A 72,089-nucleotide genomic window follows, 5' to 3' on the forward strand; every position below is an offset into this window, starting at 1 on the left:
TCTCTCTCACACCCCTTCTCTCTCTCTCACACCCCTCTTTCTCACCACGTCTCTCTCACTTCCTCTCTCTCATCCCCTCTCTCCCCCTCTCTCTCTGACTTCTCTCTCTCTCACCCCCTCTCTCACACACACTCTCACACACCCTCGCTCTCTCACCCCTCTCTCTCTCTCTCACCCCTCTCTCTCTCATACCCCCTCTGTGTCACTCACTCCCACCTCTCCCTCACACTGCCCTCTCACCCAGCTCTCTCTCTCTCACCCCCTCTCTCTCCCACACCCCCTCTCTTCCACTCTCTCACTCTCTCACCTCCACCCCTCTCTCTCACCCCCCACCCCTCTCTCTCACCCCCCACCCCTCTCATCTCAACCCTCCCTCTCTCTCATCCCCTCTCTCTCTCAACCCCGCTTTCTCACCCCTCGCTCTCTCACCCCTTTTCTCACACACCTCTTTCTCACTCCCTGTGTCTCTCACCACCCCCTCTCTCAACCCCCTCACGCTCTCATCCCCTCTCTTTCACCCCTCTCTCTGTCACCCCCTCTCAACCCTCCTCCCACTCTCACCCCCTCACCCCTCTCCCTTTCTCTCTTACTCCACACTCTCTCCCTCTAACCCCTCCCCATCTCACCCCTCTCGCTCATCCTCCCCTCTCTCTCTCACCCCTGTTTTTCTCTCACACCCTCTCTCACCGCTGTCTCTCTCACTCCCTCTGTCTCTCACCGCCGCACTCTCACCACCCCCTCTCTCAACACACCTCAATCTCTCATCCCATCACTCTCTCACCCCCTCAATCTCTCACCCCCTCTCTCTCAACCCCTCTCTCTCTCACATCCGAATCACTCTCACTCCCCCCTCTCTCTCACACACACTCTCACACACCCTCGCTCTCTCACCCCCTCCCTCTCTCGTACCATCTCTCTGCCTCTTTCTCATCCCCTCTCTCTCCTTCTCGCTCCCTCTCACCCGCTCCCTCTCTCACCCCCTCTCTCTCCCACACCCTCCTTCTCTCTCTCACCCCCATCTCTCTCTCAACCCCTCACTCTCTCATCCCCACTCTCACCCCTCTCTCTCTCACCCCCCTCTCACTCTCAAACCCTCTCTATCACCCCTCGCTCTCTTACCCCTCTCTCTAACACTCACTCTCTCTCACTCCCTCTCTCTCTTACCCCTCTCTCACACCCTCTCTCTCACTCCCATCTCACTCTCTCACCCCCTCTCTCTCTCACCACAGTCACTCTCTCTGTCCCACCCCCTCTGTCTCACACCCCTTCTCTCTCACCCCTCTCACCCCACCCCCACTCTCTCACCCCTTCTCTCTCACCCGCTCTCTCTTTCTCACTCACGCACTCTCTCTCTCACATACACTCTCTCTTTTTCATTCACTCTCTCTTTCTCACCCTCCTGTCTCACCACCCCCTCTCTCAACACCACTTAATCGCCCATCCCCTCATCCTCTCATTCCCATCAGTCTCTCACCCCCTCTCAATTCCGCACTCTCTCTCACATCCAACTCTCTCTCACTCCCCTCTCTCTCACCCCCCTCTCTCTCACCACCCCCCTCCCTTCTCTCTTCCTCACCCCTCTCTCCCACCCCAATCTCTTTCACATCACCCTCTCTCTCACATACACTCTCACACACCCTCGCGCTCTCACCCCCTCCCTCTCTCCCACCATCTCTCTGCCTCTTTCTCCTCCGCTTTCTCTCCTTCTCACTCCCTCTCTCTCACCCCCGCTCTCTCTCTCACCCCTCTCTCTCCCACCCCTTCTCTGTCACTCACTACGACTTCTCCCTCTCACCGCCCTCTCACCCAGCTCTCTCTGTCTCATCCCCCTCTCTTTCCCACCCCCCTTCCACCCTCTCACTCTCTCACCCCTCTCTCTCTCAACCCTCTCTCTCTCACCCTTCTGTCTCTCACCCTCCACCAACTCTCTCTCTCAACACACCTCTCTCTCAACCCCTCTCTGTCACCCCTAACTTCCGTCATCCCTCTCTCTCTCAGCACGCCCTCTCTCAAACCCCCTCACTCTCTCATCCCCTCACTCTCTTACCCCTCTCTCTCACTCCCTCTCTCTCACGCCCTCTCTCTCACCACCCCCTCTCTCAACCCCCTCACTCTCTAACCCCCTCAGTCTCTCACCTCACTCTCTCAACCCCTCTTGCTCTCACATTTTCCTCTCTCTCACCCCCCTCTCTCTCCCCTCTCTCTCCGTCACCCTTCTCTCTTCCACCCTAATTTCTTTCACATTCCCATCTCTCGCACACACACTCTCACACACCCTCACTCTCTTACCCCCTCCCTCTCTCCCAACATCGCTCTGCCTCTTTCTTATTCCCTCTCTCTCCTTCTCGTCCCTCTCTTTAACTTCTCTCTCTCACTCGTCTCTCTCTCCCACGCCCTGTCTGTCACTCACCCCCACCTCTCCCTCTCACCGCCCTCTCACTCATCTCTCTCTCTCACACCCTCTCTCTCACCCCTCTCTCTCTCACCCCTCTCTCTCTCACACCCCTCTCTTACTCTGTCAACCCCTCTCTCTCAACGGTCTCTCTCTCACTCCCTCTCTCTCACCCCTCTCTCTCAACACCCCCTCTCTCAACACCCCTCAAACTCTCATCCCCTCACTCTCTCATCCCCTCAGTCTCTCTCCCCACGCACTCTCAACCCCGCTCTCTTTCTCACATCCATCTCTCTCTCACCCCCCCTCTCTCCCCTCTTTCTGCCACCCCTTTCTCTCTCACCACCATCTCTTTCACATCCCCCTCTCTCTCACACACACTCTCACACACCCTCGCTTTCTCACCTCCTCCCTCTCTCCCACCATCTCTCTTTCTTTCTCATCCCTTCTCTCTCCTTCTCGCTCCCTCTCTCTCACCCCCTCTCTCTCCCACTCCCTCTGTGTCACTCACTCCCACCTCTCCCTCTCACCCAGCACTCTCGCTCACCCCCTCTCTCTCCCACACCCCCTGCCTTCCACCCTCTCACTCTCTCACCCCTCTCTCTTTAACCCTCCACTCCTATCCTTCTCACCCCCCACCCCTCTCACTCTCAACCCCACTCTCTCTCTCACTCCCCTCTCTCTCAACCCCTCTTTCTCACCCCCTCTCTCTCTCACTCCCCCTCTTTCTCACTCCCCCTCTCTCTCACCCCCTCTCTCTCTCACTCCCCCTCTCTCTCACTCCCCCTCTCTCTCACCACCCCCTCTCTCAAGCCCCCTCACTCTCTCACCCCCTCAGTCTCTCACCCCCCTCTCTCAACCCCTCGTTCTCTCTCACATCCACCGCTCTCACCCCCTCTCTCTCCCCTCTCTCTCCGTCACCACTGCCTCTCCCACCCCAATCTCTTTCACATCCCCCCTCTCTCTCACACACTCTCACACACCCTCGCTCTCTGTCCCCGCCGTCTCTCTCACCTCTCTCTCTGCCTTTTTCTCTTCCCCTCTCTCCTTCTCACTCCCTCTCTCACTCCCTCTCTCTCTTCATGCCTCTCTCTCCCACCCCCACTCTGTCACTCACGCCCACCTCTTCCTCTCATGGCCCCTCTCGCCCAGCTCTCTCTGTCTCACACCCCTCTCTCTCCCACACCCCTCTCTCTCACCCCCCTCTCTCTCTCACCTCCCTCTCTCTCACTCCCTCTCTCTCACCCCTCTCTCTCACCCACTCTCTCTCTCACACCCTCTCCTTCACACTCCACTCCCTCCCCACTTTCTCTCTCAATCACCCCTTGTCTCTCACCCCCCTCTCTCTCCCACCTCCCTCTCTCTCACTCCCTCTCTCTCTCTTAGCCCACTCTCACACCCCCTTTCACTCCCATCTCACTCTCTCACCCCTCTCTCTCTCTCTCACTGCCATCTCTCTCTCTCTCTCTGTCCCATTCCCTCTGTCTCTCACCCCTTCTCTCTCAACCCCTTCTCACCCCACCCTCTCTCTCACCCCTCGCTCTCTCACCCCCTCTCTCTTTTTCACTCACTCTCTCTTTCTCACCACACTCTCTCTCACTCCCTCTCTCTCAACTCCTCCCTCTCTCCACCTCTCTCTCTTCCCTCTCTCCACCTCTCTCTCTTCCCTCTCTTGCCCCCACTCTCTAACCCCTCTCTCCCCATGTCTCTCACACCACCTCTCTTTCACTCCCATCTCACTCTCTCACCCCACTCTCTCTCTTAGCCCACGTCTCTCTCTCTCTTTCACACCCTCTCTGTCGCACACACCTTCGCTCTCAAATTCCTTCACTCTCACACCCCTTCTCTCTCACACCCCTTCTCTCTCTCACACCCCTGTTTCTCACCACCTCTCTCTCACTTCCTCTCTCTCACCCCCTCTCTCAACTCCTCTCTCTCACCCCGTCTCTCCCCCCTCGCTCTCTCACCCATCTCTCTCACCCACTCTCTCTCTCACACCCTCTCCTTCTACCTCGACTCTCTCTCTTACCCCCTCCCCACTTTCTCTCTCTCAAACACCCCTTGTCTCACACCTGCTCTCTCTCACACCTCTCTCTCACTCCCTGTGTCTCTCACCACCCCTCTCTCACCACCCCATCTCTCAAACCCCCTCACTCTCTCATCCCCTCTCTCTGACTCCTCTCTCACCCCCTCTCACCCTCCTCCCTCTCTCACCCTCTCACTCCTATCCCTTTCTCTCTTACCCCACGCTCTCTCTCGAACCCCTCCCCCTCACCCCTCTCGCTCACCCCCTCTTTCTTTGTCCCTCTCTATCTCTCACCCCTTTATTTCTCTCTCAACCTCTCTCTCACCACTCTCTCTCACACACTCTCTCTTTCTCTATCAACCCCTCTCTTTCACCCCTCTCTCTCTCACTCCCTCTCTCTCTAACCGCCTCCTCTCACCACCCCCTCTCTCAACACCCTTCAATCTCTCATCCCTCACTCTCTAACCCCCTCAGTCTCTCATCCCCCCAACCCGTCTCCCTCTCTCACATCCATCTCTCTCTCAACCCCCTCTCTCTTCATCCCCTCTCTCAACCCCCTTCAATCTCTCATCTCCTCACTCTCTCACCCCATCAGTCTCTCACACCCTCTCTCTCCCACCTTCCTCTCTCTCTCACCACTCTCTCTCTCACCACTCTCTCTCACACCCTCTCTCTCACTCCTCTTTCTCTCACCCTCTCTCTCACACACACTATCATGCACCCTCGATCTCTCACCCCCTCCCTCTCTCCCACCATCTCTCTGCCTCTTTCTCATCCCTCTCTCTCCTGCTCGCTCCCTCTCTCTCGCCCACTCCCTCACCCCTCTCTCACACCCCCTCTGTGTCACTCACTCCCACCTCTCCCTCTCACCACCCTCTCACCCAGCTCTCTCTCCCTCGCCCCCTCTCTCACCCCTCTCTCACACCCCCTCTGTGTCACTCACTGCCCTCTCACCCAGCTCTCTCTCTCACCCCCTCTCTCTCCCACACCCCTCTCTTCCACCCTCTCACTCTCTCACCCCGCTCTCTCTCTCACCCCCACCCCTCTCTCTCACCCCCCCACCTCTCTCACTCTCAACCCCTTTCTCACCCCTCGCTCTCTCACCCCTTTTCTCACACACCTCTCTCTCACTCCCTGTGTCTCTCACCACCCCTCTCTCAACCCCCTCACTCTCTCATCCCCTCTCTCTCACCCTTCTCTCTGTCACCCCCTCTCAACCCTCCTCCCTCTCTCACCCCCTCACCCCTCTCCCTTTCTCTCTTACTCCACACTCTCTCCCTCTAACCCCTCCCCCCTCTCACCCTTTCGCTCACCCCCCCTCTCTCTACCCTCTCTCTCTCTCTCACCCCTCTCTTTCTCTCTCAACCCTTCTCTCTCTCACCACTCTCTCTCACATCCTCTCTCTCGCCCCTCTCTCTCTCTCAGACCTTTCTTTCTCTGTCAACTCCTCTCTCTCACCCCTCTCTCTCTCACTCCCTCTCTTTCTCACCGCCCCCCTCTCACCACCCCCTCTCTCAACACACCTCAAACTCTCATCCCCTCACTCTATCAACCCCTCAGTCTCTCACTCCCCTCTCTCTCAACCCCCCTCTCTCTCTCACATCCATCTCTCTCTCTCACTCCCCCCTCCCATCCCAATCTCTTTCACATCCCTCTCTCTTGCACACACTCTCAGACACCCTCGCTTTCTCACCCCTCCCTCTCTCCCACCATCCCTCTGCCTCTCTCCTTCTCGCTCCCTCTCTCTCACCCCTCTCTCTCTCTCATCCTCTCTCTCTCACCCCCTTTCACCCCTCCTCCCTCTCTCACCCCCTCACCCACTCCCTCTCTCACACCCTTTCTCTCTTACCCCTCGCTCTCTCTCTCTAACCCCTCCCCCTCTCACCCCTCTCGCTCAGCCCCTCTCTCTCACCCACTCTCTCTCTCTCAAATCGTCTCCTTCTCACTCCACTCTCTCTCTTACCCCCCCACTTTCTCTATCAATCTCCCCTTCTCATTCAACCCCTTCTTACCCCCACCCCCTCTCTCTCCTCCTCTCTCTGCCCCCTTCTCTCTCCCTCTCCATCTCCCTTTGTCTCTCACACCCCCTCTCTCTCCATCCCATCTCACTCTCTCACCCCATTCTCTCTCTCACCCCACGTCTCTCTCTCACACCACTTCTCACTCTCACACCTCTTCTCACTCTCATACCCCTTCTCTCTCACACCCCTTCTCACTCTCACACCTCTTCTCACTCTCACACCCCTTCTCTCTCACACCCCTTCTCACTCTCACACCTCTTCTCACTCTCACACCCCTTCTCTCTCACACCCCTTCTCACTCTCACACCTCTTCTCACTCTCACACCCCTTCTCTCTCACACCCCTTCTCACTCTCACACCTCTTCTCACTCTCACACCCCTTCTCTCTCACACCCCTTCTCACTCTCACACCTCTTCTCACTCTCACACCCCTTCTCTCTCACACCCCTTCTCACTCTCACACCTCTTCTCACTCTCACACCCCTTCTCTCTCACACCCCTTCTCACTCTCACACCTCTTCTCACTCTCACACCCCTTCTCTCTCACACCCCTTCTCACTCTCACACCTCTTCTCACTCTCACACCTCTTCTCACTCTCACACCCCTTCTCTCTCACACCCCTTCTCACTCTCACACCTCTTCTCACTCTCACACCCCTTCTCTCTCACACCCCTTCTCACTCTCACACCTCTTCTCACTCTCACACCCCTTCTCTCTCACACCCCTTCTCTCTCTCACACCCACTGTCACTCACACACCCCCTCTGTCTGGCCCCTCTCTCTCCCACTCTCGCGCTCTCGCTCCCCTCTCTCTCTCGTCCCCTCTCTTTCCCCTCTTCCCCCACCACTCTCTCTCCCCCTGTCTCTCCCCACTTTTTTCCCCACTCTTTCACCCCTCTCTACACCATTTCTGTCCACCCCCTCACCCCCACTCTCTCTCTACCCCTCTCTCTCCACTCTCTTTCTCCCCCTATCTTGCCCCCACTCTCACACCGTCTCTCACCACCCCCTCTCTCACCACCCTCTCTCTCATCCCCTCTCTCTCACCCCACTCTCTCTCACCACTTCACCTCCCTCCCTCTCTCACCTCTCACCCCTCTCCCTCACTCACGCCCTTTCTCTCTTACCCCTCACTCTCTCTCTCTAACCCCTCCCCCTCTCACCCCTCTCTCTCACCCACTCTCTCTCACACCCTCTCCTTCTCACTCCACTATCTCTATTACCCCCTCCCCACTTTCTCTCTCAATCACCCCTTGTCTCTCACCACCGTCTCACCCCCACCCGCTCTGTCAACCACTCTCTCTCTCTCTCTCACCCGCGCTCTCTTTCTCACTGATGCTCTCTCTTTCTCACTTACACTCTCTTTTTTCACTCACTCTCTCTCTCTCCCTCCCCTCTCTCTCGCCCTCCCCACTCTCTCTCTCACCCCTCTCTCTCTGACCACACTGTCTCTCTCTCTCTGTCCCACCCCTCTGTCTCTCACCCCTTCTCTCTCACACTCCTATCACCCCAACCCCTCTGTCTCTCACCCCTTCTCTCTCACCTGCTCTCTCTTTCTCACTCACGCTCTCACTTTCACTCACTGTCTCTCTCTTTCTCACCCCCTCTCTCTCGCCCTCCCCTCTATCTCACCCTCCCCTCTCTCTCTCTCTGCCGTCTCCCTCCCTCCCCTCTCTCGCTCTCCCCTCTCTCTCTCTCCCCTCTCTCTCGCCCTCCCCACTCTCTCTCCCTCCCCTCTCTCGCCCTCCCCTCTTTCACACTCCCCTTCACTCGCCCTCCCCTCACTCGCTCTCCCCTCTTTCTCCCTGCACTCTCTCCCGCCCTCCCCTCTCTCTCGCCCTCCCCTCTCTCTCCCTGCACTCTCTCTCGCCCTCCCTTCTCTGGACCTCCCCTTTCTCTCCCTCCGGTCTCTCTCCCTCCCCCTCACTCTCTTTCCACTCTCTCGCCGTCCCCTCCCTCTCTCTCTCCCTCCCCCTCACTCTCTTTCCACTCTCTTGCCCTCCCCTCCCTCTCTCTCCCTCCCCTCTTTCTCGCCCTCCCCCTCTCACCCTCCCCTCGCTGTCGCCCTCCCCTCTCACTCTCCCTCCCCTTCTCTTCATCCACTCTCTCGCCCTCCCCTCTTACTCTCCCTCCCCTCTTACTCTCCCTCCTCTCTCACTCTCCCTCCCACTCACTCTCCGTCCCCACTCACTCTCCCTCCCCTCTTACTCTCCCTCCCCTCTCTCTCGCCCTCCACTCGCTCGGCCTCCCCCTCTCTCCCACCCTCTCACTCCCCTCTTATTTCTACTCCCTCCCCCTCTCACCTCTCTCACGCCCTCCTCTCCCCTCCTCTGTCCTCCATCCTCTCTCTTCCTTCCTCTCTGCCCCCTCCCCTTCTCTCTCTTTCCTTGTCTCGCTACCTCTCTCGCTGTCACCCTCTCTCTCTGTCCCCATCTCTCTCTGTCCCCCTCTCTCTCCTACCCTCTCTCTCTGTCGACTTCTCTCTCTGTCCCCCTCTCTCTCACTCGCCCTCTCTCTGCCCCCTCTCTCTCTGCCCTTCTCTCTCTCTGTCCCCTCTCTCTGTCCCCCTCTCTCTCTGTTCCCCTCTCTCTCTGTACCCCTCTCTCTGTCCCACTCTCTCTCTCTCTGCCCCTCTCTCTCTCCCCCTCTCACTCCCCCTCTCTCTGTCCCCCTCTCTCCCTGTCCCCCTCTCTCTGTCCCCTTCTCTCTCTCTCCCCCACTCTCTCTGCCCTCCCATCTTGTTGCCCACTCTCTGACGCCCTCTCTCTCTGCCCCTCTCTCTCTCTGACACCCTCTCTCTCTCCACCTCTCTCTGTCCCCCTCTCTCTCTGTCCCCTTCTCTCTCTGTCCCCCTCTCTCTCGCCCTCTCTCTGACCCCCACTGTCTCTGTCCCTCTCTCCCTGCCAACTTTCTCTCTGTCACCCTCTCTCTCTCCCCCCTCTCTGTCCCCCTCTCTCTCTCCCTCTCTCTCTGTCCCCCCTCTCTGATGCCCTCTCTCTGACCCCCTCTCTCTCTGCCCCCTCTCTCTGTCCCCCTCTCTCTCTGTCCCCTCGCTCTCTGTCCCCTCTCTCTCTGTCCTCCCCTCTCTCTGTTCCCCTCTCTCTCTGTCCGCCTCTCTTTGTCACTGCTCTCTCTGTCCCCCCTGTCTTTGTCCCCCACTCTCTCTCTCCCCCCCTCTCTGTCGCACTCTCTCTGATCCCCTCTCTCTGCCCCTCTCTCTCTGTCCCCCTCTCTCTCGCCCTCTCTCTGTCCCCCTCTCTTTCTGCCATCCTCTCTCTCTGTCACCCTCTCTCTGTCCCCCTTTCTCTCTGTCACCCTCTCTCTCCCTCTCTCTCTGTTACTCTCTCTCTCTGTCCCCTTCTCTCTCTGTTCCATTCCCACTCTGTCCCCTATTTTGTCTGTCCCCTTAACTCTCTGTACCCCTCTCTCTCTCTCTCCCCTCTCTCTGTCCCCCTCTCTCTCCTACCCCTCTCTCTCTGTCCTCTTTCCTCTCTGTCCCCCTCTCTCTCACTCGCCCTCTCTCTGCCCTCCTCTCTCTCCCCCCTCTCACTCCCCCTCTCTCTGTCTTCCTCTCTCCCTGTCCCACACTCTCTCTGCCGCAATCTCTGTGACCCCCTTTCTTTGCCACTCTCTCTGTCCCCCTCTCTCTCTGTCCCCCCATCTCTGTTACCCCCACTCTGACCCCCTCTCTCTCTGCCCCCTCTCTCTGTCCCCCTCTCTCTCTGTCATCCTCTCTCTCTGTCTCCTCTCTCTCTGTCCCCCACTCTTTGTAACCCCTCTCCCTGTCACCCCTCTCTTTGTCTTCCCCCTCTCTGTCCCCCTCTCTCTCCCCTCTCTCTCGCCCTCTCTCTCTGTCCCCTTCTATCTCTGTTCCCTTCTCACGCTGTCCCCCACTCTCTCTGCTGCAATCTCTGTGACCCCCGTCTCTCTGTCCCCCTCGCTCTCTGTCGCACTCTCTCTGACCCCCTCTTTCTCTGCCCCTCTCTCTCTGCCCCCTCTCTCTCTGCCCACTCTCTCTATCACCCCTCTCTCTGCCCCCCCTTTCTCTGTCGCTCTCTCTCTCTATTCCCCCCTCTCTCGGTTGCCCTTTCTCTGAAGCCCTCTCTCTGCCCCTCTCTCTGTGCCCTTCTCTCTCCCTCCCCCTCTCTCTCTGCCCCCTCTCTCTGCCACCCTTCTGTCCCTATCTCTCTGTCACACATCTCTCTGTCCCCCCTCTCTGTCGCCCTCTTTCTGATCCCCTCTCTCTAACCCCGCTTTTCTCTCTGTCGCCCTCTCTCTCTACCCTCTTCTCTCTCTGTCCCGCACTCACTCTATCCCCTCTCTCTCTCTGTCACCCTCTCTCTCTCTTTCCCCCTCTCTCTCTGTCATCCTGTCTCTGTCGCCATCTCTCTGTCGCCCTCTCTGTCTCTCTCCCTCTCTCTCTGTCCCCCTCGCTCTCTGTTACCCTCTCTCTCTGTTCCCCTCTCTCTGTCCCCCTCTCTCTGTCCCCCTCTCTCTCTAACCCCCTCATTTTCTCTCCCCTCTCTCTGTCCCATTCTCCCTCTGACCCCCACTCTCCCTGTCCCCCTCTCTCTCTTCCCCCCCGTCTCGCGCTCTCTCTGACACCCACTCTCTCTGTCCCCCTCTCCCTGCCACCTCTCACTCTGCCCCCTCTCTCTCACTCTCCCCACCTCCCCCTCTCTCTGTCCCCCACTCTCCTCTGTCCCCTTCTCTGTCTGTCACCCTCTCAATCTCTCCCCCTCCGTCTGCCCCCTCTCTCTCTGTCCCCCTCTCTTTCTGACCCCCCCTCTCTCTCTGCCCCTCTCTATCTGTCCCCCTCTCTTTGTCACTCTTCTCTCTGTCCCCCCCTCGCTTTGTCCCCCTCTCTCTGCCCCTCTCTCTCTGTTCCCCACTCTCTCTCTCCCCCTCTCTCTGCCCCTCTCTCTCTCTCTGCCCTCCACTCTCTCGGTCCACCTCTCTCTCTGTCCCCCTCTCTCTCTGTTATCCTCTCTCTGTCGCCATCTCTCTGTCGCCCTCTCTCTCTGTCCCCCTCTCTCTCTGTCCCCCTTCTCTCTCTCTGTCCCCTTCTCTCTCTGTTCCCTTCTCACGCTGTCCCCCACTCTCTCTGCCGCAATCTCTGTGACCCCCTCTCTCTGCCCCTCTCTCTCTGTCCTCCCTCTCTCTGTTCCCCATTCAGTCTGTCCCCCTCTCTGTCTTTCACCCTCTCTCTCTCCCCCTCTCTCTGTCCCCCTCTCTCGCCTCCGCCTCTCTATCTGTCCACTTCTCTCTCTGTCCCCTCTCTCTCACACGCCCTCTCTCTGTCCCACTCTCTCTCTGTTACCCTCCCTCTCTGTTCCCCTCTATCTGTCCCCCTCTCACTGTCCCCCTCTCTCTCTGCCCCCTCTCTCTCTACCCCCCTTACTCTCTCCTCCCCTCTCTCTGTCCCCTTTCTCTCTGGTCCCCACTCTCCCTGTCCCCCTCTCTCTGTGTCACCCTCTCTCTCTCTCCACCTCTCTCTGTCCCCCTCTCTCTCTCGCCCTCTCTCTGACACCCACTCTCTCTGTCCCTCTCTCCCTGCCACCTCTCTCTCTGCCCTCCTCTCTCTCCCCCCTCACTCCCCCTCTCTCTGTCCCCCACTCTCTCTGTCCCCCTCTCTTTCTGAACCCCTCTCTCTCTGTCCCTCTCTCTCTGTCCCCCTCTCTTTGTCACCCTTCTCTCTGTCCCCCCTCGCATTGTTCCCCCTCTCTCTGCCCCTCTCTCTCTGATCCCCACTCTCTCTCTCCCCCTCTCTCTCTCGCCCTCTCTCTGCCCCCCTCTCTCTGACCTCCTCTCTCTCTGTCCACTGCTCTCTCTGTCCCCCTCTCTCTCTGTCATCCTCTCTCTGTCGCCGTCTCTCTGTCGCCCTCTGTCTCTGTCCCCCTCTCTCTCTGTCCCCCTTCTCTCACTCTGTCCCCCTCTCTCTGTCCCCCTCTCTCTGTCCCCCTCTCTCTGTCCCCCCCTCTCTCTCTGTCCCCCCTCTCTCTGTCCCCACTCTCTCTCTCCCTCTCTCTCTGTCCCCTCTCTCTCTGTCCCCTTCTCAATGTGTGCCCCATCTCTCTCTCTCCCTCTCTCTCTCTCTCCCCCTCTCTCTCTGTCCCCTTCTCAATGTGTGCCCCATCTCTCTCTCTCCCTCTCTCTCTCTCCCCCCTCTCTCTGTCCCCTCTCTCTCTGTCCCCTTCTCAATGTGTGCCCCATCTCTCTCTCTCCCTCTCTCTCTCTCCCCCTCTGTCTCTGTCCCCCCCTCTCTCTGTCCCCCTTCTCTCTCTCTCTCCCTCTCTCTCTCCCCCCCACTCTCTCTGTCCCCTTCTCTCTCTGTTCCCTTCTCACTCTGCCCCCCACTATCTCTGCCCCCTTCTCTCTCTGTACCCCCCTCTCTCTCTCTCTCCCTCTCTCTGTCCCCCTCTCTTTCCTACCCCTCTCTGTCTAACCACTTCTCTCTGTGTCCCCCTCTCACTCGCCCTCTCTCTGTCCCCTCTCTCTCTGTCACCCTCTCTCTCTGTTCCCCTCTCTATCTCTCCCCCTCTCTCTGTCCCCCTCTCTCTCTCTGCCACCTCTCTCTCCCTACCTCCATGACTCTCTCTCCCCCTCTCTGTGTCCGCTTCTCTCTCTGTCCCCCTCTCTCTGGCCCCCACTCTCTCTGTCCCACTCTCCCTGCCACCTCTCTCCCTCTGCCCCCAATCTCTATCCCCCCCTCTCTCACCCTCTCTCTGTCCACCTCTTTCACTGTACCCCTCTCTCTCTGTCCCCTTCTCACTCTGTCCCCTTCTCTCTTTGTACCCCACTCTCTCTCCCCCCTCTGTCTGTTTCCCTCTCTCTCTGTCACCCTCTCTCTCTGTTCCCCTCTCTCTCTGCCCCTCTCTCTCTGTCCCCCTCTCTTTGTCATCCCTTCTCTCTGGACCCCCTCGCTTTGTCCCCCCTCTCTCTGTCCCCCCTCTATCTGCCCCTCTCTCTCTGTCCCCCTCTCTTTGTCATACCTTCTCTCTGGACCCCCTCGCTTTGTCCCCCCTCTCTCTGTCCCCTTCTCTCTCTGTCCCCCTTCTCTCTCTGTCCCCCTTCTCACTCTGTCCCTCACTCTCTCTGCCCCTTCTCTCTCTGTACCCCTCTCTCTCTCTCCCCCTCTCTCTCTGCCCCCTCTCTCTCTGTCCCCCCTCTCTCTCTCCCCCTCTCTCTGTCCCCCTCTCTTTCCTACCCCTCTCTCTCTAACCACTTCTCTCTGTCCCACTCTCTCTCCCTACCTCCATCACCCTCTCTCCCCCTCTCTCTGTCCGCTTCTGTCTCTGTCCCCCTCTCTCTCTCGCCCTCTCTCTGGCCCCCACTCTCTCTGTCCCACTCTCCCTGCCACCTCTCTCTCTGCCCCCACTATCTATCCCACCCTCTCTCCCCCTCTCTCTGTCCCCCTCTCTCACTCCCCCTCTCTCACTGTACCCCTCTCTCTCTGTCCCCTTCTCTCTCTGTCCCCCACTCTCTCTGTCCCCCTCTCTCTCTGTCACCCTCTGTCTCTGTCATCCTTTCTCTGTCACCATCTCTCTGTCGCCCTCTCTCTCTGTACCCTTCTCTCTCTCTGTCACCCCCTCTCTCTCTCCCTCTCTCTCTGTCCCCCTCTCTCTCTCCCTCTCTCTCTGTCCGTCTCTCTCTGTCCCCTTCTGTCTCTGTTCCCTTTTGACGCTGTCCCCCACTCTCTCTGTCCCCTTCTCTCTCTGTCACCCCCTCTCTCTCTCCCTCTCTCTCTGACCCCCTCTCTCTCTCCCTCTCTCTCTGTCCCCCTCTCTCTGTCCCCTTCTCTCTCTGTTCCCTTTTGACGCTGTCCCCCACTCTCTCTGTCCCCTTCTCTCTCTGTACCCCCTTTCTCTCTCCTCCTCTCTCTGTCCCCCTCTCTCTCACACGCCCTCTCTCTGTCCCCCCTCTCTCTCTGCCCTTCTCTCTCTGTCCCCCACTCTCTCTGTTCTCCTCTCTCTCTGTCACCCTCTCTCTCTCTGTTCCCCTCTCTCTATCACCCACTCTCTCTGTCCCCGACTCTGTCTGTTACCCTCTCTCTCTCCCCCTCTCTCTGCCCCCTCTCTCTCTGTCCTCCTCTCTTTCTGACCCCCTCTCTCTCTGTCCCATTCTCTCTCTGTCCCCCCCTCTCTCTCTCGCCCTCTCTCTGACACCCACTCTCTCTGTCCCTCTCTCCCTGCCACCTCTCTCTCTGCCCTCCTCTCTCTCTCCCCCCCATCACTCCCCCTATCTCTGTCCCCCACTCTCTCTGTCCCCCTCTCTTTCTGAACCCCTCTCTCTCTGTCCCTCTCTCTCTGTCCCCCTCTCTTTGTCACCCTTCTCTCTGTCCCCCCTCGCTTTGTTCCCCTCTCTCTGCCCCTCTCTCTCTGCCCCCCTCTCTCTCTGCCCTCCTCTCTCTCTTGTCCACCTCTCTATCTGTCCCCCTCTCTCTCTGTCATCCTCTCTCTGTCGCCATCTCTCTGTCGCCCTCTCTATGTCCCCCTCTCTCTCTGTCCCCCTTCTCTCTGTCCCCTCTCTGTCTGTCCCCCCATCTCTCTGCCCCCCCTCTCTGTCCCTCTCTCTCTCTGTCCCCCCTCTCTCTGTCCCCTCTCTCTCTCTCTTCCCCCCCCTCTCTGTCATCCTCTCTCTGTCGCCCTCTCTCTGTCCCCTCTCTCTCTTTCCCCCTTCTCTCTCTCTGCCTCTCTGTCGCCCTCTCTCTCTGCCCTCCTCTCTCTCTGACCCCACTCACTCTGTCCCCTCTCTCTCTGTCACCCTCTCTCTCGTTCCCCCTCTCTCTGTCATCCTTTCTCTGTCGCCATCTCTCTGTCGCCCTGACTCTCTGTCTCCCTCTCTCTCTGCCCTCCTCTCTCTCTGTGCCCTTCTCTCTCCGTCCCCCTCTCTCTCTGTCGCCCTCTCTCTCTGCCCTCCTCTCTCTCTCTGCCCTTCTCTCTCCGTCCCCCTCTCTCTCTGTCCCCTCTCTCTCTGTCCCCCCATCTCTCTGCCCCCCCCTCTCTGTCCCTCTCTCTCTACCCCCCCTCTCTCTGCCCCCTCTCTCTCTCTTTCCCATCCTCTCTCTGTCATCCTCTCTCTGTCGCCATCTCTCTGCCCCCTCTCTCTCTGCCCCTCTGTCTCTCTGTCCCCTCTCTTTGTCACCCCTCTGTCTGGCCCCGCTCTCTCTGCCCCCATGTCTCTGCCCCCCTCTCTCTGCCCCCCTCTCTCTCTGCTACCCTCTCTCTCTGTCCCCCTCTCTATCTCACCCCTCTCGCTGTCCCCATCTCTTTGTCCCCCTCTCTCTCTGTCCCCCGTCTCTCTGTCGCACTCTCTCTCTCCCCCCTCTCTTTGTCCCCCCTCTCTCTGTCCCCCCTCTCTCTGTCGCACTCACTCTGTCCCCTCTCCTTCTGTCACCCTCTCTCTCTCTTTCCCCCTCTCTCTCTCTGTCCCCCCTCTCTCTGTTCCCCGCCCTCTCTGTCCCCCCCTCTCTCTGTACCCCCTATCTCTGCCACCCTCTCTCTGCCCCCCTCTCTCTGCCCCCTCTCTCTGCCCCGTCTATCTCTGCCCCGTCTTTCTCTGCCCCCACTCTCTCTGTCCCCCCTCTCTTTGTCACCCCCTCTCTCTGTCGCACTCTCTCTGAGCCCCTCTCTCTGCCACTTTCTCTCTGTCCCCTTCTCTTTCTGTCACCGTCTCTCTCTCTGCCCCCCTCTCCCTACCACTCTCAATCTCTCTCCCCCTCTCTCTGTCCCCTTCTCTCTTTGACCCCTACTCCCTCTGTCCCCCTCTCTCTCTGTCAGCCTCTCTCTCTCTCCACCTCTCTCTGTCCCCCTCTCTTTCTGTCCCCCCCTCTCTGATGCCCTCTATCTGACCCCTCCCTCTCTGCCCTCTTTCTCTGTCCCCCTCTCTCTCTGTCCCACCCGCTCTCTGTCCCCTCTCTCTCTGTCCTCCCCTCTCTCTGTTCCCCTCCCTCTCTGTTCCCCTCTCTTTGTCACCCCTCTCTCTGTCCCCCTCTCTTTTTCCCCCTCTCTCTCTGTTCCCCCCCTCAGTCGCACTCTCTCTGACCCTCTCTCTCTGCCCCACTCTCTGTCCCCCTCGCTCTCTCTCCCCCTCTCTCTCGCCCTCTCTCTGTCCTCCACTCCCTCTCCCTCTCTCTCTGTCCCTCTCTCTCTCTGTCCCCTTCTCTCTCTGTTCCCTTCTCACTCTGTCCCCCACTCTCTCTGTCCCCTTCTCTCTCTGTACCTATCTCTCTCTCTCTTTCCCCTCTCTCTCTGCCCCTCTCTCTGTCCCCCTCGCTCTCTCTCCCCCTCTCTCTCGCCCTCTCTCTGTCCTCCACTCCCTCTCCCTCTCTCTCTGTCCCTCTCTCTCTCTGTCCCTCTCTCTCTCTGTCCCCTTCTCTCTCTGTTCCCTTCTCACTCTGTCCCCCACTCTCTCTGTCCCCCCCTCTCTCTGCCCCCTCTCTCTCTCTTTCCCATCCTCTCTCTGTCATCCTCTCTCTGTCGCCATCTCTCTGCCCCCTCTCTCTCTGCCCCTCTGTCTCTCTGTCCCCTCTCTTTGTCACCCCTCTGTCTGGCCCCGCTCTCTCTGCCCCCATGTCTCTGCCCCCCTCTCTCTGCCCCCCTCTCTCTCTGCTACCCTCTCTCTCTGTCCCCCTCTCTATCTCACCCCTCTCGCTGTCCCCATCTCTTTGTCCCCCTCTCTCTCTGTCCCCCGTCTCTCTGTCGCACTCTCTCTCTCCCCCCTCTCTTTGTCCCCCCTCTCTCTGTCCCCCCTCTCTCTGTCGCACTCACTCTGTCCCCTCTCCTTCTGTCACCCTCTCTCTCTCTTTCCCCCTCTCTCTCTCTGTCCCCCCTCTCTCTGTTCCCCGCCCTCTCTGTCCCCCCCTCTCTCTGTACCCCCTATCTCTGCCACCCTCTCTCTGCCCCCCTCTCTCTGCCCCCTCTCTCTGCCCCGTCTTTCTCTGCCCCGTCTTTCTCTGCCCCCACTCTCTCTGTCCCCCCTCTCTTTGTCACCCCCTCTCTCTGTCGCACTCTCTCTGAGCCCCTCTCTCTGCCACTTTCTCTCTGTCCCCTTCTCTTTCTGTCACCGTCTCTCTCTCTGCCCCCCTCTCCCTACCACTCTCAATCTCTCTCCCCCTCTCTCTGTCCCCTTCTCTCTTTGACCCCTACTCCCTCTGTCCCCCCTCTCTCTCTGTCAGCCTCTCTCTCTCTCCACCTCTCTCTGTCCCCCTCTCTTTCTGTCCCCCCCTCTCTGATGCCCTCTATCTGACCCCTCCCTCTCTGCCCTCTTTCTCTGTCCCCCTCTCTCTCTGTCCCACCCGCTCTCTGTCCCCTCTCTCTCTGTCCTCCCCTCTCTCTGTTCCCCTCCCCCTCTGTTCCCCTCTCTTTGTCACCCCTCTCTCTGTCCCCCTCTCTTTTTCCCCCTCTCTCTCTGTTCCCCCCCTCAGTCGCACTCTCTCTGACCCTCTCTCTCTGCCCCACTCTCTGTCCCCCTCGCTCTCTCTCCCCCTCTCTCTCGCCCTCTCTCTGTCCTCCACTCCCTCTCCCTCTCTCTCTGTCCCTCTCTCTCTCTGTCCCCTTCTCTCTCTGTTCCCTTCTCACTCTGTCCCCCACTCTCTCTGTCCCCTTCTCTCTCTGTACCTATCTCTCTCTCTCTTTCCCCTCTCTCTCTGCCCCTCTCTCTGTCCCCCTCGCTCTCTCTCCCCCTCTCTCTCGCCCTCTCTCTGTCCTCCACTCCCTCTCCCTCTCTCTCTGTCCCTCTCTCTCTCTGTCCCTCTCTCTCTCTGTCCCCTTCTCTCTCTGTTCCCTTCTCACTCTGTCCCCCACTCTCTCTGTCCCCTTCTCTCTCTGTACCTATCTCTCTCTCTCTTTCCCCTCTCTCTCTGTCCCCCTCTCTCTCCTACCCCTCTGTCTCTGTCCATTCTCTCTCTGTCCCCCTCTCTCTCACTCGCCCTCTCTCTGCCCCCCTCTCTCTCTGCCCTTCTCTCTCTCTATCCCCACTCTCTCTGACCCCCTCTCTCTGCCCCTCTCTCTCTGTCCCCCTCTCTCTCTCTCCCCCCTCTCACCCCCCTCTCTCTGTCCCCTCTCTCCCTGTCCCCCTCTTTCTCTCTCCCCTTCTCTCTCTCTCCCCCACTCTCTCTGTCCCCCTCTCTGTCTTTCACACTCTCTCTCTCCCCCTCTCTCTGTCCCCCTCTCTCTCTGTCCCCCTCTCTTTGTCCCCCCTCTCTCTCTGTCCCCCTCTCTCTCTGTTCCCCTCTCTCTGTCCCTCTCTCTCTGTCCCCCTCTCTCTCTGTCCCCCTCTCTTTGTCCCCCTCTCTCTCTGTCCCCCTCTCTCTCTGTCCCCCTCTCTCTGTCCCCTTCTCTCTCTGTTCCCTTCTCACGCTGTCCCCCACTCTCTCTGCCGCAATCTCTGTGACCCCCTCTCTATGCCCCTCTCTCTCTGTCCTCCCCTCTCTCTGTTCCCCTCTCTCTCTGTCCCCCTCTCTTTGTCACCCCTCTCTCTGTCCCCCCTGTTTTTGACCCCCTCTCTCTGTCCCCCCATCACTTTCTCCCCTCTCTCTCTCTCGCCTTCTCTCTGCCTCCCTCTCTTTCTGCCCTCCTCTCTCTCTGACCCCCTCTCTGTCTGTCACCCTCTCTTTCTGTCCCCCTCTCTCTCTGTCATCCTCTCTCGATCGCCATCTCTGGGTATCCCTCACTCTGTCCTCCTCTCTCTCTCCCCCTCTCTCTCTCCCCCTCTCTCTCTGTCCCCTTCTCTCTCTGTTCCCTTCTCACTCTGTCCCCCCCCTCTCTGCCCCTTCTCTCTCTGTATCCCTCTCTCTCTGTCCCCTCTCTCTGTTCCCCTCTCTCTCCTACCCCTCTCTCTCTGTCCACTTCTCTATCTGTCCCCCTTTCTCTCTGTCGCCCTCTCTCTGACCCCCTCACTCTCTGCCCACTCTCTCTATCACTTCTCTCTCTGCCCCCCCTTTCTCTGTCCCTCTCTCTCTCTTTCCCCCCTCTCTCGGTTGCCCTTTCTCTGAACCCCTCTCTCTCTCTGCCCCTCTCTCTATGTGCCTTTCTCTCTCCGTCCCTCTCTCTCTCTCTGTCCCCCCTCTCTCTGTACCCCCCTCTCTCTCTGTCCCCCTCTCTCTCTGTCATCCTCTCTCTGTCGCCATCTCTCTGTCACCCTCTCTCTCTGTCCCCCTCTCTCTCTGCCCCCACTCTCTCTCCCACTCTCTCTCTGTCCCCTCTCTCTCTGTCCCCTTCTCAATGTGTGCCCCATCTCTCTCTCTCCCACTCTCTCTGTCCCCCTCTCTCGATGTCCCCCCTCTCTCTCTCCCTCTCTCTCTGTCCCCTCTCTCTCTGCCCCCCCTCTCTCTCTCCCTCTCTCTCTGTCCCCCACTCTCTCTGTCCCTTGTCTCTCTGTTCCCTTCTCACTCTGTCCCCCACTCTCTCTGTCCACTTCTCTCTCTGTCCCCCCACTCTCTCACACGCCCCCTCTCTGTCCCCCACTCTCTCCACCCTTCTCTCTCTGTCCCCCTCTCTCTGTCCCCTTCACTCTCTGCCCCCTCTCTCTCTACCCCCTCACTATCTCTCCCCCTCTCTCTGTCCTCTTCTCTCTCTGACCCCCACTCTCTATGTCCCCCCTCTCTCTGTCACCCTCTCTCTCTCTCTCCACCTCTCTCTGTCCCCTCTTTCTCTGTCCCATTCTCTCTCTGTCCCCCTCTCTCTCAAGGCCATCTCTCTGACCCCCACTCTCTCTGTCCCCCTCTCCCTGCCACCTCTCTCTCTGCCCCCCTCTCTCTATCTCTCTCCCCCCCCTCCCCCTCTCTCTGTCCCCCTGTCTCCCTGTCCCCCTCTCTCTCTGTCCCCTTCTCTCTCTGACCCCCTCTCTCTCACCCTCTCTCTGACCCCCACTCTCTCTGTCCCCCTCTCCCTGCCACCTCTCTCTCTGCCCCCCTCTCTCTATCTCTCTCCCCCCCTCCCCCTCTCTCTGTCCCCCTGTCTCCCTGTCCCCCTCTCTCTCTGACCCCACTCTCTCTGTCCCCCTCTCTGTCTGTCACCCTCTCTCTCTCTCTCCCCATCTCTCTGCCCCACTCTCTCTGTCCCCCTCTCTTTGTCACCCTTCTCTCTGTCCCCCCTCGCTTTGTCCCCCCTCTCTCTGCCCCTCTCTCTCCGACCCTCACTCTCTCTCTCCCCCTGTCTCTCTCGCCCTTTCTCTGCCCCCCCCACTCTCTCTGCCCTCCACTCTATCTGTCCCCCTCTCTCTCTGTCCCCTCTCTCTCTGACCCCCTTCTCTCTCTCTCCCTCTCTCTCTGTCCCCCTCTCTTTCTGCCCCTTCTCTCTCTGTTCCCTTCTCAATCTGTCCCCCACTCTCTCTGCCCCCTTCTCTCTCTCTGTACCCCTCTCTCTCTCTCTCCCCCTGTCTCTGACCCCCTATCTTTCCTACCCGTCTCTCTCTCACCACTTCTCTCTCTGTTCCCCTCTCTCTCACTCGCCCTCTCTCTGTCCCCCTCTCTCCTTGTCCCCCTCTCTCTTGGTCCCCTTCTCTCTCTCCCCCCCCCTCTCTCTGTACCCCTCTCTGTCTCCCTCTCTCTCTGTCCCCCCTCTCTGTTGCGCTATCTCTGACCACCCTCTCTCTCTGTCCCCCCTCTCTCTAACCCCCTCTCTCTGCCCACCTCTCTCTGTTGTCCTCTCTCTGCCCCACCTCTCTCTGTCCCCCTCTCTCTGTCACACCTCTCTCTGTTTCCCCTCTCTCTGTCGCCCTCTCTCTGCCCCCCTCTCTCTGCCCCCCTCTCTCTGTCACACCTCTCTCTGTTCCCCCTCTCTCTGTCGCCTTCTCTCTGACCCCTCTCTCTCACCCCACTTTTCTCTCTGTCACCCTCTCTCTCTGCCCTCCTCTCTCTCTGTCCCCCACTCACTCTGTCCCCTCTCTCTCTGTCACCCTCTCTCTCTATTTCCCCCTCTCTCTGTCATCCTCATTCTTCGCCATCTCTCTGTCGCCCTGTCTCTTTGCCCCCCTCTCTCTCTGCCCTCCTCTCTCTCTGTCCCGCACTCACTCTGTCCCCTCTCCTTCTGTCACCCCCTCTCTCTCTTTCCCCCCCCCTCTCTGTCATCCTCTCTCTGTCGCCATCTCACTGTCGCCCTCTCTCTCTGTGCCCCCACTCTCTCTCTCCCCCACTCTCTCTCCCTCTCTCTCTGTCCCCCTCTCTCTCTGCCCCAACTCTCTCTCTCCCTCTCTCTCTGTCCCTCTCTCTCTCTGTCCCCTCTCTCTGTCCTCCCCTCTCTCTGTTCCCCTCTCTCTCTGTCCCCCACTCTCTCTCGCCATTCTCTGTCGCCCTCTCTCTCTGTCCTCCACTCTCTCTGTCCCCTTCTCTCTCTTTAGCCCTCTCTCTCTCTCCCACTCTCTCTGCCCCCCACCTCTCTCTCTCCCCGTCTCTCTGTCCCCCTCTCTCTCCTACGAATCTCTCTCTGTCCCCTTCTCTCTCTGTACCCCTCTCTCTCACACGCCCTCTCTCTGCACCCCTCTCTCTGCACTTCTCTACCTCTGTCCTACTCTCTCTCTGTCCCCCTCTCTCCTTGTCCCCCTCTCTCTTGGTCCCCTTCTCTCTCTCTCCCCCACCTCTCTCTGTACCCCTCTCTGTCTCCCTCTCTCTCTGTCCCCCCTCTCTGTTGCCCTATCTCTGACCACCCTCTCTCTCTGTCCCCCCTCTCTCTAACCCCCTCTCTCTGCCCACCTCTCTCTGTTGTCCTCTCTCTGCCCCACCTCTCTCTGTCCCCCTCTCTCTGTCACACCTCTCTCTGTTTCCCCTCTCTCTGTCGCCCTCTCTCTGCCCCCCTCTCTCTGCCCCCCTCTCTCTGTCACACCTCTCTCTGTCGCAGTCTCTCTGACCCCCTCTCTCTCACCCCACTTTTCTCTCTGTCGCCCTCTCTCTCTGCCCTCCTCTCTCTCTGTCCCGCACTCACTCTGTCCCCTCTCCTTCTGTCACCCTCTCTCTCTCTTCCCCCCCTCTCTCTCTGTCATCCTCTCTCTGTCGCCATCTCACTGTCGCCCTCTCTCTCTGTGCCCCCACTCTCTCTCTCTACCCCACTCTCTCTCTCCCTCTCTCTCTGTTCCCCTCTCTCTCTGTCCTCCCCTCTCTCTCTCCCTCTCTCTCTGTCCACCACTCTCTCTGCCCCCTTCTCTCTCTCTGTTCCGTTCTCACTCTGTGCCCCACTCTCTCTGTCCTCTTCTCTCTCTTTAGCCCTCTCTCTCTCTCCCCCTCTCTCTGCCCCCCTCTCTCTCTCTCCCCCTCTCTCTGTCCCCCTCTCTCTCCTACGAATCTCCCTCTGTCCCCTTCTCTCTCTGTACCCCTCTCTCTCACACGCCCTCTCTCTGCACCTCTCTCTCTGCACTTCTCTACCTCTGTCCTACTCTCTCTCTGTCACCCTCTCTCTCTGTTCCCCACTCTCCCTGACCCCTCTCTCTCTGCCCCTCTCTCTCTGTCCCCCTCTCTTTGTCACCCTTCTCTCTGTCCCCCCTCGCTTTGAACCCCACTCTCTGTCCCCCCTCTCTTTGTCCCCCACTCTCTCTCTCCCCCTCTCTCTTTCGCCCCCTCTCTGCCCCCCTCTCTCTCTGCCCTCCTCTCTCTCTGTCCCTCTCTCTCTGTCACCCTCTCTCTCTGTCCCCCATCTCTCTGTCCCACTCTCTCTCTGTCACCCTCTCTCTGCCACACTCTCTCTCTGTCCCCTCTCTGCCCCCTCTCTCTATGTCCCCCACTCTCTCTGCCCTGCCTCTCTGTCCCCCACTCTCTGTCACACCTCTCTCTGCCCCCTCTCTGTCACCCTCTCTCTGACCCCCCTTTTCTCTCTGCCCCCTCTCTCTCTGCCCTTCTCTCTCTCTGTCCCCCACTCTGCCTGTCCCCCCTCTCTCTGTCACCCTCTCTCTCTCTTCCCCCCTCTCTCTGTCATCCTCTCTCTCTCTTTCCCCCCTCTCTCTGTCGCCAACTCTCTGTCGTGCTCTCTCTCTGTCCCCCTCTCTCAGTTCCCCTCTCTCTCTGCCCCCACTCTCTCTCTCTCCCACTCTCTCTGTCCCCCTCTCTCTGTTACCCTCTCTTTGACCCCCTCTCTCTCTGCCCCTCTCTCTCTACCCCCCTTACTCTCTCTCCCCCTCTCTCTGTCCCCTTCTCTCGCTGACCCCCACTCTCTCTGTCCTCCTCTCTCTCCGTCCACCTCTCTCTGTCCCCCTCTCTCTCTGTCCCCCTCTCTCTCGGTCACCTCTCTCTCTGTCATCCCCTCTCTCTCTGCCCCTCTGTCTCTCTGTCCTCCTCTCTTTGTCACCCCTCTGTCTGTCCCCCCTCTCTTTGTCCCCACTCTCTCAGTTCCCCCCCCACTGTCGCACTCTCTCTGACCACCTCTCTCTGCCCCTCTCTCTGTCCCCTCTCTCTCTCTCTCTCCCCCTCTCTCTCTGTCCCTCTCTCTCTCTGTCACCCTCTCTCTCTGTCCCCCTCTCTGTCTGTCACCCTCTCTGTCTCCCCCCTCTCTGTCCCCCTCTCTCTCTGACCTTCTCACTCTCTGCCCCCTCTCTTTGACACCACTTTCTCGCTGCCCCCTCTCTCTCTGCCCCTCTCTCTCTGTACCCCTCTCTCTCCCCCCCCTCTCTCTGTACCCCTCTCTCTCCTACCCTCTCTCTCTGTCCACTTCTCTCTATGTCCCCCTTTCTCTCACTCGCCTCTCTCTGCCCTTCTAACTCTCTGTCCCCCACACTCTGTCCCCCTCTCTCTCTGTCACCCTCTCTCTCTCCCTCTCTCTGGCCCATCTCTCTCTTCCTACCCCCTCACTTTCTCTCCCCTCTCTCTGTCCCCTTCTCTCTCTGACCCCACTCTCTCTGTCCCTCTCTCTCTGTCCCCTCTCCCTCTGTCCTCCGCTCTTTCTGTTCCCCATCTCTCTCTCTGTCCCCCTCTCTCTATGTCGCCCTCTTTCTGACCCCCTCTCTCTCGCTGCCCCCCTGTCTCTGTCCCCCCGTCTCTGCTCCCCTGTCTCTGCCCCCTCTCTCTCTGCCCCCTCTCTCTCTGCCCCCCTCTCTCTCTGTCCCCCCTCTCTCTCTCCTCCTCTCTCTGACCCCCCATCTCTCTGCCCCTCTCTCTCTGTCCTCCTCTCTCTGCCCCCCTCTCTCTGTTCCCCCCCCTCTGTCCCCCTCTCTCTGTCCCCCTCTCTCTCTGTCCCCCTCTCTCTGTCCCCCCTCTCTCTGTCCCTCTCTCTCTGCCCCTCTCTCTCTGTCCCCCTCTCTCTGCCCCCCTCTCTCTGTTCCCCCCCTCTGTCCCCCTCTCTCTGTCCCCCTCTCTCTCTGTCCCCCTCTCTCTGTCCCCCCTCTCTCTCTCCTCCTCTCTCTGACCCCCCATCTCTCTGCCCCTCTCTCTCTGTCCTCCTCTCTCTGCCCCCCTCTCTCTGTTCCCCCCCTCTGTCCCTCTCTCTCTGTCCCCCTCTCTCTCTGTCCCCCTCTCTCTGTCCCCCCTCTCTCTGTCCCTCTCTCTCTGCCCCTCTCTCTCTGTCCCCCTCTCTCTGCCCCCCTCTCTCTGTTCCCCCCCTCTGTCCCCCTCTCTATGTCCCCTCTCTCTCTGTCTCCCTCTTTCTATGTCCCCCTCTCTACCTGTACCCCCTCTCTCTGTCCCCCTCTCTCTCTGTCCCCCTCTCTCTCTGTCCCCCTCTCTCTCTGTCCCCTCTCTCTCTGTCTCCCTCTCTCTCTGTCCCCCTCTCTACCTGTCCCCCCTCTCTCTGTCCCCCTCTCTCTCTGTCCCCCTCTCTCTCTGTCACCCCCTCTCTCTGTCCCTCTCTCTCTCTGACCCCTCTCTCTCTGTCCCCCCCTCTGTCACTCTATCTGTGACCCACCTCTCTCTGTCCCCCTCTCTGTCTGTCCCCCTCTCTCTCTGCCCCCCCCTCTTCTGTCCCCCTCTCTCTCTCTGTCACTTCTGTCTATGACCCCTCTCTATCTCTACCCCTCTCTATCACCCTCTCTCTGTCCCCCTCACTCTATCCCCGCTCTCTCTGACCCTTCTCTCATTATGACCTCCCCTATTCCTCTCTCTCCCTCCCTCACCTTATGTCTCCCTTCCCTCTCTCTCTCTCTCTTTCTCTGTCTCTCCCTGCTCCTTCGCTCTCTCTCCATCTTCTCTCACTCTCGATCCCCCTACCTTGGTCTCTCTCTCCCCACCACCCTCCGTCTCTCTCTGACTGAATCTCTCTCCCTCCTGTCCCGCCCTTCCTATCTCTCTGACACACTGTCTCCCTGGTCCTTCCCTCTCCCTCTGACCCAGAGACTGGGGGTTGGTGGTGAGGCTGCGTGTTGGGGGGGCAGGTGGTGAGATGATCGAGAGATGTGGGAATTGGGATGTGGGCAAAATCGGGTAGAGACGGAATTGCGAGAGGGAGACCGAGACGGCAGGAGAGAGAGAGGGAGGGAGGGTGAGTGGGAGAGAGAAGAATGAAGGCAAGTGGAGAAACTCATGTTAGGGATGTGAGAGAGAGAGGGGGAGAGTGAGGCAGAAAGAATAGTGGAGGCAGGTGGAGAAACCGGGGTTGGGGACTGTCTGAGAGGTGACCAGAGAGAGTGAAAGGGAGAGGTGGTGAGAAAGAGAGAGTGTGCAGAAAGAGAGAGAGAGGGAGAGAATTGAGGAGGAAAAGTGGGGGTGAGCAATTGGGGAGTCCAGGTTGGAGTGGGGTGGGGGGGATCAGAGGGAGTTAAACCCAGCTCCTGAGCTCAGGGCGCGGTGCCCTCCCCTTCCCTGAGGACCAGGACTTGGGGCTGAGTCTGTCTCTCTGCAGCTCAGCTTCTCCAACACAAAGACACACAACAACATCGGTCACTCTGCTGCTCGGCACGCTTTAATCAACATTATTATTGGTTACAAATGGAAGTGATGGATACAGTCAGTGGGATGGTGCCTTTTCTCACTGGCCCCTGAGTTGTGAGAAACATTGAAATGTTTCCCTGTTACCCCCCTGGGGGATAAGGATGGACAAACCAGCGCTACCCTCAGTCTGTTACCATAGCGACAGGCTGCTCCATCGCTGAAACACTGAACTGAAATGAGAAAATCCCGGATGGATTGATTAATGAGGGAATTTGATGGATGGATGGATTTGGGTGAAGGGATATTTCAGCACATTCTTCAGCTGCTGCCTGAACTTAGTCTGGGTCACGGCATAAATCACGGTGTTTGTGCAGCAACTGAGGAGCTGCAGCATGAAGCCCAATTCACGCAGAAAGGGATGGAGATACACAGACTGATACCCAATATCATCCATCCGGGTCCATATAGAATACAGCATTAACGTTGACCATAACAGGATGAAATTGGCCGAGATCACAAACAGTAAAATGATGGATTTTTTTCGGTTTCTCATTTCAGTGTCAGACTGAGCGTCCCCATTGGTGTGAGCGCGGAGTCTCCTGCGGGCTCTGCTGGTCACTAAAATGTGTCTGACGGTGAGAACATTGAGCAGCAGAATCAGGAGAAATGGGACACACGGGGTTAGAATGTGGTGGAGGAACTCGATTGTGACCCAGACAATGGAGACTAGAACACCGTTTGTTACATCACAAAACCAGGGGAGGTTCACCAGCCAATACCGAGCCTTGAGCATAAAATACCAGGAAATGTTCTTTAAACAGCTCAGCACAGTCACTGCTCCCAGAACCACAGCCGCCGTTTTCTCACTGCAATATTTACTTTTCAGCTTCTGGCAACAAATGGCCACAAACCGATCAAAGGTGAAAGTGACGGTGAACCAGACAGAGCAGTCAGTGGCTGCATAAAGCAGGACCCCGTGGATATTACACACGGGGACGGAGTACCTCAGGAAATAAAACTGTTCCCGATAAACAATGGGAATGTGTCTCAGGATCAGGTCGACGATAATGACCAGGAGATCCGCCGCTGCCATGGCCCCCAGGTAACGTCTGACACATGGAGACAATCCACAATCTTTATAAAGCAGGACGTAGATGGTCACTACGTTAACTGTGAGGAAGGAAAACAAACCCATTATCCATCAGCCTGGAGGCAAAGGGACCCGTTTGATCGGGGACCCAGTGAGATTTTCAAATGTGTCCCTGTATTCAGGGATTTATTAAAATAATTGGAGCTGGAATAACAGATGGGAAGGTCGGAATTACTGACAAAAATGTGACATAAACCACAAGAATCCCTCCCTCCCCATACACACAGAGACACATCCATAAGGACAGATGGTTTCTAGAACATTCCCACACACTCGACCACTCGAGAGCAGATATAGGTCACTCCTTCCCAGTTCCTAATACGGAGGGTGGAAACGTTGCTGTCCTGAGGGATTCTCTCCCAGTTTCCTGAAGACAAACGGAGTTTGGGAATTCCTGTATTTTGGTCTAAATTGTGGTCGATCCTGTGTCGTGGAGAAATGTAAACGCAGGGAAAACGTATTCACCCCTCTAACTGCCTGAGGGGCCTTCGGAACAGTGTCTCCTTCTCCCTGGAACGGGATCTCTTCCCTCGGGATCTTATCGTTTGTTCAATTCACTGACGTCCGGCCGTTCACACACAATGTCAGGGACAGAACGTTCCGGGGAATGTCAGTTATAGAATGTCAGGGACAGAACGTTCCGGGGAATGTCAGTTATAGAATGTCAGGGACAGAACGTTCCGGGGAATGACAGTTATAGAATGTTGAGGACAGGACGTTGCGGGGAATGTCAGTTATAGAATGTCGGGGACAAAACGTTCCGGGGAATGTCAGTTGTAGAATGTCAGGGACAGAACGTTCCGGGGAATGGCAGTTATAGAATGTCGGGGACAGAACGTTCCGGGGAATGACAGTTATAGAATGTTGAGGACAGAACGTTCCGGGGAATGTCAGTTATAGAATGTCAGGGACAGAACGTTCCGGGGAATGACAGTTATAGAATGTTGAGGACAGGACGTTGCGGGGAATGTCAGTTATAGAATGTCGGGGACAGAACGTTCCGGGGAATGTCAGTTGTAGAATGTCAGGGACAGAACGTTCCGGGGAATGGCAGTTATAGAATGTCGGGGACAGAACGTTCCGGGGAATGACAGTTATAGAATGTTGAGGACAGGACGTTGCGGGGAATGTCAGTTATAGAATGTCGGGGACAGAACGTTCCGGAGAATGACAGTTATAGAATGTTGAGGACAGGACGTTCCGGAGAACCCCTTGACCTGTCCATGACCTTTCCCCCCTCCCCACCCCACCAACACGATGTCCTGTGCCTGGACACACTGTAACATTAATAGGGTGAGACACGGAGGGTCCAATCACAGGAATGGGAACTAAAGGCATTGCCAGATCAGCTGAAATGGTTAGATATACCACATTCTCAATCCACCTCCCAGAACCAGCCCAGACACCATATACCCAGAGGAGATATCTGTTCACTGTGGAACACTGTACAGAACAAGCCAGTGTCCTGCTCAGTACAACCCAGCAATCTGGACAGATTCATCCATTACACTGGTCAATACAATCCAGCAATCTGTCCAGAGTGGAACACTGCGCAGACCACAGCAGTGCATTGATCTATAAACCCGGACTAGATATCTGTCCAGCACAGGGAGCTGTGTAGACCACAGCAGTGCATTGATCTATAAACCCGGACGAGATATCTGTCCGGGACAGGGAGCTGTGTAGACCATAGCAGTGCATTGATCTATAAACCCGGACTCGATATCTGTCCAGCACAGGGAGCTGTGTAGACCACAGCAGGGCACTAATGTGTGAACCTGAAACAAATATCCATCCAGCATAAGGAGCTGCACAGACCACATCATTGTATTATCTATAAACCTCAACCAGAATGAGTGACCAGCACAGGGAACTGTGCAGTGATCACCCGTGCATTGATCTGTAAACCAGGAGCAGTTACCATCCCAGCATGTAGGACTGTGTACACCACCCCAGTACATTGATCTGTAAACCAGGAGCAGTTACCATCCCAGTATGTAGGACTGTGTACACCACCCCAGTACATTGATCTGTATCCCAGGAGCAGTTACCCTCCCAGCATGTAGGACTGTGTACATCACCCCAGTGCATTGATCTGTAACCCAGGAGCAGTTACCCTCCCAGCATGTAGGACTGTGTACATCACCCCAGTGCATTGATCTGTAACCCAGGAGCAGTTACCCTCCCAGCATGTAGGACTGTGTACACCACCCCAGTACATTGATCTGTAACCCAGGAGCAGTTACCCTCCCAGCATGCAGGACTGTGTACATCACCCCAGTACATTGATCTGTAACCCAGGAGCAGTTACCCTCCCAGCATGTAGGACTGTGTACACCACCCCAGTACATTGATCTGTAACCCAGGAGCAGTTACCCTCCCAGCATGTAGGACTGTGTACATCACCCCAGTGCATTGATCTGTAACCCAGGAGCAGTTACCCTCCCAGCATGTAGGACTGTGTACATCACCCCAGTGCATTGATCTGTAACCCAGGAGCAGTTACCCTCCCAGCATGTAGGACTGTGTACACCACCCCAGTACATTGATCTGTAACCCAGGAGCAGTTACCCTCCCAGCATGTAGGACTGTGTACACCACCCCAGTACATTGATCTGTAACCCAGGAGCAGTTAACCTCCCAGTATGTAGGATTGTGTACCCCACCCCAGTGCATTGATCTGTAATCCAGAAGCAGTTACCCTCGCAGCATGTAGGACTGTGTACACCACCCCAGTACATTGATCTGTAACCCAGGAGCAGTTACCCTCCCAGTATGTAGGATTGTGTACCCCACCCCAGTCCATTGATCTGTAATCCAGGAGCAGTTACCCTCCCAGTATGTAGGACTGTGTACACCACCCCAGTACATTGATCTGTAACCCAGGAACAGTTACCCTCCCAGCATGTAGGACTGTGTACACCACCCCAGTACATTGATCTGTAACCCAGGAACAGTTACCCTCCCAGCATGTAGGACTGTGTATCCCACCCCAGTACATTGATCTGTACCCCAGGAATAGTTACCCTCCCAGCATATTGGACTGTGTACCCCACCCCAGTGCATTCCTCAGTAATACTGTATTCGATCCCTGCCCAGTGTGGGGAAAGTTGCAGCCCATGCTGGAACTGACAGGATGTACAGCTCCCACCCATTTACAGCTCCATGTCTCCATTGTTGCCCTGACAAGGGGGTGCTGTGTGTGTGAACATCACTGCCAGAGAGACCAAGCGGGGGAATCAGTTTAAATATCATCACATGGGAGGGGTTTGGGGTATAGACAGTGAGAGGGAGATTGAGAGACAGTGTCATGGAAGGATGTGTTCCCAGGTTGCAGAATACTGAAAGCTGGACACTTCGATAACATCCTGAAACATGAGCCAGCCTTCCCAGGAAAAATGGGAAAATGGGATATTGGTGTGAGGTCAGATGATGGAGAGTTTTGGATGAGCATTTGTTCTCCAGCTTTGTAAATGAAGTCCTTCATGGCTGGAGGTACTCACCATCACCCAGATGCCCCTGGATATTCCGTGATCCCTGACACTGGGGCCATCTTTAAAAGGCCAATGGGCACATGGTTGAGCTTTCTCAGTTTGGACCTGCCCTGGACAGTTTACCCCGAGCCTGGCAGATAAGGGGCAATTACACCATGGTTTGTCAACAGGGGTACGGAGGTCCTGGTGGATGGGCTAGTACAGAGGGGGACCATTCTCTTCCCAGAGGGGGACACACCACCAGACCCACCGAGCATGGTCTGAGCTCCCCACCCAGCTCAGTGCAGTATCTGGGGTCTGAAGAAATGTCCAGCAATACAGGACAAGCATCAATTACCTCCCCCACTCTGTCAGGATAAGGGTCACTGTATTCTCTCTGCTCCCTCACACTCACGGTATATCTGTTATAGCACCAACCACCGAACAAGGCTCATGGTCCACCACTCTCACTGCCTCATGCTGCACCTTCTCTCTCTGTCTCTGTCTCTGTCTCTGTCTCTCTCTCTCTCTCCCCCCCTCCCTCCACTTCACCCCCACACTAATAACACTGCATGGAATCAACACTGTGGACTGACTCCCTCCAGACACCTCACTATGACCCCCTCCACACCGATACTCACACTAACAGTAGGACCACACCCACTCCCTCCCTCCCTCCCTCCCTCTCTTCCTCCCATTCCAGGCGAAACAGCCTGGAAAAGGACAGAAAGGGCCAAGCCAGGTGGTGGAGTGCCCGATATCCGTTCCCTCCCCCCCCCCCCCCCCCCCGCCATCTGGGGAGGACCCTGGTACAAGCCGGAGAGGACCAGGACGTCTCGTGTGGAGATTCTGAAACATCCACGTCCCACCGACCGAGTAAGGAGCAATGTTCAGTGAAGGGCAATTCTCACTTTAAACCCACTGGCAGTTCTGTTTCCTCCCGGCACAACTTAGAAGCTGTGGCCCTGATGCCATCTCCCTTTTGTGTCGAGCTGGTACAAATGGTGGGCTCACATCACATCGTCACCACCACTTCCCAGGAAAGGAGCACCGAGACTGCCTCCTCCACCTCCCCCAATAAACATCTCAGATACTGAAACTATTCTTCAGTGAAAAAAGTCCCAGCCGATCCAGCCTCTCCTTATAGCTCACTCCCTCCTTTCCCAGCAACATCCAGGTTAATCTCTTCTCAATCCTCTCCAACTTAATAATATCAACGTCAGTAATATCAAAGAGAATAGTCAAGGTATTTTCTAAGGGTATGGGGAGTCCAAAACTAGAGGACATAGGCTTAAGTTGAGAGGGGAAATATTTAAAAGTGACCTAAGGGGCAGCTGTTTCACCCAGAGGGTGGTGTGCCTATGGAATGAGCGGGCAGGATGACCAGACTGGACACAGTATTCCAGAAGAGGTCTCACCAATGTCCTGTACAACCACAACATGACATCCCCACTCTGATACTCAAAGGTCTGACCAATGAAGACAAGTGTGTTAAACACTTTCTTAACCACACTATCTATATGAGATGCAAATTTTAAAGAATTAAACCTGACAGCCTAGGTTTCTGTACTACAGCACTGCCAAAGGCTCTACTTTTAATTGTACAGGTCCTGCTGTTGTTTGATTTACCAAATCTAGTACCTCGCATTAATCCAAATTAAACTCCATCAGCCACCCCTCAGCCCAGTGAGTGATATTAATGTCACCGCCCCCTCCCCCTTCAATTTTAAAGTGCCCATCCCTCTCCAGGAGGCCTACAAACTCCGGCCTTGATTATCACAAAGACCCTGAGCTTGGTTTGCCTTGTGTGGTTTGGGGGAGGAGGGACAGATTGCAGACACAGTCAGTGGGGAGGAGAGGCTGGACAGTAATCAGCGGCCAGGAAGAGGGGAGTCGCACATTAGAGTTGGGTAAGAGTGATCGATGTTTTGTGACCAGAAATTAAGCTCTTCCTTCGTCTCTGGTGTTCAGTAATAAATATCTAATTGAGACCCTTCATTGGGCATTACCTTCATTACCATTCTTATTTTTATTGAATCCCTGCAGTGTTGACACAGGCCCTTCGGCCCAACAAGTCTATACCAACCTTCCCAAACCATTTCCCTATATTTACCCCTGACTAATTCACCTAACCTAGAAATCCCTGAACACGACAGACAATTTAGCATGACCAATCCACCGAACCTACACAGTTTGTGGTAGGAAACTGGATCACCCATTATAAGTTCACGCAGACAAGGGGAGAATGTGTAAACTCCACACAGACAGTCACCCAAGGCTGGAATCAACCACAAGTCCCTGGTGCTGTGAGGCAGTAGTGCCAACCACCGTAGTACCCTTTGGATGATCCCTAACCAGCATTCACTGGAATCTACTCACTGCCTAAAGCAAAGGGAATTCAGTCAAATCCAAACTCTCCCAGGATGAAATCCCATTGCTAGTAGCTTGTGTGAGTACAATATCTTCAGAAGCAGAATAACGTTTTGGACAATCTCACAATTTTTCCTTTGTCACACGTTTCAATAATATTTGGACAAAGTTCTTTCAAGTTAAAATTGCAGAGATTGTGTGTGTCTGTGTGTGTGTCAGCATTTTTCGAAAGGGAAATATTGATTCTATAATTGCAATACCCAAACAGTTTGCCATTCATCTTTCCACCATAGTTTGAGTAACATTGCTTTGGATCATGAACATGTTGTTTTAGCAGATTAAAGAAACTAGTCTGACTTGTTCCTAAAACTGACACTGACCCAGTCTGGGACCGATACCATCGGCCATATCACCAACCTGGTCACATTTAACATTTGTTTTGAGCAGTGGAGGAGTGGGACTAGAAAAGGAAACAGTGACCCAAAAAGCTGGGGAACTATAGACCGGTGAGCCTGATGTCAGTGGTGGGTAAGTTGTTGGAGGGGATTCTGAGGGACACGACTTACATACATTTGGGAAGGCAAGGGCTGATCGGAGTAGACAACATAGCTTTCCGCATGGGAAAGCATTGATTTGGTTGAGATTTTGAAGAGGTGACAAAGAAGATTGATGAAGGCAGTTTGGTAGGCATTGTCTATATGGACTTCAGCAAGGTGTTCATTTAAAGAACAAAGACCAAAGAAAATTTACAGCCCAGGAACAGGTCCTTCTCCCTCCAAACCTGAACCAATCCAAATGTACTGTCTAAATCTGTCGGTCAATTCCTAATCATCTGTCTCCCTCTGCTCCCCACCTCCTCATGCATCTGTCCAGACGAATCTTAAATGAATCTACCGTGCCTGCTTCCACCACATCTGCTGGAAACGCATTCCAAACGCCTACCAGCCTCGACGTGAAGTACTGACCAGGTGTATTCCCCTTAAACATTCCACCTCTCACTTTGAAAGTATGACATCTCGTTATTGAATCCTTCAACCTGGGAAAAAGCTTGTCTCTATCCATACTGTCTGTACACATTGTGATTTTGCAAACCTCAACCAGGACCCCCTCAACCTCCTTTTTTGTAGTGAAAATAAACCGAACCAACTCAGCCTCTCTTCATAGCTAGTATTTCATTCCGATTGGTAGACAGATTAGTAAGTTTCAGTCACATGGGATACAGAGGAAGCTCGTCACAATTGGCTTGAAGGAAGACGGATATTTTTCAGACTGGAGGCTTGTGAGCAGCAGTGTGCTGTAAGAATCAGTACTGAGTTCACTGTATTTCATCAATTATGTAAAGGATTTGGATGTGAATATTTGGGCCATTGTTAGTAAGTTTACAGATGACATCAGAAAGGTGGTGTAGTAGATTATCTCAGAGTACAACAAGACCGCAATTAGATGGGACAAAAGGGGCAAGGAGTGACAGATGAAGTTTAATTTAGAGAAATACGAGGTTTTTGTATTGTGTGAAAGCAAATCAAGGCAGAAATTATACACTTAATGATAAGGTCCTGGGGCGTGTTGTGAAACAAAGAGACCGAGCGATGCAGGTATTTTGTTCCTTGAAAGTGGAGTCGCAGGTAGACAGAGTGGTGCAGAACACATTTGGCACATTTGCCTTAATCAGTCAGAGCATTGAGTGTAGGAGTTGTGGTGGTATGTTACATCTGTACAGGACGTTGGTGAGGCCACTTTCAGAATACTGCGTACAACTCGGTTTTCTGCAGAAATGATTTACACAAATGTCCCAGGAGTGGAGGTTTGAGCTTTAGGGAGAGGTTGATTAGGTTGAGGTGTTTCCCCCTGGAGTGTCAGAGGCTGAGGGGTGACATTATAGAGGTTTATAAAACCATCAGGGGCATGGATATTCTGAACAGCCACGTTCTGCTCCCCAGGATAGGGGGTGTCCAGAACAAGAGGGCAGAGGTTGAAGGGGAGAGGGCGAATGATTTACAAGGGACCTGAAGGTAAATATTTCACACAGAGAGTGGTGCGTACATAGGCAGTGCTGTCAGAGGAAGTGCTGAAGGCGGTTACAGTCGCACATTTAAAAGTATCTGAGAGGAGGAATATTGGCCAAATGCTGGCAAATGGGACTGGATCAGATTTGATATCTGATTGGAGGGAACGGATTGGACTAATGGATGACTCTCTGATTCTACAAGAGAGATGACAAAAAATTCTGAAAGGACTTGTCAAGTCAGAATTCTCTTCACTGGAAGTTTATTTTGTCTCTATGCTCATATTGATTGAATGCTGCGTTGGGTAAATATTTGACAGAGAAGTGAATCATGCATAATGGGACACAGACAGGAAAGTGGGGCTGAGACCCCAACCTGATCAGCCACAATCTTAGTCCCTGGTAGAGAACGCTCAAAGTATCTAATGACCCACTCCTGCTCCTCAGTGTCATGTTCCTGTGTTCCATTCAGCCCCTCATACCTGCTAGACAGGAGCAGTTGGAGGCTACTTACTCCTATAACCTGGTGCACAGAAACACAGGAGACTATTCGGCCCTTCAAGACTGTCCCACATTGTTTGAGGTGATTTGGGAAATGTAATTGGGAAGCCCAGGCTGGGTATGAAAGAGGCCCCTCATCTCTCTTTGCAGAGGTCCTCCTCTCTGCAACTTGTGATTCATTTGTTGGTCATGTTGTAGACCCAGATTCACTGTGATTACAGCCCACATACCTCACCAAGCAATGGCTCACAAAATCCTCTGGTCTCCCTGACTGCAACATTCAATAACAGAACTTTCATGAAAATAACACCCACTAACTTTCAAATAATAGAATGGGAGAACATCAGAAACAGGGGCAGGTCGTTCACTCCCCAAGGCTGCCTTACCCTTCACTAAGATCATGGCTGATCTGTTCTTGGTCTCAAATCCTTTTTCATACCCAATTATTCATAGCACTCACTTCCTTGACAGGTCAATATCTATCTACCTCCTCTTCAAATACTTTCAGTCATCTTGCTCCCCAACACTCTTGAGAAGAGAAATCCACTCATTCAATCCTACCTGTTTGAAGAAAACAGTTGCTGCTCCTATATCATGGCTTATTGATGTGAACAAAAGAGGTTGACTCAAGGGTTCAGGTAAAAATGACTGGCCCCGATATCAAGGCAGTGACTAACTTCTGTTGACACCAAGGAGCTGGACTTAATGGGAATCAGAGTAAACTCTCCAGTGTTTGGTGTCAAACATGGCACAAAGTAAGATGTTCATCATCTCAGTTCTGGGTCACCTCTGTCGGAGATCGTTAGGTCAGCTTCCTTTTCTCAAAGATATTCAGCTGCTTCATCAATGTCTCCCCTCCCCACCCTCCCCACCATAATATCAGAAGTGGGGATGGTCGATGAAGATTCCACAATGTTTGGAACATTTTTTCCCCCCTCAGCTCCTGAACTGGTCTGTGTCCATTGCAGCAAGACCCTGACTCCATTGAGACTTGTGCTGTTAAAGTGTCAGTAACATTCATGTAACAGTACATTGCCACAGTAAAACAAGAGTTCATTCACCATCTAACTCTGGTTTCACAGGAATATGAGGAAGCCATTCAGCCCATTTACACTATTGGAGAAGAACAGTGACAGCCCATTCAGCGCCTTCAGCCTATTACTCAGGAAGAGAAGGAGTCTAGTGTGATGGACCACACCAGAGCCCCCCGAAAATATTTGAAGGCAGTAGCCGCGATTCTAATGTTTTCTTATTTTAAAGGAATTGTAAAGTTTCTGTTCCAGATGCAATGTGATTGGTCAAACTACTCGGTGGTAAGCAAAACACCATTTACTTAAACACAAAAGATGACACAAAACCAAAGAAAGAGGAATTTAGAATAATGTAATTACATTGGACAGCTTAACAGAATAATAGATCTAGGAGCTATTACTAATGAACTATTCTAACGTAGGAAACTCCCATAAACACAGCCCTTGGCAAAAAGAAATATTCAGATACAGAATGCCACAAACATTTCTCCAATCCAAGAATTAAAAACAGCAGCAAGAGAAAATTCAGAGAGAGTATCAGCTAGGAGACATTCCTTAAAGCTTCCAACTTTGTGGAGACCCCAATAGTTTCTGATGTTACTGAGAAACCAAAACCCAGTGATCCTAATCTGTGAGAGCTGGCCACACCCATTCAGACTTGATGGCCTCCCTCACTGTTACTCAAGTGGTCTTAACTAGCCAGCTTGGTAACAATCGTTCAATCTCTCTCTTAAAAAAAACAGGACAAAATGACCCCTTAAAGCTGCAGCATTGTCACACTTGTCAGCACATCGAGCTGTCAAACAGGAACCCAGTCAGGCCCTTGGCCCTGTCCAATTGGACGAGGAAGTAGCCAGTCAGTCCCTTGAGCCACTTACACAGGAACAGAAGGATGCCATTTCCACCTCAATGCACTTACACGGGGGCAGAATTAGGTAATTTATGCTGATTCCTGATGAATGTCTTATGCCCCAAACGTCGATTCTCCTGGTTCTCGGACGCTGCCTGTCCTGCTGTGCTTTTCCAGCAATCCACTATCTACTCTGATCTCCAGCATCGGCAGTCCTCACTGTCTCCTAATTGATGCTCTAACATGATGAACAATTGGAGCAGAGGCTGCACAGAGAGATTGCTCCACGGTGTTCCTCTTGGCTCCGTGGCTTATGATACACACGTGGGACTTTAACGTGGTTTTCTCGAGGTGAGCAGGGAAGCCATATGTCTTGTGTAAAGTCTCAAGAAGGCACCTTCCATCTCCAAGAAGACAGCCTGGTGTTCTCTATGTAGGGCAGAAGTGGGTGGGAATGGCTACCTGTTTCAAATAGAAGATATTGTGGCTGCTGTTGGGGATTGTGAGCAACCTGACGTTCAGTACAGGGTTCACACGCCGACTGCACAATAACATGGGGAGAGTTAATTTAGGCATATAAACTGTTAGGAAAGTCACGTTAGACTGATGAATGGATGCTCTAAGTTCAAATAATGGTGATCTTGTTCATGTTGATCTTGTCTAGTGCACGTCCTGTTCAGTGTAACCTGTATGCCTTACCCTGTCCAAGTCTATTTCCACCCTATGATCTGTCTGGCCATGCTTCCTATGATCTTCCTCCACTGCTCATAAATAAAGTTTTTCCCTGTATTGAGATACACGTGACAATAAATCAAACCATCAATCCTGGGTAAAGTATAGAATTTCTCTCCCTGTCAATGTCTTTTTTGGAAATAAGTGATCGCTACCACTCCTCGTGTTTCAGCATCACCATTTCCTCGTCTCTCACAGTACAACAGATTAAACACTCAGCTCCTTCACTTTATTCACATGATACCATCACTGGTTTATGTGGTAAGGAGATCATTCCTTACAAAAGTGATCAAACCTGTACAGAGTGCCCCGAGTTCTCTCTCAGCAAAGCTCTACAACAGCAGGAAGATGGCTTTACTTATGTACTCGAATCATCTTACAATGAAGGACAGCATACCATTGACTGCACCCATTACTTTCACAGGGTTTGATTCGGAGCAGTCAGCATGAACTTGTGAGTGGGAGATCATGCTTCCCAAATTTCTGAGAGTCCTTTGGTGAAGTGACCAAGAAGGTTGACGAGGGAAGAGCGGTAAACGTAGTCTGTAATGATTTCAGTAAGTCCTTTGATAAGGTTTCACATGGCAGGCTGCTCTGGAAGGTTCCATCACGTGGAATGTTGGGGGATTTGGCCAATTAGATACACAGTTGGCTTGATGGTAGGATGCAGCGGGTTTAGTGGAAGGATGCTTGTCAGACTGGAGGCTGGGCCCATAGCTGTTTGTTATCTATGATTGGGTTGAGAATGTATAAGGCATGATTAGTAAGTTCGCAGATGACACTAAAATAAGTGGTATTGTGATTCGTGAGGAAGATTATCACAAATTGCAGCAGACCCTTAATCAAGTGGGCAAGTGGGCCGAGAAATGGCAAATGGAATTTAAAATAGAAGTGTGAGGTCTTGCATTTTGGAATCTCAAATCAAGGTAGGAGTTCCATGGTGAATGGGAGAGCCTTATGGGGTGTAGTGGGCAGAGAGACCTTGGCGTTCAGGTGCACGGTTCTCTGAGAGTGGAGTCACAGGTCGACAGGGCAGTGAAAAGGGCATTTGCGACACTGGCCTTCATCAGGCAGGACATTGAGTATAGAAGTTGGGAATTTATGTTTCAGTTACACAGGACTTTGGTAAGGCTGCACTTGGAGTATTCAGTTTTGTCACCTTTGTTATGGGGAGGATGTTATGAAATTAGAAAGCGTGCAGAAGAAATTTACAAGGACATTGACAGGACCCATTGGTCTGAGTTATAGGGCGAGGTTGGGCAAGTAGGTCCTTTTCTTTAGAGTGGAAGAGACTGAGGAGGGTCCTTATAGAGCTGTATAAGATCATGAGGGATACGGATAGGGTGAATACTCTCAGTCTTTTCCAAGGTTTAGAAAATCGAGGACGAGGGGGGATCAGTTTAAGGTTAAAGGGGAAGGAATAAAAGGGAACCTGAGGGGCCACTTCTTTACACAGGGGGCTAGTACGTGGATGAGCTGCCAGCAGATGTGGTTGAGGGGGGTACATTAACAACATTTCAATAGCATTTGGATAAATATGTGGATCGGAAAGGACTGGAAGGATATGGGCCAACTGCAGGGAATTGGGGTTAGCGTGGATGGACATTTACAAAGTGCTGTCAAACCCCTCTGTTAATTAAAACCAAACATCCAGAAAAGCTCGCCTCACCTTGTTAAACTGTTAAGATATGAGTGACACAGATCTCCTACATTCCACTATTTAAACAAAAATTAACAAGTTAATTTCTTAACTTTAAAAGTGAACACTAAACAACAACTATTCACAAATACAAGCCCCTCTTGTCTGAGCTAATTACTATCTGACTCAGACTCTGTAAAAATATGCTGTTCCAACAACCCAATCACAACCCAAACCCATGCAACATCACAATCTCAAGACCATACATTCTCTATCTTCCCCGCTGTGTTCACTCTTTCAGCTGCTGATCTCCTGGGTCATTTTTTTACGCAAGTAGGTTTGACATGAACATGTATCTTTGCTAGAGAGTGTTAGAAATGGCCAGTTAGCACTCCTGCTCTACAGCAGTTACTCTGCTGTAGGATGGCAGTGGCTCTCCCTCTAGTGTTCAAAATGCTGGGTTTATATACTCCCCACGATACAATAATTCTCATAATTCGATTGCTTTCCAGGTGTCCAAACAATAATATTCACATTCTGTTGGCTTCTGGTATCCTGAGCGTTATTTAAACTCTTTGGTTGTCTTTGAATTGTTGTCAAAACAGCAACCAAAACTCAGGTTTCCATTTCCCAGCTCAGTGTTACATGTGGAACATTTTGAACTTTAGCTTCCATCTCTGGCTGTACTTCCTATTCAGCAAAACCCGTTCTGTCTTAAAATGACCGGACATGCTTTCGGCTTCATAACATCTCCCCACTTCAAAAAAAAACATGAAATGGCAGAATGAAAAGATGGCTTCATTTCTTTTCCTCTAGTTCTTAATACCATTATTATGAATTACAAAAGTATTAATCTCAGCTATACCATATATATTAATTCTGCACACATATATATAACACTGCAATAAGTCAAATTTTATCTAAACGTATTCCATAAAATCGGGGTTAAGGCATCTGCTATCACATTTTAGGACCCACAACATGTACATTTTGTAAGGTTAAATCGGTAAGATTAGACTCAAATGAAATAGTCTCATATTCTGGTCTTTAAATATTCCAAAAAATGCGAGAGGTATGTCGTTCTCCACAACCATCTCTGACAATTCCTTTGTCATACAAACATAAAAATATTGTCAGTCCAGTGCTAAACTTAATCATTCTTTTTCAATAATGGAGATGTTGCATTTTTTTTCTGGTGGAAATTGAATTTTTTCGACAAGTAGCCAATTGGTCATTCAATTCCATCATCCTCTTTCTGTATCAATACATCTCCGACCACGATACCCCGAGCATCAAACTCAATTTTCAAAGGGTTTCAGAATATTTGGTGCAGCTAAAACTGGTGCGGTGATTAATCCTGCTTTAAAATCCTCAAATGCCTCCTGGCATTGTTCTGTCCACCACAATTCTGTGTTCATCTTTAGCAAATCCATCCGTGGTGCCAATACGCTGCTGAAGTTTGGAACAAACTTCCGATAGAATCCACGCAGTTCGAAAAATCGAAGCACCTCTTTCTTCGAGGATGGTCGTGGAAATTTCTCAAAGCCCTTCGTCTTTGTGTTCCATGGGGTCAAGCTTCCATGTCCAATGTAATGTCCCAAGAACTTCCCCTCTGCCTTCGCGAATTCTGTTTTCTTTAAGTTTATTACCAAGTTTGCTTCTTGTAATCGTTCAACATGCTTTGCCAACTGTAACATGTGAGCTTTCAAACACTTGCTAAAGGTCACTACATCATACAGATAAGCTGCATAATTTGTTCATCTGGCCACAACTCTGTTCCTGAGTCTTAAATGTATCTGGAGCATTATTCATTCACGTGACGAACTCTAACTTTTTTTGTCATCTCTGCTATCTTTACCAGATAGTTGAACTGACTCAACACTTTTTTCATTTGAAAGGGGGCACTAAACCTGGCTTTGAAGGGATTTCCTACCACTGGTGGCAATACTAATACCTCATCCCCACGGGAAATCGTCAAAGTTTCAGAGTTTCTATCTGCCACCTGCTTCATTCCATGCTGTGTCCTCTTCAGGTGCTGTTTAGCTAACTCACCTACTCCATCTAATTTCTCCCTCACGTGTGACACATAATCCAAGTGTGGATCTCCGAACTCGGTCCTGTCAATTTATATTTAATTAATTTCAAAGGACCTCTCACTTCATGTACGAATATTAACTCAAAGGAAGTAAACTGAGTAGATTTATTTGGGGCATCTCTCATGGCAAACAATATAATGAGACGCCTTTATTTCAATCATTCGGGTAATTCTGACAGTACGCTGTTAATATTGCCTTTAGCATCTGATGCCAACTTTCCAAGAATCCCTGGGATTCGGGATGGGATGCACTTGATTTAAACTGCTGTATGCCGAAGTTATCCAAGATGTACTTAAATAGCTGATTGGTAAAATGAGACCCTTGGTCTGACTGAATCACACTGCATAGCCCACAGCGAGTAAAGAAAGCTACCAACTCCTCCACCTCCCCTTTTGCCTTAACACCCCATAATGGAATTATCCCTGGAAATCTGGTGGACACATCCATTATGATCAGCAGATATTGGTTTCCTCTTTAATTTGAAAAGGGGAGCTCCACCACTAATCATAACTTACGTGAAAAGCTCTTCGAATACAGGAATTGGCAACAAAGGTGCTGGTTTTAATATGGCCTGTGACTTTCCTACCATTTGGTATGTATGACATGTACAACAAAAAGTAAACATGTCCTTGTTCATTCCAGCCACTAGAAATGCTTTAGCCTGAATATTCCGTGCATCAACTCCTTTGGCGTTTTCTTTCGGTTTTCCTTTCTGTTGTAACTTATGACAGTAGGATCTTGTTACTACACAGTATGGAAAAATCCCTGGGGTATTTTCCTTTTAATTCCCCTGTTCCCTGGTCTTACTTTGGCTTCTCCACCACAAGGGGCGCCTTTCCCACCTTTGACCCTGCTAACTCATTCCCAAGAACAAACTGCATTCCTGGAACTGACACCCTGCCACTCAATCTCACTGTTACTTCCCCAACCTTGATGTGGCACTGCAACCTGATTTTACACAAGGGAATGCTTAATTTCTGTCCCCATTCCACAAATTATCATGCTGTTGAGTAATATGTCAGAAAGAGTGAAAATACTTCCAGCTCTTACGATTAGAGGCTGAGGGAAAGTGAGGACGACAGGTGCTCGAGATCAAAGTTGAAAAGTGAGGGGCTGGAAAAGCACCGCAAATCGGCAGCATCCGAGGGGCAGGCAAGTTGACGTTATAGACAATAGACAATAGGTGCAGGAGTAGACCATTCTGCCCTTCGAGCCTGCACCACCATTCAATATGATCATGGCTGATCATCCTTAATCAGTATCCTGTTCCTGCCTTACCTCCATAACCCTTGATTCCACTATCTTTGAGAGCTCTATCCAACTCTTCCTTAAATGAATCCAGAGACTGGGCCTCCACTGCCCTCTGGGGCAGAGCATTCCACACAGCCACCACTCTCTGGGTGAAGAAGTTTCTCTTCATCTCTGTCCTAAATAGTCTACCCTGTATTTTTAAGCTGTGTCCTCTGGTACGGCACTCACCCATCAGCGGAAACATGTTTCCTGCCTCCAGAGTGTCCAATCCTTTCATAAACTTATATTTCTCAATCAGATCCCCTCTCAGTCTTCTAAACTCAAGGATATACAAGCCCAATTGCTCCAGTCTTTCAGCGGAAGATAGTCCCGCCATTCCAGGAATTAACCTCGAGAACTTACGCTGCACTCCCTCAATAGCAGAATGCCTTTCCTCAAATTTGGAGACCAGAACTGCACACAGTACTCCAGGTGTGGTCTCACCAGGCCCCTGTACAGCTGCAGAAAAACCTCTTTGCTTCTATACTCAATCCCTCTTGTTATGAAGGCCAGCATGCTATTAGCCTTCTTTACTACCTGCTGTACCTGCATGCTTACCTTCATTGACTGGTGTACAAGAACACCCAGATCTCTCTGAACTGCCCCTTTACCTAAATTCCATTTAGGTAGCAATCTGCCTTCCTGTTCTTGCCACCGAAGTGGAAAACCATACATTTATCCACATTAAACTGCATTTGCCATGCATCTGACCACTCAACTAACCTGTCCAGGTCACCCTGCAATCTCCTAACATCCTCCTCACGTTTCATCCTGCCACCCAGCTTAGCATCATCAGCAAATTTGCTAATGTTATTACTAATACCATCTTCGATATCATTAACATATATTGTAAAAAGCTGCAGTCCCATCACTGATCCCTGAGGTACCCCACTGGTCACTGTCTGACATTCCGAAATGGAGCCGTTTATCACTACTCTTTGTGTCCTATCAGCCAACCAATTTTCATTCCCAGTCAGTACTTTGCCCCCAGTACCATACTCCCTAATTTTGCTCACTAACCTCCTAAGTGGGACTTTATCAAAAGTTTTCTGACAGTCCAGGTACACGACATCTACTGGATCTCCCTCGTCCATCTTCAGAGTTACATCTTCAACAAATACTGGAAGATTAGTCAAGCATGATTTCCCCTTCATAAATCCATGCTGACTCTGACCTATCCTGTTACTACGATTCCAGATGTGTCGTAATTTCATCCTTTATAATAGACTCCAGCATCTTTCCCACCACTGAGGTTAGACTACCTGGTCTGTGATTTCCTGTTTTCTCTCTCCCACCTTTCTTAAAAAGTGGTAACATTAGCCACCCACCAATCCGCAGGAACTGATCCCGAATCTATCGAACTCTGGTAAATAATCAACAGCGCATCCACGATTTTTTGAGCCACCTCCTTCAGTACCCTGGGATGCAGACCACCAGGCCCCGGGGACTTATCAAACTTCAGACGTAACAGTCTCTCCAACACCAATTTCTGGCAAATATTAATTCGCTTAAGTTCAGATCCTTCAGCCACTGTTACCTCAAGGAGATTGCTTGTGTCCTCCCCAGTGAACACAAATCTGAAGTACCAATTCAATTCTTCTGCCATTTCTTTGTTTCCTGTAATATATCCCCCTGTTTCTCTCTTCACGGGCCCAACTTTAGTCTGAACCATTTTTTTGCCTTTCACATTCCTGAAAAAGCTTTTACTATCCTCCTTTATATTTTTGGCCAGTTTTCCTTCGACCTCATTTTTTCTCTGCGTATTTCCTTCTTAGTAATCCTCTGTTCTTCTTGAAAAGCTTTCCAGTCCTCTGTTTTCCCACTTATCTTTGCTATGTCATACTTTTTCTCTTTTAACTTTATATCTTTCTTAACTTCCCTCGTCAGCCACGGCCGCCCATGCCTCCTCCTAGGATCTTTCTTCCTTTATGGAATGAACTGATCCTGCATCTTCTGCATTATACACAGAAATATCTGCCATTGTTCCTCCACTTTCATCCCTGCTAAGGAATTAAACCATTGAACTTTGGTCAGCTCCTCCCTCATAGCTCCATATTTCCCTTTATTCAACAGAAATATTGTCACTTCCGATTGTACCCTCTCCCTCTCAAATTGCAGATTGAAGCTTATTGTATTATGGTCACTACTTCCCAACGGCTCCTTCACTTCGAGGTCACTGATTTATTCTGAGTCGTTGCACAATACCAGATCCTGAATTGCCTTCTCCCTGTTAGACTCCAGCACCAGATGTTCTAAGAATCCATATCGGAGGCACAAAGTCTCTTTCTTGAGGTCCAATACCATCCTGATTCTCCCAATCTACTTGGATGTTGAAATCCCCCATAACAACTGTAGTTACATCTTTGCGACAGGCCAATTTCGCCTCCTGATTCAACTTACATCTGACATCCAGACTACTGTTTGGGGGCCTGTAGGTAACTCCCAAGAGGGTCTTTTTATCCTTAGAATTTCTCAGCTCTATCCACACTGACTCTACATCCCCTGATTCTAGGTCCCCCTACGCAAGGGACTGAATGTCATCCCTTACCAACATGGCCACCCGACTCCCTCTGCCGATCAGTTTGTCCTTATGATAGCACGTGTAGCCTTGTATATTCATTTCCCAGGCCCTGTCCACTTGAAGCCACGTCTCAGTTATCCCCACAATATCGTATTTGCCAATTTCCAAAAGAGCCACAAGCTCATCCATCTTATTTCTAATGCTTCGTGCATTCATGTATAGTGTTTTTAATTTGTTACTGCCCTCACCCTTCCCATCAACTCCTATTTCACTCAACCTTACAACATGATCCCTTTTTGAGTTTTCTGCCTCATTGATACTATTGTCTTTCTTGATTTCCCTTGTTCTAATTTTCCCTTCAATTTCCTTCTAAAACATCCAGTTTGTCCTCTCCCTCCCGGTACTTAGTTTTAACGTAGCTGTGTTGCAGTAACAAACCTGCCTGCCAGAATGCTGGTCCCTAATCTATTAAGGTGCAAACCGTCTCTCTTGTACAATATATGCTTACAACAAAATATACCCCAGTTATCCAAGAATTTAAATCCTTGCTTCCTGCACCAGTTTCCCAGCCACGTGTTCAAATCCATTATCTCCCTGTTTCTGGCCTCACCACCCTGAGGAACTGGAAGCAAACCCGAGATAACCACCTTGGACGTTCTGCTTTTCAGTCTTCTTCCTAGTTCTCTGAAGTCCCGCTGTAGTATGTTCTTCCTCTTCTTTCCGACATCATTTGTGCCGATGTACGACCGCCTCTTGCTCTTCACCTTCGTCCTTGAGAATTTCCTGCACTCTGTCTGTGATGTCTTTAACCCTGGCACCAGGAAGGCAACAAACCATCCTTAAGTCCCGTCTGCTGCCACAAAAACCCCGGTCAGTTCCTCTCACGATGGAGTCCACTATTACCACAGCTCTGTGTGATGTCCGACTCTTCCGCTGTGCCTCCACGCCAACTTTTGATTGACGGACCTGGCCGCCTCGTGGACTGGCAGTGTCATCTGTCTCTACTGTTTCCAAAAGATTCAACTTGTTCCCGACAGGTACTTCCCCCGGAGTCTCTTACACCCCGGGGTCTCCTCTCCGCCTTCCTCATCGTCTGCTCTCTTCTGCTCTTTTCTGGTATGGTCGGTGTAATAATCTCGCTGAAGGTCTTGTCCAGAAAGATCTCATTCTCTCGGATGAGCCAATGGTCCTCGAGTTCTTTCATCAGTGCTGCAATATGCTCGGTCAGTAGCTGAACGTGAACACACTTTCCACACTTATACGAGCCAGACACACCAGAGTCGTTGACCTCCGACATCAAGCACGTAGCACACTGAACTTGGCAGCCATGTCTTCACCGTCTTCAACTGTGGCGTAATCACTTCACTCAATCTCCTTGTCAAAGACTCGTTTCAGGCGTAAGTTCTTCATCAGGAAAGTAAGGGAGGGGGAAGGGGCTGAGAATTAAATAGGATGGTGGGGGTGGAACTGGGTGGAAGGTCGCTTGGAAGGCGATAGGTAGATTTAGGCGGGGTCTGATGGTTATAGTTCGGAGGGGAGGGTAAAGTGGCTAGGTGGTAGGACAGCTGAAAACGTCAAACTATTCAGCATCAACGTTGACTTCACCAATTTCCAAAGTGCCCCTCCCCCAACCATTTAAATTAGCACTGCCCTCTTGAACTGCCCTAACTGTCCATCTTCCTTCCCACCTATCCACTCCACCCTCCCCTCTGACATATCAGTTATACTCCAAACTACATTTTCCTATCACCCTCCCAGTGACCCTCCTGCCAGCCCAGCTCCTACCCTCGTATTTACCTTTCAGCCCCCTTGTTCCCTGCCACATTCCTGATGATGGGTTTATGACTGATACATTGATTGTCCTGCTCTTTGGATGCTGTCTGATCTGTTTTGCCTTTCCGGCTCCTCACTTCTCAACTATTAGAAACTGAACAGATCCTGCATCTTGCAAAATTATTACTTTTGTCCTCTCCCCACACCCCTTTTTTTGCTTAGTAAGTTTTATCTACAGAGGTGTATTCTTTGTAGGGATCAGACACTGACTCCATACCCAGCCCCTGTCTAGGCTGTGCACTCTCCTGCAGCTCCTCGGCTCTACTTGGGGTCTCCTTTACCAGGTTCACTAATACCACTGGCTTAATCACATCTTTTCCCAAAGTGCCTTGCTTCAATGCCCAGCACGGTGTGTCCCAGTTTACTGCAGTGAAAACACCTTTTCCCAGTGTCCTTCTTAAACCATCAGCACTGTAATTTTATGTGTTCCGCTCCGTTATAATGAGAACACCTGAGGCCTTTCACCACCTTTCAACCCCCTTGGGCTTCTTTTTCACCGGTGGTAAACTATTGCCAGTGTGCTTTACTCTATGTTTTGTTGTTTAGGATCTCCCCTTCTCCCAATTTCTATCCCTCACAGGATGAAAATCCTCCCAGAAGCTAAATATAATCTCATGCACCAGTGCATATTTACCTGCCATTTCTGCTGCGCTTCTCACTTCTTGAACTTCCTATTCATTCACTTGAATTCTTACCATCTCTGGAAGTGAGTCTTTAAACTCCTCCGGCAGAATAATCTCCCTTCGAGCCTCACAGGTCTTATCCATTTTTAAGGCCTGCACCCATCTCTCAAAATGACTGTGTTTAATTCTTTCAAACTCAATATAAGTCTGACCTGGTTCCATCTCTATATTTCTGAACCGCTGTCTATATTCTTCTAGTACCAATTCATAAGCACTCAACGTAGCCTGCTTGACATCTGCATAATCTCTTGCTCCCTCACGTGACAGCACTGCATATACCTCTCAAGCTGTACCCACCATCTTAGTCTGAACTAGCATTACCCACAGGTTCACTGGATATGCCATCTGCCGAGCCAATTTCACAAATGAAATAAAAACGGTTTTGGCATTTTTCGCACTGAAATATGGCAATGTATTAACACAGTTGCATACATCCCTACATTCTCCCTTCATCTTCATCCTGCTAATTTAACTTTCTTAACTAATTCCAAACTTTTGAATTTCAAATTCTCCCTCTCTTCCTTTTTCCTCTCTTTCTCTTTCTCTATCTTCTCTCTCTTTCAGTCTCTCTCTTTATCTTCTAACTGCAGTTGTCATATTTGCAATTTAAGTTTTTTCTAACTCGACTGCAGTTGCAAGCTTCTCTGATAGACCAAAGTGCTTGAGCAACTCCATTATGATGACAGCTTTCCTTTTGTCTCTGGTGAAACACAATTCTACTCTACATGTTAATTCTAAAAGTATGCCCTTCCTTTATCTTTCTACACGTTCTTGGCAAATTTGGGTACCATCTTCAAACCTCAGAACCTTTTTAGTAATATTAAAAGCCATTTCTTTTAAATTAACCGACCACAAGGAAACAAAATTAAATGAATTTTCTCACCTGTATTACTTGAAGATCTAGGTCACTAACTGCCAAGTGTTGGAATCTGCTGGGACCTTTTGTACCCCAAATCTGTTCACATCTGTCTAAATTCCATACGACAAGCCCTCAAACTGTTATGATGTCGATGTTGAACCCCTCTGTTAATTAAAACCACACACCCAGAAAAGCTCACCTCACCTCGTTATCTGTTAAAACATGAGTGACAAAGTAGTCGCAAATTCCACGATTAAGAGAAAAATAACAATTTATAATTATGTATGTTAACTCGCTGAACTTGAAGGTTTGTTTTCAGATGTTTCGTCACCAAGACTGGGTAACATCATCAGTGAGAGTCTCTGGTGACGCACTGGTGGGATGTTGTGTCTTTCTATTTCGAGGTGTTGGTTTCTTAAGTGTCGTGATGTCATTTCCATTTTTTTGTTCAAGGGAAGGTAGATAGGATCGAAATTAATATGTTTATTGATGTACTTCTGGCTAAAATGTCATGCTTCTAAGAACTTTCGTGTGTGGCTTTGTCCTAGGAAGTGTGTGTTGTCACAGTCAACGTGGTGTCCTTTTCCTGTATGTATGGGAACTAGTGAGAGTGGGTCATGTCTTTTGGTAGCCAGTTGGTGTTCATGTATCCTGCGAGCACGACAACAGGACAGTGTGAAATGGAGGAAAAATGATTTTTTATACACTGTTTAATCAGTGTGTGTTCAGATAAGGAAGATTGTTCATATGTGTACAACACATTCTGAATGACAACGGAGACATAGTTAACGAAAAATGATGCACACGATGTATAAAATTTATAAATCATTAAAACAATATTTGATCCTCATCTGAAGTGATATCTTCCCTTTCTCCCAACGTTCCCCCTTTTCTGGGATTCCCAACTCTAGTCTCTCATTCTTCTTAGGATGTGTGTTATAAATTCTTGTTTCTGGTTTCCCAACTTATTTCAGTTAATCCACTTTATACCAGGAATTAAATATGTTGGCCTGTTGGGTTCTTTCCAAAGCTAGTGTCTGTCATATTGTTGGAGAGAAAAGTTATGGCATCAGACCCAGCATTTAAACATATTGCTCTGTTGTACGTGCACTGTACAAAGGACCACCGCCCACAGGAATTGCCAAAACATTGAGGGAAGTATATCTATTTCGATCATATAGTTTCTCATTTTCCACATCTCCATATCTATATCCTCTCTCTCTCTCTCGTTCACCCTTTGTGTCTATTTAAGAAATCCACCAGTCATTCTTCGTGGCCCATCTCTCAAAACTCCTTCTTTCAGTTATACGCAATGCTTTCTTCAAGATGTAATGTGGTTATAATTAAGCAATGTAACTACCAAGACATGCGGGAGGAGCTGGCCAGAGTTAATTGGAAGGGGAGCTGAGCAGGAAAGACCATGGAGCAGCAATGGGAGAAGGTTCTGGGGATAATTCGGAAGATAATACCAGAAATGCAACCCCAAGAAGATGAAACATGCTCATGGGAGAACAAGGCAGCCATGTGTTACATGGCATCAAACCAAAAGAGAAAACATGCAATGTGGTGAAGATGATTGGGAATCCAGAGAATTCATTGGCTCTGCAACTACATAAGGCTGGTATCACTGACACTACAGAGCTCTTAATCATGGTCAGGGAGAGAAACAGAGGAAACACATTCACTTTAAACACAGAAGATGGTATTTCTCAAGGAAAAGGATTCAGGTGAATTAAACATTTGAATTAAGATCAGTTAAATGCTTTTGCGGAATGTGTCAGATTGGAAGCAAGACCCGGGGAGACAGACCCTCAGCAGAATGAGAGTTTGAAAATGGAAGTATTTCCACATCAGAAACCAGGTTAGGTCACTGAGTGCAGGGCTCATGGGTGAATGGGTCTCAGTGAGATTTGGGGAACAGACAGCAGAATTGCATTGCAGATATTGCAGCTCGAAACTGAGTATTCACGTAGTGCTGTAGACCACAGCAGCAGGAGAAGTAGAACAGCATTCAACCACAACCTGTAACTTCTTGCCAGGGTAACACCTCAGTCTGTCATTACCATCAACACCATCTATGACTCAGTGACGAGTGTGGGTGAAGATGTCAGTCAGAATCACATGAACTTTAACCTGATGCTAACTCATTAAAGCTACCGTGCTTGACAAAAAGATCTGATGGAAGCACAGCAGTCCTGTCACATTCAGTCCTAAATGGTGATGGACGATTAAACAAATGACTGGAGGAGAATGCTCCACAATCTTTCCCATCCTAAATAATGGAACATACCTGCACATCAGTGTAAAAGAGAAGGATGTTTTATCTGCACCATCCTCTGCAAGAAGTGCCAGCCCGATCCCACCCATCATGGCTGGAGTTACTCACGATCGCCAGGATGCCCCGATAGTCCGTGATCCCTTGCACTGGTGCCATCTTTAAAACATAATGGACACACGATTGAGCTCTTTCAGTTTGCAGCTGCCCTGCACAGTTTATCCTGAGCATGGCAGGTAAGGATAAATTGCACCACGGTTTGTTGACAGGGGCATGGAGGTCCTGGTGGAAGGGCTAGTACAGAGGGGGACCATTTTCTTCACAGAGGGAGCCACACCACAAGACCCACCAAGCATGGCCTGAGCTCACCAACCAGCTCAGTGCAGTATCTGCGGTCTGAAGAAATATTCAGCAATACAGGACAAGCTTCAATAACCTTTTCCCACTCTGTCAGGATAAGGGTCACCATTCTCCCTGCTCCCTCACACTCACTGTATAGCACTGTATATCTGTTATAGCACCGACATCCGAACACGATTCATGGTCCATGACTCTCACTATTGCATGCAAAGCCTACACACACACACAGACACACACACACACACACACACTCTCTCTCTCTCTCGCATTTGCAATATTCCCACATGTTGATAGAATATTCTGAAGAACGCTGATTGTGGAATGTTCAAGTTAGTGTTCCAAATGATTCCCATTTTCAGGAAAATGTCAATGACCCCGCATGTAACACAGAAGGGGAAGGAACAAAGTTGTACAATTTTCAAATCACATGCAATTCAAATCCACCATGAGGCCATTCAGCCCTTCAAACGCATTCTAGCATTTAAGAAGATTGTGGCTGATCTGATGCATTTCTCAGTTCCATGTTACATGAATTTTCAGTCATTCAACCCCTGGGCTCCTGTCACTGAGCAGACAACACTCAGGCACTTTTACTCCGGTTTTCTTCAAGCGCCCGCTCGAGGGCTTTTCCCATGGGGGCGCACTCTCCCAACAATATATTCCACCAGCTTTCTTTGTCTATGTAATGTTAAGAACATTTTACACAGAGCAATCAAAAATCTACACGTTATCGATATCCAGTCACACTTAGTAATTCTGGTTATTTCATATGTCTTACCCTATCGTATTCAGCCAAAGACGGATTTGAAATACTTGTCTCATTATAAAATACAATTTCTAGCAGAGAACGTTTTTACCCTCAGTCGTTATTTTGACCGTTACCTGAATTGTAACTTTTTCATTGTTATGACTGTTTCTCTTGCCCTTTGCCTGTGCCTGTTTCTGTCTGTAACAGTTACACTGTCTCCCACTCAGTTGGCTGGACGGCTGGTTTGCGATGCAGATGGAGGCCAGCAGCGCTGGTTCACTTCACCACAGTCACAGAGGTTACCATGATGGGGACGCTGTCTCATCCTCAACCCATCACTCGAGGCGTGGTGACCCTCAGCTTAAACGACCACAAGTGGTCTCTCTCTAATGACAGAGCAGCTCTCTGATCCTTGGAACTCTGTTCTATCACTCTTAGCATTTTAAAATGTTTTCTAGATTACCATTTCATTTTGCCGGATGTTCTGAAGCAGTGTCATTTTTTACCACAGTCAACATTTCCCCATGGTGCACATCGCTGCCCATTCCTTGATAATCCTTGACTCTGTTGCTACTTAGGAACATTCTGTCTGTGCCTCAAAAATATTCAATAACTCTGCCTCCAATGGTCTGCGGGGAAGAGAGTTCCAAAAACTCATAGCACTGAGAAAGCAAAAAAAAACCTCACCTGGGGTGTGAGGTGAGTTTTTGTCTACTTCCCTGAGATTGGATACAATTACATTGGAAGCAGTTCAGCGATGTTCCACTTCATGTATTCCAGGGATGAAGGTCTTATGTTATGGTTACTCATCGAAAGAGAGGTGATCTTACTGAAACATACAAAGCCTTCAGCAGAGTGTATCAGGTAGATATCCGTTGGGTATTTGTATAGTCCAAACTTTTTGATATTGTTCTAGAACCTCAACCGTGGGCATTCTACCCATCATATCCACACTGACCCAGCGAACAGCATCCCAGCCAGACCTGCCCCCATCCTATCCATGTAACCATGCATTTCGCATGACTGACACATCTAACATACACATCCCTGGTCACTATGGGCAAATTAGCATGGCCAATCCACTCTAGGCTGCACATTCTTTGACTGTGGAAGGAAACTGGAACACTGGGATGAAACCCACACAGACACGGGGAGAATGTTCAAATTCCACATACAGGACCCCTGAGGTTGGAATTGAGTCCAGCTCCTTGGTGATGTGAGGCAGCAGTGTGAAACACAGATCAACCATGCTCCTCCATTAGTTATAATAGTTACTTGTGTCTGACTAAAGAAATCTGCTTGACTTGTTCTTATCATTGAACCTGACCCAGTCTAAGACTTTTATCATCGGCCATTTCACCAATCTGGTCACATTTAAAATGTGATGTGAGTAGTGAAGGAGTGGGACTAGAAAAGGAAACAGTGACACCCTCCAACCTCAGTCAGAACCAGAGTGAGGAGAAATTCACAAAGTGGGGATTTATTCACGTAGGAATTCTCCTTCCCAGAAGTATGGGATGAATGAAGCTTTTTATTATGTCGAGGCTGGCTTCATCTGATTTTCCATAGAAAGTGGATAATGCTGCTTGGAGTGAAAAGTGCAGCTGGGACCACAATGCGATAAGCCACGACCTTATCAACTGGTGGAGTAGTGTCAAAGGGCCGAATGTCCCACTCGTGTCCCTCAGCCCTATGTTCTGATGTTCCATTCAGCCCTTCGGGCCTGCTACACAGGGGCAGATCGAGGTCACCCCGATGGTTAGATATAGTTTGGGAAATTTAATTGGAAAATCCAGGCTGAGTCAGGAATTGACCCTCACCTCAATCCCTCTTTTCAGGTTTCCTGTCTCTGTAACTTCTGCTCCAGGTGTGGGTCTTGTTACAGACCCACATTCGCTGTGAATACAGCCTTCTCCCCGCAACCAGCGTGAGCTCAAACAAATCCTCTGCTCTCCCTGAATGCACCATTGTACAACACCATTTTCAGGGAAAAAAACAGTTACTTTCCAGAAGAATAACATAAGAACGTAAGAAATAGAAACAGAAGCAGGCTATTCGGCCCCTCAAGCCTGCACTGTCATTTAATAAGAACATGGCTGAACTACTTCAGGGCTCAACTCCACTTTCCCGCTAACCCCTTGTATCCCTCAGCTCGCTGATATGTCAAAACCCAATCCAGCCAGTCTGTAAATACATTCAGTGACCCAGTCTCCACAACCTCTGGGTTAGAGAATTCCAGGCATTCACTCTCTTCTGAAAGAAGACGTTTCTTTGTATCGATTTCCCTTATTTTGTATCTCCAACCCTAAGTTCGGCTCTCTGCCCTGGAATTGATCCACATTCTCGAAAGCTACCTTGTCAAGCCCCCTCTTCCTCTTGTCCATTTCAGTAATATCATCCACATTCATTTCAACCACAATGAATAAACGCCTCACAATTTTAGATGTACTCAATAATTAATCCCTTTCATTTCAGGAACCCGCCTAATGAACCAACCTAGTTATTTGCTGCATCAGCATGCTGACGTTATGCTTCAGACACAAAAACAATCCCATCCCTTCGCACTGATCCTTTTGCGGGTGTCTTCTCCATTAAGTAACAGTCTGCCTTTTGGTTCTCAGTGTCATCCTCAAACTCGGATATATATTGCACTCAGCTCCGGCTTTCAGTATAGATTGTAATTAAATCTTGCATTGGACTGATATTTGTGATACTCCAGCAGATAGATTCATCAGGAAGATCCATTAACCCTGACAGTCTGATTTCTATGTGTTAACCAACCGTCATCCCATGCTAATATATTAGCTGTCAAATTATGAGCTTCTGTCTTGTGTAACAAGTTTTTTTTCGTGAAACCTTATGAAAAATCTTGAGAAAGCCTCGTATCTACCAGATCCCCTTTATCATGTCCTTTTTTTACATTCTCAGGGATCTCCAGAAAAAAAACTTTGCTTGATTTTACAGGCAAAATGTAGATCGCCTTTCACAAAACCATGTTGACTTTGCATGAAGCTTTTTCTAATTGTCCTGCAATTCCTTCCTTAATAATAGACTCTAGCAGATTCCCAACAATAATATTGAGGCTAAATGGTTACTGCTTTCAGTCTCGCTGTTTTCTTGAAAACAGGCGCCCCATTGAAGGGTCTCCAGTTTCACTGGAAAATTCCTGCAATCCAGAGTTATGAAATATTTCTCACAGGAACACCAGTCACTCTGTAACCGCCGCTTTTAAAACCAACTGTGGATTACTGCTGACCTGCGTACCCTTACTCTTATCTGTTTATTAAAAAGCCTTTTTCCTTTTGTTAGAGGCAGTTCACTAACTTCCCTCTTATTGCTATTTTGATTATATCATTGAAATACTTACAGTGCCTTCTAATGTGAGGAATGATATAAAATTCTGGTGTAAATTATCTGTCTGTTCCCTCTAGGCATACCCTCCAAACATCCTCAATATATTTTCCTGACTTCATTTCTACCAAAGGGCATACATTCATCTTGAACTTTCTTTATATACATATTAAAGCTTGCACTGCTTGCTTTTATATTTCTTGCCAGTTTTCTTACATCATATCTTTCTTCCCTTTTTCCTTGCTTCCTTTGATTCATACAGTCATATCGTGCACAAACAAACCCTTTGGTCCAACCTGTCCATGCTGACGAGGTTTTCCAAACGAAACTAGTCTCATCTGCTTGCATTTGGCCCATATGCTTCTGAACGTTTCCCATTTATATATTTGTCCAAATGTCTTTGAACTGTTGTAGCTGCACTTGCATCTTCCTCTGGCAGCTCATTCCATAAGCAAATTACCCTCTGTGCGAAAATGTTGTCCATTTGTCCCTTTTAAATTTCCTCCTTTTAACCTTAAGCTACGTCATCTATGTTTGGACTCTCCTGTCCTCTCAAAAAGACCTTGGCTATTCTCCCTATCCATGCCTCCCATGATATTAAAACTTCTAGAATGTCACCCCTCAACACTCCATCTGATTCTAGCTTCAAGAGCAAACATTTAAAGATAACCACTGCAAATTTGTAACAGTATTAAAAGTGACAGGTAAACAACACACTGCCCAAACTTCATAATGTAATTTGTTATTCTCCATGTTACAATACTAAGGCAGCTTGCAATTCTTACTCGTGCTCATGAGACGTCAAGCAAACAAATTCCTTTGTCTAAAGGGGGTGATGATCTCAACAGTGAAAACGTATATTTGGCCAGTTCTATGTTAAAAAAAAAAGAATTCTTATACCATACGGTCAGCATGCACCTTTAGCAGAGTGAGATGAAGGCTGGGTGTACTTTTTGGATTTGGGATCACAATGTGAATTCAGTGCAAAGGGAGAATGGTGTTTTCAATACGGTTTACTCCAACAATGAAACTTTCCAGAGTGAGATGTGAATGGGAGGTGTAAAACAGCATGAATAGTGAGGCTGAGCCACACTGAGACCAGTGGCAAGGTGGCAGCACAAAACGCAGATTGATGCTAGTGCAGGGAAGGTAGACTGGAACGAGTTTCAGGTGAAGTGGGGAGGGACCATAATGTGAGAGAATGTGCTCTGTAATTTGAGATGGAGAACCTGGAATCAGGAAAGGAGAGGAGCAGGGAAGAGGATGGAGCAGCAGTGACAGGGGTTTCTGGGGAGAATTCAGGAATCACAGCTGAAAGTCATGCCCCACATCTGCTTATGGGCCCTGAAATAAACATCCTAAATCTGGCCCTACACTAATGCTCATCATGGTATCCTTGTCAACCATGGTGGTACATCTTCTAATCGAGTCCTTCTTTTTGAACAGAAACAACAATTTCTTAGCGTTATTGGATATCTGCTTGAATGTCTGCCCAGGTATACCCACTGACCTTCCTCTGGGTCTACTTCCACATCCCGCTTCAGATCAGATGTGAGACAGAAAGCCTTAATTTAGATGTCTAAGTCTTTTCAATCATTCAGGGGGGACTTCTGCATGTAGCTGAACACATGATCAGCGGAAGCTGACTCCATTCTCCCAGTTTCTCCATCTCTGTTGTTTCTGTTTGATGACGCCACATTCCAGTGAACTGCCACTGATGTGACCGCCTTTTCCTTCAAATCAGAAGTCCGCTAATTCCATTGAACAGGGCCTTCAGCTGTGACTATCACAACTCCCGCGCTTCTGTCCTCACTCCGTCCCCTCCTTACCAGAACAATGATAGATCTCCCCTCGTCCTCACTTCTACTGTACTAGAATCCACATTCACAGAATCATCTTCCATCATTCCACCATCTCCAATGGGACAGCACTATCAAACACATCTTCTCTCGCGACCACTGACAGCATTTCATAGGGACCATTTCTTCTGTAACACCCTCCATCATCCTGAACACTTCCCAACTCCCCATGACACATTCCCATGCAATTACAGAAGCTGCAACACATGCCCGTTCACCTCTTCTATCTCCACTGGGAAGTGTAAATTAACAAAAGATGCACAAATATCTTGGTTCTGAAACTACATACGACTGGAATCATTGACACTACAGAGTTCTTAATGAAAGTCATGGAGAGAAGCAGAGTGAAGCACATTCAATTTAAACACCGAAAGTGGTATAACTGCAAGGGAAAACGTTCAGATGAATGTTAGAATTAGAATCGCTACACTGTGGAAACAGGTCCTTCAGCCCAACAAGTCCACACCGATCCTCTGAAGAGTAAACCAAGCACACCCATTTTCTTATCCTATATTTATCCCTGAATAATGCACCTAACCTGCAAATTTTTGGTTTGTGGGAGGGAACCAAAGCACTCAGAAGAATCCCACATGGAGAATGCGCCAGCTCCATAAAGACAGTCGCTAGAGGATGGAATCGAACCTGGGTCCCTAGCGCTATGAGGCAGCAGCACTAAACACTGAGCCTTGGTGCTACCTCACGGAATGCGTTTTGGAGTTTTGAAAAACAAGAAAATAAGAGGTGTGACACAATAAACAAACGCTCAGAGGAATGAGAATATGAAAATGGAAGTGCTACCAGATCAGAAACCAGAGTAGCTCACGGGGTGCAGGTCAATGGGTCTCTGTATGAATTGGGCGATAGACAGCAGAATTGCATTGCAGAAGTTGCAGCGCAAACCCGGGAATTCATGTAATAGTATAGATCACAATTGGACAGAAGGAGAATTGTACTGAGTTACAATCTGTAACTTTTTGCCCAGGATAATTCCTCAGTCCATTATTCTCATTAAGCTGAATGATGTTTCAGTCACGAGTGGAGGTGAACATACCAGGGTCAGAGCCGTGTGGACCTAAAACTGACGGCAACCCATTTAAAGCTACCACACTTGACTACTCACATACATTGCAAACAACAGGACTAACATCTGATAGAGAGGACGAAATGATTACAAAGCAAACAGATCAGATCGAAGCTCTGCAGTCCTGCCACAGCTAGTCAGAAATGGAGTTGAACTATGAAACTACTGACGAAAGAAGAGGACTCCACAAATATTATTTTTTAAAATTATTCAATGGGATTAGTGTGTCGCTGGATAGGTCATCTTGTATTGCCCGGAGGGTAGTTAAGAGTCAAACATATTACTGTGGGTCTGGAGGTACATGTAGGCCAGAGCAGGAATGAATGGCAGTTTCCTTCCCGAAAGGGCGTCTGTGAACAAGATGGGTTTCTCACACAATCAGCAACTGTTTCTTGATCATCATTAGACTCTTAATTCCAAATATTTATTGGATTTGAATTCCACCATTTGCTGTGGCAGTATTCGAACTGAGGTCACATGAGCATTGCCTGGGTCGCTAGACTAACAGCTCAATACCACTAGGTTATTGCTTTGCCATTCCCCGAAAGAATGGAACTTTGCTGCACATCAGTGTAAAAGACAGTATGCAATGTCTGCACCATCCTCAGCCACAAGTATCCCTTAGATGATACCCAACCAATTCGATTTGCTGCATGTGACATGAAGAAACAGCTGAACACAGTAGGTAAGAAAAAGGCAATGGGCCCTGACACCATTCCTGCAATAGGACTGAAGACTTGTGCTGCATAACAAGCCGTGTCTCTGGGAAACTGTTTCCTTCCAGCTCCAACTCTGATATCTCCCTGGCAACGTGGAAAATTCCTCAACTATGTCCAATCCCTTAAGAGAAGAATAATTACAATCTGACCATTTACCACCCCCTCAGTCCCATCACGAAAGACAAAAATGTGTGAGTTATTTTTGACAGAGCTGTCAAGCAGCACAGAAATTATCTGCTCAGTGTGGTTTCCGATTGGTCCCCATGTGGAGATGGTGCTGTTGTGGAAATGTCACTGGATTACCAATCCCGACCAGGCTAATGCTCTGGCAGCTGGTGGAAGTTAAAAACAACTAATAAAATATCGAAATCTAAAATCTGCTGTCAGTAACAGTGACCTTGAAGCAAAGTCGATTGTAAACACCAATTGCCTTCCCAATGTAATTTCAGGCAGTGAATCTCCCCTGCTTTCCTATTCTGGCCGAAAAGTGCCTCCAGACGATAGACATGTGGCAAACTCTTCAACGGTCTCTAAAATGCCAAGCAAGACATTCTATTGTATCAAACTGTTCCGAGCCCTTAATGGATAAAATTGAACAGAACACCCAGCACCAATCTCGGTATGAGAAAAGGTAATGGGAAACACAGTCCTGTTGATCCAGAAGATGCCTCCTTCCTAACAGCTGAGAGCTTGTGACACAGTTATAGAGTTTTCACACAGACTGCACAGAAACATTGGGAAAGGAATAGGTCATTCAACACATTGAGCCTCCCCCATTCTAGTTTTTGGTCTAACATCTCTTCAATTTTTTTCCCAAACACTGCATACTGTATATCCTTTGAAGTGATTAATTATTGGAACAATGTGAATTACGAACTTCGGTCCATCAATTTTGCTTCCCCATTCAATATAACGATGGTTGATCCTTTCTCCCCACACCAAACTTCTGCTGCAACCTTGTCCCTTTAGTGTCAAGAAATACTTAACGAAATTCAGTGCCTTGCCTTCCACAGGCTTGTGTAGCATAGAATTCCCAGATTCACCAGTCTGTGAGTTCAGACATTTATTCTCATCTCAATGCAGAGTGCCCTGGCCGTACCTAATATTGTGGCTGCTTGTTGTAGACGTCCCAGGAGGTGAATTATCATCCCTGCTTCCAATAAATCTCGTCCTGTCAGAGTATTATATATCTCACTGAGATCTTCACTCATTTTCCTAAACCACATGGAATACAGACTCAGTCGCCCCAAACTCTGCTCCCACAACAAGTTTGTCATCCTATAGATCAGTCTGGTCATTCTTTGCTGCTCTCCCTCAATGTCAGGTTTGTCCTTCATTAGGTAAGGAGACCACAACTGCACACAATACTGCACAAAGTTCGAGATGGGGTCTCACCAAGGTCAAGTAGAGCTGTAATAAAATACCCTTATTCCTGGACTCAAATTCCCCGGAAATGAAGGTCAACACATCATTTACCTTCCTAACGGCTTTCAGTTGCTCCAATAATGCTTTGAGTGACTGGTGTACAGAGAGATCCAGATCCTTTTCAATGTTACATATACTCAATTGGTGGGTCTATGTACATGGGGCAGCGTGCCAGTGCCAATCCCAGTATTGACATCTGGCTTCAGAATGCACTGCCGTGAATGGACCTCAGAGTTCAGTGAAGAAGTCAACAAAGTATGCACGTTACTATCTTCATCGACCAACATTTCACATCAATTCCTTTTGAAATGCTAGCCTGATATTATATTTTTCCAACCAAAATGTTCAGTGTTACGTCAATCCACATTGCTGTTCATCTGCCACGTATTTGCCCATTTCCTCCACGTGTCTCAATTACCTTTAACTTCTTTACATCCGCCTCATCCAATCAATTCTCAGTTTGCTACCATCAGCAGATTTTGAAACATTCCATTTAGTACCCCAGAGCAGATGTTTAATCTACTTCCTGAATAGATGGGTGCCAAACATCAATTCCAGGATCATCCTGCTCGTAATTGCTTTCCACTCCAAAAAAAAGGAACTGTTTATTCTGACTCACTTTTTCTTTCAGCTCTCTACCATTCTCAACCCATGCCAGTATATTAGATCACACTGTTGCACACTGTTATGGGCCAGGACAGAACACCTCAAGTCTTTTTAAGGAAGTAGTGCAGACTCAAACTTTGCTTCTTGCCTTAAGCAGGTGTAAGGAAGATATTCCAGGAGTGACGCAGCTTGTTAAGCCACTTAGTTTTAAATAAAACAGAATTTATTTTCAAGGTTACGGAATGAAACACAAACAGAAGAGAATAGCATGCAGAATAACAACCTATCCGAAAACCCAACAGATTATCCTAACTTAATGATGTAAGCAAATTAAATTCATAAGGAGTGGGTACATGGGAAGACCAAGAACTGACTTTCAATTCAGCCTACATAGATGTGGGGCATTACTGTGTGACATGATTAGGGATGACAATACCAAGAGACAGCCAATTAAAAGCCATTTCCATGCTACTAGTTCCACAGTAGGTAGAACTAAAGTGACTTTTCCCAGCTTTTCTCATTTTAAAGTTTTATAAATAAATATTAAAAAATATTAAAAGTTGGCTACTCAGCTAATCGTCCAGGTGAAGCTTTCTGGTCTTCAGTAGCACTTCATTTCTCAACCGAGAATCTGAAATTGGTTGAAAGCCATTGGGTGGTACCGTGGCAAAGTGGTTAGCACTGCTGCCTCACAGCGCCAGGGACCCGAATTCAATTACTGCCTCAGGCAACTGTTTGTGTGGAGTTTGCAAATTCTCCGCGGGTTTCCTGCGGGTGCTCCGGTTTCCTCGCACAGTCCAAAAATGCGCCGGTTAGCTGAATTGGCCATGCTCAATTGCGCAGAGCGAAGGGGTAAATGTAGACAAATGGATCTGGATGGGTTGCTCTTTGGGGGGTTGGTGTGGACTTGTTGGGCCAAAGGGCCTGTTTCCACACTGTAAGTAATCTGTATCTAAATAATCTAAGGTGTTGTTCGAAGTACTTGAAACAATCGCCATAAACACCCCATGGAAAATTCGAAAGGAAAATTCAAACCCAGTTTCTTCCAGGAGAGATATCAGAGAGAGGGGGCGGGGGTATCAGCATGGAACTTCTTCTTTGGCCTGATAGCTTCACAACTGGCTGCTTGCTTTCAGTAAACAGCCAGTCTGTGAAAAATCAGTCCAAACAAATCAAAGCAGAGGGTCTGCGCTGGGAGAACTGGCCACTCCCCTTTCATAAGAACAGAAGGATGAGGATCAGGAGTAGGCCATCTGGTCCTTCTAACCTGCTCAGCCATTCTGTAACATCAAGGCTGATCGACTCGTGGACTCATGTCCACTTACCCGCACTCTGACCGTATCCGTTATTTACTTGATTGTTCAAAACATATCTATCTCAGCTCGAAAAACATTTACTGAAGTAGCGTCAACTACTTCACTGGGCAGGGAATTCCATAGAATTACAAGCCTCTGGGTGAAAAGGTTCTTTCTCAATTCAATCCTGAATCTGCTCCCTCTAATATTGAGGTTATTCCATCTTGTCCTAGCTTCACCTGTCAGTGGAACAATCCTCTCTACTTTTTTCTGACCTCTTCCCTTCATAATATTGTTTATGTTTCTATAAGATCCTCCCCTCATTCTTCTAAATTCCAATGAATATAATGCTGATCTACTCTGTCTCTGCTCATAAGACAACCCCCTCAACTTCAGATTCACCAGAGTGAATCTCCTCTGCATAACCTCCACTGCCAGTACATTGCTTTGCAAGTAAGGAGGCCAAAACTGCTCACAATACTCCAGGTATGACCTCACCAGCACCCTGTACAGCTGTAACATAACTTCCTGCTTTTAAATTCAACCCCTTTTGCAATGAAGAACAAAATACCATTTACGTTCCTAATTATTTTATGTACCTGCAGATCAACCTTCTGTGATTCATGCACAAGGACAGTCAGGTCCCTCTGCACAGCAGCATGCTGTAACATTTTTACAATTCAAGTAATAATCCTTTTTACTGGTACTCCTAACAAAATAGATTACTTCATATTTATTAACATTGTATTCCATCTGCCAGACCTATACCCATTCATGCAATGGAACTATTTTCCTCTGCAAAGTTTCACAGTACTCTCAAACTTTGCTCTGCCACTCATCTTCGTGCCATCTGCAAACTTTGTCCAACTACGCATGCTCCCAACTCCACATCATCTTTATAAATTGTGAATAATTCCAACCCCAACACTGATCCCTGAGGCACACCACTCAGCACTGATTGCCAGCCAGGATAGCACTCATTTATACCCACTCTTTGCTTCCCGTTAGTCAACCAATCTTTTATCCATGCCAATACTTCAGCCGTAGCGCCATCCATCTTGATCTTATGCAGCTGCCTACTATGTGGCACACTGTCAAAGCCTTTTTGAAACCTAGATACACCACATCCACTGCGGCCTCGTTATCTATCTTGCTCGTAATGTTTTCGTAGATTTCCAAAAGACTTGGTAAGCATGATCTGCCCTTCATGCATCCTCGCTGCATCTGTGCAATGGGCCGTTTTCTATCAAAATGCCTTGCTATTTCTTCCTTGAGAATATAGTCAAGGCATCTTCCCCACTACTCAGATGAAGCTAACTGGTTTATAATTCCCCAACTTTTATCTACCTGCCTTTTTAAACAATGGCGTCCCATTTGCTGTTTTTCAATCTGCTGGGACTGCCCCAGAGTTCAGCAAATTGTAGAAAATTACCACAAGTGCACTTGTTATTTCTCCTGCTATCTTTTTAGTACCCTGGGATACATTACATCAGGGCCAGGGGATTCGTCTAACCTTAGCTCCATTACTCCATTAGCTTGCCTAATGCTACCTCCTCTGTAATAATGATTGTTCACAAGTCCTCACCTACCTTCATCTCTTTGGTAGAATCAAGGACTGCAGATGCTGGGAACCAGATTCTAGAGTGGTGCTGGTAAAGCACAACAGTTCAGAGCATTCCTGATGAAACGTTGATTTTTCTGCTCCTCAGATGCTACCTGAATTGCTGTGCTTTACCAACACCACTCTAATCTAGAATTTTAATCTCTTCGTCGATCACTGGCATGTTATTAGTGTCATTCATTATGAAGACTGACACAAAACACCTGTTCAATGCCTCAGCCATTTCATCATATCCTGTAACTAAATGCTCCTTCTTATCCTCTCAAGTACCAACATTTAAGTTAGCCACTCATTTTCATATTGAGGGAATCATCTGCTATCTGTCTTCATATTCCGTCCTAGTTTTTTTTTTCTCTCGTGTTCTATCTTACTTTTCTTTATAGCTTTTTTCGTGGCTTTCCGTTGACCTTTAATCTTTTCCCAATCTTCTAGGTTCCTGCTGTTCTTGGCCACTTTGCATTCCATCTCTATCAATTTCATAGCCTTGCGTATTTGCTTAGACACCCACGACAGACTGCCCCTTTTCTGAGAGTCTTTCCTTTTCACTGAATATACTTTTGCTTAGGACTTTGAAAAACTACTTTGAAAATCCTCCACTGCTCGTCAACTCTCACCATAAAGTATTTGTTTCCAGTCGAATTTTGCCAAGTCCTCCCTCCATTTTGTTGCAGTCTACTTCGTTTAAGCACAGGACCCTGGTATTAAATTTTATCTTCACTCTCCATCTGTGTTTTAAATTCAACCATACTGTCATCATTCCTTCCAAATTGATTCCTAACTAAGAGGTCATTAATTATTCCTGTCTCATTACACAGGACCGGATCTAGCATAACTCGCTCCTCATTGTACGTGTTTTAATTTTCAACTTGAAAGCATTCCCAAGTTGTCAAACCCAGACTCTTTGGATTCGCTGCTTTTCAGACTGCTATGAAAGAAAAACAAAGACAGCATAACCTTGATAAAGGAGTAGCATTGTCACAACACTACACTTGGGACATCATCAAAAATGTTTCTGGAAATTCAAATTCACTGCATCTATTGCTTCGCCATAATTTATTTCGCAGTCGGAATCTTCAATATGATTCTCCATTAATAATTTGGTATTGACTTGATCCATATTCATTACTTTCAAATTAACATAATTCTCAAAGTTCACTGGCAAAGCATTCTTTCTAATAGATTCTTGTATTGTCCTGACTGCTTCTCTGGTGCTAGCAGACGGTAATTTCCTGCGGTCTCCCTGCCTCCTTTAGAAATATTGGGATTACATTTGCTGCTCTCAAATCTGTCAATTCAATCACCTGGAATTTGGAACACGGCAAGCAGAGTATCCATTATTCCCATGGCCACCTCCTTTAGGAATCAGAGATATAGATTATCATTCCATGGGGATTTATCAGATTTCAGTACAAATAATTTCTCCAAAACTGCTTACTTAGTGATTGATTGCATTTCCTTTCTTTCTCAGTAGACCTCGAATTGTTTGGAAGCATTTTTTAAAAATCCTATCATGACGGCAGAACTGAAGTAAATGCTTCATAGTCTGCCATTTTCCTCTTCTCCATTCGTTGGTTTTGGACTGTAAGGAAGCTACAATTATCTTCTCCAACATTTCACCTTGGTATATTGTACGTTGAGAAGATTTTACATTTCACGCTTGTTAATGTACTCTTCCAAATCCCATTAGTTCCTGTCGTAAGCTGTTCAATGATTTGACCTTCCACAGCCATACAATCACAGAAGCATAGACTCTGTACCATCAAAAATACAGCACGATCTATATTATTCCAAATTTCCTACATCTGTCCCGTAGCCATGAAAGGTATGACACTTCAAGTGCTCGTCCAAATACATTTTAATGGTTGTGAGATGACCCATGATAACTGCCCCCCCTCCCCCCACCTTAGGAACTGCATTCCAGATCCCATAACCCTCTTGGTGAAAAACAATCCCTGAATAATCTCTAAACCTCAAATCCTTCCATTTAAAAGTGTGCTCCCCTGTTCTTGACCATTTGACTAAAAGGAACAGCTGCTGTCTATCTACCCTCTCCATGTCCGTCGTAATCTTATACTTCTGAATCACGTCCCCCTCAGCCTTCTCTCATGCAAACTAAACAACCCGAGCTTATCCAGCCTCTCTTCATAACTGATATGCTCCATCAATGAAACATCCAGGTGAATCTCTGCACCCCCTCCAGAATAATCACATACTTCCTGTAATGTTGCTCCCAGAACTCAACACAGTATTCCATATTGGCCTCGCCGAAGTGCTACATAGATCTTGTAATCTATGCCTCGATGAGTAAAGGCTATGCCCACTGCTTCCATTGACTTCTTATGTAACCTTTTATTCTCCCGCGTCACATTCAAGAATGTGTGGAAAAGCTCCCTATGAGCTTTCTTGTGTGCAACAATTCATTGCGTATTCCCCATTTAGTTCCTTCTTCCAAAGTGCATCACCTCATAGTAATCAGACTTACATTCCATCTGCCATTGATCCACCCATCTGACCATTCCATCTGTATCTTACTGTAACATAAGAACTTCCTCCTCACTGCCAACCACCCTGTCAATCTTTGTATCAAACGCAGACTTACGTATCACACTCCCACTCCCCCTCTACATTCACACCTGCACCATTTATGAATACCACAAGTAATAAGGGACACAGCACTGATCACTGTGGTATATCAGGGGACACCGGTCTCCAGTCACACAAAAAGTCTTCTAACACCACCTATTTTGTGCAAAATTTTCTTTAACACTGATCTGAAGCACACTGGTGTATAGTTCCCTGCTCTATCACTACAACCCTTCCTATAAAGCATGTTCTCTAGTCCTTGGACACCTCACCTGTGACCAGGTTCTATTGTAACATTTGTATCAGCGCCTTTCATCCCTTGTCTCCAACAGCAGCCTGAGATGTAACTGATCTGGACATGTGCATTGGTCCAATTTTATACCAGCCAATACATCTTACATCAATCTATTCAAGAGCTTGCCAGTCCATCTTCTTGAATTCTGTACCTGCCTCCTCCTTTTCCCAAGTAAAACAGACGTGAAGGTCTCATATAACAATCAATCAGCGTCTCCAGTTTCACGCTCAAATTTCCCCCTTGATCCTAGACCAAGTCTCCTCAGCAGACCATCGTGCCATCTGAGGGATTAATCTGGAGAAAGCCCATTCAGTATATGTGATCAGTATATTTTACTTAGATCACGACGTCAAAATTGGACAGGCACAGTCTCCCCAACTCTCTGTGTTACTCTGCAGAATGTCTTTACTTCTCGTAGGAGCAAATCACTGCAGAAGCAGAATCTCTACTGAAACCAACACATGCTAAAGATCACAGTTAGTCAGACAGCATCCGTAAAGAGAGACCAAGCTAACACTTTGAGTCTAGTTGATTCTTCATCGTCTGTATTCGAATTCCGTTTAAATGAAGGCGTTTAAAGGGGCACAGCACTGAATCCTGTGGCACACCAGCGTACATCGGTTTGCAGTCACACAAACAGCCTTCTACCACCATCTATGTTCTCCAATAGTTTCTCTAATGCTTACCTTCCACCGTTTGCATATGTTCCTCCCAATACACTTTGCTGTAATGTTTTCTGCTAACTTACTGTGTGTGCTGATTAAAACTCCTCTTGAATATCTGACTGTACAATATTCACTGATTCGCCATTGTTTACAAATACAAGAGATATATTCAAGAAAAATTTTGTAAATTATAACTTCCCTTTCATAAATGCAGAACAATTCACTTGAAATTTGCTATTAGTTTCTCAGTGTCCAATAAGATCTTTGTTACAATAGGTTGCAACAGATTCCCTACTGTGGATGACAACTAACTGGCCTGTAATCCTCCACTGTCCCACTTCTTCCCTTCCTAAATCATTTGAATGTATTTATAACCTTCCGAAGTGAATACAGAAAAGTACAGTGGTCCTTTTTCCAATTAACATGTGTACTGCTGTTTTCTCAGAAATTTCAGTTTGAATTATATCCGGTCTGTCAGACTTATCAATACTCATCCCACTTCTGTTTCCAAATACTACCTCGTAACTGTGTATGAATTATTTTAGTCTTTAGTTACAAAGGTCCCGTGATGAATTGGTATTTCTGGGAGATTTTCTGGATCTTCCTCTTTGAAGACAGATGCAATGTAACTGTTTCGTCTCCTTGACATTTTTCTGTTCTCTACAATAAATTCTCGTATCCACATATTCCCTGTGCCACATTTGATCTTGATTTCATTTTCCTTTCAAGTATCAACAGACGCTTTTGGCCAGTATCTACAATTAACAAAGAAAATCACAGAACAGGAACAGGCCCTTCAGCCCTCCAAGCCTGTGTCTATCCAGATCCTCTATCGAAATCTGTCGCCTATTTTCTAAGGATCTGTGCACCTCTGCTTTCTCATATTAAATGATGCTATCATCCCCGCCTCTACTACCTCAGCTGGCAACGCATTCCAGCCACCCACCACCCTCTGTACAAAGAACTTTTCGAGCATATCTCCAATAAAGTTTTCCCCTTTCATCTTGAATTCTTGACCCCTAGTAACTGAATCCCCCACTCTGGGAATAAGCTTCTTGCTATCCACCCTGTTTACATCTCTCAAGATTTTGTAGACCTCAATCAAGTCCTCCCTCAACCTCCGTCTTTCTAATGAAAATAATCCAAATCTACCAAACCTCTCGTTATATGTCGTTCTCTCCATACTAGGCAAAATTCTGGTGAAAATCCTCTGCCCTCATTCCAAAGCATCCAGATCCTTTCAGTAATGTGGCAACCAGAACTGTCCACAGTATTCCGAATGTGACCGAACCAAAGTCCTATACAACTGTAATACGGCCTGCCTAATCTTGTGCGCAATAGATTCCAACAGATTCCCTCCTGTTGGTGACGAGTTAACCACTGTGGTTCTCCACTTCTTAAATTGTTAGAATGCAGGAAGGAACTATGCTGTATGCCTTCTTGATCATTCTATCGACCTGCCACTTTCAGCGAACAATGGACCTGAACACCCAGATCTCTCTGTACATCAATTTTCCCCAGGACTTTTTCCAGATACTGAATAATTCGTTCTCGAATTGCACTTCCAAAATGCATCACCTCACATCTGCCATTTCTCCACCCAACTCTCCAATCTATCTACATTCAGCTGTGTTCTCTGACAGTCCCCTCAACTTTCTGCTACTCTATCAATCTTAGTGTCATCTGCAAACTTGCTAATCAGACCACCTATACCTTTCTTCAGATCATGTAAATATATCACAACAAACAGTGGTCCCAGCACGGATCCCTGTCAAACACCACACAGAAGAGTTTTCCATTTTGAGAAACTTCCTTCCATTACTACTCTCTGTCTCCTGTTACCCAGCCAGTTCTCTAATCCATCTAGCTAGTACACTATGGACCCCTGCGACTTCACCTTCTCCATCAGTCTATCTCATCAAACGCCTTACTGAAGACGTTGTATTTGATATCTACAGTCCTTTCTCCACTATCAACTTTGTCATTCCTCAAAGAATTCTATAACGTTTGCTAAGATGTGACCTTCCCTGCACAAACCATGGAAGGTCTTGTGTGGAGTCCGACTTGTTTTACGTTGGAGTCATACTGGTTTTATTTCCACTGCAAGACTTTATAAAATGCCACAATGATTGGCTGCGTACAAATTGAATGTTGTTTTGAACAAAATACAATCTATCCCCAAATATAAATCTGCAAACGCAAATTAGCCCCCCCCCCGATTTATAGGTGTGTGTGTGTTTGTGTGTGTGTGTGTGTGTGTGTGTGTGTGTGTGTGGTGGGGCGGTGGGGGTGCCGTGCGAGTGACAGAGAGATGATGTGTATGTTTGTTTCCATGTGTGTGCGCGAAAGAGGGTGTGTGTGTGTGTGTGTGTGTGTGTGTGTATGTTTAAGGATGAGAGTGAGAGTCTGTGCTCACATTAAGACACAGACAGATTTGGCAGATCCCTTTCCCCACACACACCTAGTCCGTGGTTTCAGAGCGTCCATGCTCTGCAGCCTCTGCTCCATTTGTTGTTCATGTTACAGACACTGATGATGTAACTACAGTCTCCATGCTCCATCCAGAGTTGGGTCACCAAATCCTCTGGTCTCCCTCAATGTCTGAGGTAGCTCACAGCACAACCTCTAGCAAACCATCCTCATCCCCAGCCCATCCACTAACTTTTCAATAACAGGAGACAATCAGACTTCCCTCCACTAAAAGTGAGATATCTACTCCTTTATAATTATACTTCAGGATCCTCCTCGTGTTTCTGACCACGTGATCAGCTGAGAGGGACAAACACTGGCGTTCAGTAGACAAGCACAGACCAAATTTTAAAGACATGAGTCAAAGATGCTGAAACTCCCTGTCCAACATGGAGCACAACTTGGGACACACCGGGAAATGAGCAATAACCCAAAACACAACCCCCTGTCCATGGAGCACCACATGGGACACACCAGCAAGTGAACAACAGCCCAGCACACACACTGCTGTCAAACATGGAGGACGACGTGGGACACACCGGGAAGTGAATGGCTGCCCTGCACACACACACCTCTTCATGAAGCACCTCAAGGGATACACCAGGAAGTGAACAACAGCCCAGCACACACTCCCCTGTCCATGGAGTAACATATAGGACACAGTGGGAAGTGAACAATAGCCTGACACACACCATTACATTATTTCAGAACTTCATGCTGCCAGCATTCGATACAATACACAACCAAAAAACCAAGGCCAGAGAAAGATACAGATGGACAGAGACATTCACATTAAAGATAGAAACGGACAATTAAGACAAAACCAGAGCATGTTGTTGAAATATGAAATTAAAAAAAGACAAGGGAGTGGGTCTATCTGGAGGAGTGAGACCTTGGTGGGTCAGGTCACAAAACTGAGAACATTGAATAAAGGCATTGCCAGAGCAGCTGACCAAATTTGTTCACTAAATTCTTAATTTGCTTCTCAGAACAAACGCAGAAACTATACACTGGGACAAGTAGACAACTCAGCGTGGAGTGCTATGCAGACTTTGCCAGTGTATTGCTCAGTAAACTGGTCTATCTGCCCAGCATGGGGAGCTGTGTAAACTGTGCTGGTGTATTGCTCGGTAAGGTGGAATATCCGCCCAGCATGGGGAACTATACAGACTATGCTAGTGTATTGCTCAGTAAGGTGGACTATCTGCCCAGGATGGGGAACTGTGCAGACTATGCTAGTGTATTGCTCAGTAAGGTGGACTATCTGCCCAGCAGTGGGAGCTGTGAAGACTATGCTGGTGTATTGCTCGGTAAGATGGACTATCTGGCCAGCATGGGGAGCTGTGATGACTATGCCAGTGTATTGCTCAGTAAGCTCGACCAGCTACCCAGCATAGCAGTATTGTAAAGCATTGCCGGTATATTGCTGCTACATTTGCACTGCGTAACTGCCTAACACGGGACAATTTGCTGCCCATACTG

This window comes from Chiloscyllium punctatum, chromosome 6 (assembly GCF_047496795.1).
Source record: "Chiloscyllium punctatum isolate Juve2018m chromosome 6, sChiPun1.3, whole genome shotgun sequence".
NCBI lineage: Eukaryota > Metazoa > Chordata > Chondrichthyes > Orectolobiformes > Hemiscylliidae > Chiloscyllium > Chiloscyllium punctatum.